General features: G+C 47.4%; 2 protein-coding genes and 1 long non-coding RNA gene across 9 annotated transcripts; 2 read left to right on the forward strand and 1 right to left on the reverse strand.

Moving 5' to 3' along the window:
* Positions 1–1,700: 1,700 nt before the first annotated feature.
* LOC144368021 (uncharacterized) lies at positions 1,701–13,558 on the forward strand. The gene is made up of 3 exons (XR_013427741.1): positions 1,701–2,087; positions 2,605–12,293; positions 12,756–13,558. It is a non-coding gene; the product is annotated as an uncharacterized LOC144368021 (long non-coding RNA).
* C11H1orf210 (chromosome 11 C1orf210 homolog) lies at positions 8,426–12,509 on the reverse strand. Of its 4 annotated transcripts, none has more exons than XM_078026088.1 (3): positions 12,486–12,509; positions 9,470–9,546; positions 8,426–9,349 (listed from the first exon to the last, which is right to left on the reverse strand). In XM_078026088.1, the coding sequence occupies exons 2-3, from the start codon at positions 9,504–9,506 to the stop codon at positions 9,027–9,029; spliced, it is 360 nt and encodes a 119-aa protein (XP_077882214.1). In that variant the 5' UTR covers positions 9,507–9,546; positions 12,486–12,509; the 3' UTR covers positions 8,426–9,026. The 4 variants fall into 4 exon arrangements, with proteins under 4 accessions (XP_077882214.1, XP_077882213.1, XP_077882212.1 ...); XM_078026087.1 differs by lacking the exon at positions 12,486–12,509 and adding an exon at positions 11,676–11,837; XM_078026086.1 differs by lacking the exon at positions 12,486–12,509 and adding an exon at positions 11,583–11,785.
* A 14,730-nt stretch (positions 13,559–28,288) lies between the features above and the next one.
* Tie1 (tyrosine kinase with immunoglobulin like and EGF like domains 1) lies at positions 28,289–48,122 on the forward strand. 4 transcript variants are annotated; one of them, XM_005317904.5, is made up of 23 exons: positions 28,291–28,521; positions 31,556–31,873; positions 31,950–32,060; positions 33,241–33,396; positions 33,556–33,687; positions 33,829–33,969; positions 34,163–34,291; positions 35,138–35,283; positions 35,535–35,679; positions 38,181–38,339; positions 38,507–38,644; positions 38,839–39,135; positions 39,625–39,915; positions 40,217–40,407; positions 43,045–43,255; positions 43,413–43,523; positions 43,708–43,898; positions 44,770–44,883; positions 44,998–45,068; positions 46,137–46,177; positions 46,257–46,353; positions 46,436–46,535; positions 47,683–48,122. In XM_005317904.5, exons 1-23 carry the CDS (start codon positions 28,464–28,466, stop codon positions 47,752–47,754), a joined length of 3,420 nt encoding a protein of 1,139 aa, XP_005317961.2. In that variant the 5' UTR covers positions 28,291–28,463; the 3' UTR covers positions 47,755–48,122. The 4 variants fall into 4 exon arrangements, with proteins under 4 accessions (XP_077882215.1, XP_005317961.2, XP_040144428.2 ...); XM_013364093.4 differs by having other exon boundaries at positions 28,295–28,521; positions 39,094–39,135; XM_078026089.1 differs by lacking the exon at positions 38,507–38,644 and having other exon boundaries at positions 28,289–28,521.
* The last annotated feature ends 7,632 nt before the right edge of the window (positions 48,123–55,754 follow it).

Below are 55,754 nucleotides of genomic sequence, written 5' to 3' on the forward strand. Positions count from 1 at the left end.
CAAGGAGAAGAGGGCTATAGGGACAGGGCAACACGGGCAGCCCAGAGGGAAAGCCAGGGATGTCCAAGAACACCTAGTCATGCTCCACACATGCAAAATGGAATTTTCTGCTACCTTGAAGGAGCTCCTCTGTGTCACCTGGAAGTGCCACCAGTCACCTAGCATTCAGGTCAGAGATCTCAGAGTGGTGCTAAATGGTGGTACCTTCACAGTCTCTTCCCCCAATTCCATCAATGAATCACTAACTGCTCTGATTCCCCTCATAGATATTTGCCCGCTAATCCACATCTGTACCCTGCCTAGCAGGAACTCCTTTTGTCTTTGCCCGAATTGAACTGCCTCCTTACTACTCGCTCCCGACCTCTTCTCTTTTTGCCTCTTAAATCCACCTCCCCCTGCCACATGCTCCCATAAACACTTAAGTCAGAGTGATCATCCTGAAACTAAGATGGGAACCTACCTTAAAATCTTTCCATGGCTCACCTCTCACACCCTTCCTAACATCATATGATCTCATTCTCCCCTCAAAGACCCCCCAAAACCAGCCACATCCAACTATTTCCACAAAATGAATCCACTTGTCCAGTCTTTATATGTTCTATTTTCTTTGCCTTCTTGTTCTTCAAGACCCTGGCTCTCTGGGGTGTCACAGTCTCTGGGAATCTTCTCTGGTTCTCTCCCCTGAAACTAGTGACTTGTCCTTTTCTATGCCCGTAGAGCCCCCAAATGTGGACAGTAGCTGCAATTCTTTCTTTGTGTACTTGTCACCTCAACTAGGTGATGAGCTCCTCCTGGGTCTCGCTCACCTATATATCCCTAGTTCCCAGCATGGGCCTGACACATGGTAGTGGTTCTGTGGGATGGATGAAGGACTGTGGCTTGGGCAGATGACAATGTATATGCAAGGGGCAGGGAGACCCACCTTTAGCTGGGAAGGATAGGGAAGTTAGGCCACTGAGCACTTGACCCTGAATCCTTCCTCACTCTTCCTAACTTCTCAAGAGGGATCTACCCGTATGCCAACTCCTGGACTGTGGGAGGACCACAGAATGCTCCTGTCCCATAATACAGGGAGAAGTACCTTTTCCTTTCATCTGAGAAAAGTTAGACCCTCCCAATATTCCTTTTAAGAAACTAAAGGAGGGCTGGGATATAGCTCTGTGGCAAAGCATCTGCCTTGCATTCACAAAGCGCTAGGTTCGACCTCCAGTTCCAAAAAAAGACAGAGAAAGAAGGAAACTAAAGGAAAGCAGAAACAAAGAGGCTTAGAAAATGGGGAGAGGACAGGGCCACACAAGTTTAAATATCTGACTGAGCATCAGCAAGGCCAATGTCAGGTTTCTCTGAAAGGACACCAGATGGAGACTGTGGTCTGTGCCCCCAGAGGGCCTTCTCCACAGGATAGTGGAAGTCAGCACCTCTCCATCCAAACTTAACACCAGACAAAAGATGGTGAGAACTGTACCAAGGTCCCTTGATCACTAACACAGGCCTGCCACCACCCCTGCCTTCAGCTGCAGGGGTTCGAATCACTTAGCTGAACTCCTGCCCAGTCCACTCTGCCACCAGCTGTCTAATAGCCTCTCTGCTTGCTTGCGAGTGGGGGGCCCCCCTACACACCCACCCCCACTTGCTGTCTGCACCTCCCTTGTCCTTTACTTAAGATTCTGTGGCCCCCAAAGTTCTTCACAGATGACTCCACCTCCCAATCCATCAGAATAGGAGAGTATGTGATGGGATCCCTCCTCTCCTACTCCTGCTGGTCAGAGGAATGGCTTGGTCAGGCCAATAGAGGAATTTGAACTTTGTCCTCAGGGCACTGAGAAGCATAAAGGGATTGTAATCAGGGAGTAGTGTGGCCAGGATAGGATTTAGGCTGTGCTGGCTGCTGTATGGCACTGGGGCTTGGCCTTGGGAAGAAAAGAAGAAGTGGCCAAACAGCCCAGAGAAGTACTGTCTCTGCTGGCCCTGAGGGAGGAGAAGCAACTGACCAAGCAATAGAGGTTGAGGAGAGAATCCTAGAAAGAAGGAATAGCAAGAAGAAGGGCCCAGAGGCCAGAGGACCTTGGCTCCTTGGAGGCACCAGGGTGGGTTGGCCATGCTAGAAGAGGCAAGGGGTGGGGCCAGAGAGTGCTATGGGCCAGTCCCAGGGCTTCAGAATCCCCTTAGCAGGCGGGCTAGTTTTCAGGGACAAGAGGAAACCAGTGGAGAGTGTCAGGCAGAGAAATGGCCTGGTTAGAATTGTGTATGATCACTCTGCCCACAGTGTAGAAAATTAATTGGAAGGGGCCAAAATGGAGGCAAGGAAACCAGCTAGGGAATTAATGCAGGTGTGTGGTAGTGGGGCTTAGACTGGGGAGTGGCTGCTGGGATAGAGTTCAAGGAGAACAGATTCAATGGATGTTCAGAAGGTGGGACTGACAGGTCTTTGTGACTAGCTAGTAAAGCTTTTTTGAGATGGGAGAGATATGATGAGTTAAATGTTGATAAAAAGAAGGGGTGAAGATACATGGTAGGAAGTCAGTCTTAGAACAAAGTCCCTGAGCAGGGGAAGGTGGGTGGAGCCAAAGATGGAGAATTGGACTTGCAGCTCCATTTTAATAGGAAAGAAGAAAGGATATGGATTTTGAAAACAGAAAATCGAGAGAGGCCTTGACCAACAGCTATTCTCTGCAAGGCGAAAGCAGTGTTAAAGAACTGCTATGGAGAAGGGGGAAGGATCTGACCAAGAAAACAGCAAGATTCGTGGAAGTTTTGAGAGCCTTCATGAGGCTGGGGACCAGGCATCAACAGAAGCCAAGTTGCAGGCGCAGGGAGCAGCTGACCCCAGGTGAGAGTGTCGCCAAGAGTATGCAATGCTGAGACCATGGACAGGTAAGTTGGGGATACAGGCAAAAGACAGTGGCATAACGAACCTCAAAATTTAAGCTGGCACTGGGTAAAAAGACAAGAAGATGCTGATGAGTGGGGTAAGGTGGTGAAAGCCTGTAATTCCAGTGATTCAGGAGGCTGCAGGAGAATTACAAGTTCAAGATCAACCTGGACAAATTGCCAGACCCTGTCTCAAAATAATAAATAAAATAAAAAGAACTAGGGATGTAGCTTAGCAATAGAGAACCACTGGTTCAAAGAAGAAGATGCTGATAGAAGCAGAGAAGGGTAGTTCTGGACTTAGAAGCTCTCATCAGGTGACAGATGAGGTGCAGAGAGACAGAGAGAGAAACTTGACACATGTCCCTTGTGTTATTCAGCTTCCCACTGCTGTGAATACCTGAGAAAAACAACTAAGAGGAAGAAAGATTTGTTTGGGTGCTTAGTTTCATAGGATTCAGTTCATGGTCAGCTAGCTTCAAGGCAAAAACATCATGGTGGAAGGGCATGGGGAGAGGACAAGATAGAGTCCCCAAGGGCACACCCTTAGTGACCTGCTTCCTCTGACCATACCCCACCTGCCTCTCTGAAGGCCATTCAAGTTATTAATCCATCAAATGGATTAATCCATCAGTGAGGTTACAGCCCTCATGATTCAATCATTCCCTTAAAAATCCACCTTGGAATATTGTTACACTGGGGACCAAGTCTTCAAACGTGAGACTTTGTGGGACATTCCAGATCCCCACCATAAGATTCCCCCTTGGCTTACCTGGAAAACTCAACCATGATGCCTGAATATCTGGATACTGGAAGAATATGTTCAAGAAACTGCCAAATCTGGCCCAGTTCAGGTGGTTCTCATACCATATCCGGTCACATCCCATATGAGGCCTCAGGCCTTCTGAAAACACGGGTTTTCCCTAGAGAAACTTCCTCCAGGGCCCAAGGGACCTGCACATACCCCCTTGTGCTTAGCATCCTTCACAAGGACAGGGGATGCCTTCTTGACTCTTCTCCAGGACCTGTGAGACTCCTCTGGGCATAGCCTTAGAAGTCACTTCTGGAATCTGAAGGACCACAGATGCCAAAGGCCAGGCTTGGCAAGGATGAAGCAGACCAGTTCCACCTTCACAGCCTGCTCTCCCACACCTGGAGCTTGTACTCTGAAATTGCTGGGCCCCCGTTTGCTGGGATGGGGGTGATAGGGGAGCCAGCCAGGCAAGGTGGTGGTGGGTCTACACCTAGGACATTCCTGCTGTGAGTCTGTTTTATCCTTACTAAAAGGTGAGTCAGTGCTGCTATTGCTGGGTGAACAGGCAAGTTACAATTACAATTGCTGGGATACAGGCAAGAGACAGTGGCATAACAAACCTCAAAATTTAAGCTGGCACTGGGTGAAAAGATAAGAAGATGCTGATGAGTTGGGTAAGGTGGTGAAAGCCTGGGGCCAGGCATGTGAAAATGATTTAGCTTCAACATTCAGTCTAGAAAGCAAGGTTGCCTGCCCAGCAGAGCTATTATAAGATAAGTACAGGTACAACATCAATATGGTCATTGTTCCTTGTGTTAATATTATTTTTACAGTGTCAGAGGTTTTAATCTAAATCCTTTGTTGTTCTGAACAGATCTTCCTATCTGAGTCCTGGAAAACAGTAAAATTCAAGTTTCCAGCAGGAAGTGAATGAGGAGGGTGGTGGTTTGGCAAACTCCCTATCCTTGGGATTAAGGCTAGCTACCTTTGTGAGGAGCCAGTGCCCTGGGGGTGCGGGTCAAAGATACAGCTAGAACACTTGTTCTACTTTATGTTTAGAATTCTTTTAGTCCAGCTAACAGCCATGTGAAGCAAATACTTATGATCCCCACTTTACTGAGATAAAGTTAGGGAACTCAGGGTCTGAGTAATTTGCCAAGATCACACAGCATGTAAATGGCAGATCTGGGATTTTGAATCCAGGTAACCTGTGCTCCCAAATCACTTTGCTACTGAGCTAGAGTGCAGCTGGAGTTTCTTACACTTTGTGGCTGTGGCTTTTGTGACACCTTCCTCTTCCCCCCACCCCCACTGTCTTTGACCACCACACAAGATAAGGGATGTGTGGCCTTGCCTTTGGAAGCAGCCAGGAAGCTGGGTTGTCCTCCAAAGACATGCTGAGGTTCCCGGGGCATAACAGGTAGTGGCAGGTGCTGAGGAGTGAAAGACAATGTACAGGGCTAGGGACACAGGCAGGTGAGGACCAGGATCTGATGCCAGACCAGACAGAGAAGCCCTGGTGAGTGCCTAGCCTCCCAACAGTTCTAGCAGCTCTGGCCCTCTGAGCCTGCAGATCCAGTTCAAGCACCCTCTGTGCCTGGGGCCAGGCATGTGAAAAGCAATGGGAACAGAGTCTTCCAAGGAATCCAGTGAGGCCTAGATAAACAGGATTCAAGATTCCTGTAACTCCAGGATCCTGCTCAGCCCAGTTTGGCAGGTTCTAAGAGAAATCCTGGCTAGTGGAACCTTGTGAGTTTGGGGCTCAGGGAAAGCAACTGCTAATCTGGAATAGAGACCTTACCTTCTCCTGGACCCCTAGAGGTACTGACCCAGATGTCAAAAAGTATGTGAAAATAGGAACAGCAGAGTTATTCTGTTACAGAACTGCGTGTAGGGCAGCTCCTCTATGGTGGGAATCAAAGAAACTCAAATGCATGGGACAGGCTCAACTGCGTTTGCAGCAACACCTCCCTCAGAGGAAAGGAACCCTCTGTCTCTTAGGCCAACTGTTCGGGGCCTTCCCTGTGAGTCTCAGGCTAGAGCAGCCTCTGCTTCTCCCAAGCCTTTGAGGGTCAAACCTCTGGACTCAGCAGCCATTGGTAGGTGGGCTGCATGAGCTTGCTGCTTCCTTCTAGCCTTCCCTTCCAGGCCTTCTTCTGCTGACAATCCCTGAGATAAGGTCCCCACTCTATTCCAGCACCTCCTCTTACTCTGCCCCTCCCTGGCCATCTCATCTGTTCCTGCTTTCAATGACCACAGTGCTGATTATCCACAAACCCATGTCCAGAGACTGGACTTTTCTCCCCATGAGCCCAGTTGTCCCTGGCATCTCCCCCTGGAAATCCTGCATTCAACATTAAACCAACCACCAATCCCCCAACCTACTCTTCATCATTGCACCCAGTTACTGAGCCAGAAAACAGGGCAACTGTATCGATACCTTCTGTTCCCCATATCCCAAATCAACAAGTTCTGTCAGCTATGCCTCCTCGTCTCTGGAGTCTCTCTGTTCCCCTAGCCACACCTCAGGTGGTCTTTGAATTTCTGTCCCTGCACAACAAGATGATTTTTCTATCATGATTATATAACACACACACACATACACACAAAGTCACAGTTGAGCCTCAGTTGCTCTCAGGCTGAACTGTGAGCTTTGCATCTCAACTTCCAAAGCTCTAATGAATCCTCTCAAGCTTCATGGCTGCCATGGGCACCCCCAGACACTAGACTCAAGTCCTCCTTAACCTTCTGCCTGTCTCAAGCCCCTCCCTGTGTAAAACACACCAACATTTTCCTTCTTTCCCTCAAATACTGACACTGCATCCTGGTGGACACATGGAAAGGTAGCCACCTGGCTTGTGAGAACTGCCCCTTGTCTGGGAATGATCTGGAAAAAAAGACGTGGACCACCCAAATCATGTGAATGCTATAGGACCCTGCTTCCTAGTCATAGTGGATTGGCCCAGCAGTGAATACTTGACCCAAATTGGCCAGGTTCTCTTGCTCAAGAACTTGAAATTTGGATTCAAGAATTTGAAAGTCCTAAGCAGAGAGTCTCTCTCATCAATGCCCCTAAGTGACAAGCACAGATTACAATGCCTGAGCTCCAACCACTAAGACCACCTACATCCAAGTCATCCTTTTGTTTTCTTATTGTCATCCATGAACAGTGTTTATCTCTCCATTTATTTACTTTCCCACATTCTATATTGGTACATTATTGTTGTACATAATGATGTACATTTTTATTTTTTTATTACATATTCATACTTTCATACAATATAACAATATAATTTGGCCAATATCACACCCTGGCAGTTTACCCCTCCCTTTCCTCTACTGATCTCCCTTTGATTTTCATGAGATTCGCCCCCACCTTTCTTTTCCTTTTTCCTATCAGCTGACCCTTTGATTCCACACAACAGGCAGAATTCTTCTCCAAACTCCTTTCTATTGTTTGCAATTAGAGAAGCTTAACTCAGGTCTCTCCCATCTTAAAACTGCCCTCCTTGCTCTTAAATTTCCCCTCCAAAATCATGACCCTCTTCTTCTCCTCTTTTGCCAAGATTCTTGGTAAAATCTTCCACATCTGTCTACTTCCTCACCTTTCATCCATTCACTCCTCAGCCCATAGTAATTCAACAATACAACTCTCCCTCGGAATCTAGTATTACAAGGGGTTGGTTCCAGCAGATACCAAAATCCACAAATGCTCAAGTCCTTTAAATAAAACAGCATCATGTTTGCATATAACCTATGCACATCCTACTTCATAATTTAAATCATCCCTAGACTACCTACAGTACCTAATACAATGCCTGCACATCAGCTCATCCCCATGGACTCATCATAATACTTGTTAAATGTCAAATCCACATTTTACTTTTTGGATATTTCTACAATTTTTTTTCTCAAACAGTTTCAACCCATGGTTGGTTGAATCCAAGGATGCAGAACCCGTGGATATGGAGATCTGGTGGTATCTATTTAGCGTCCATGTCATGAGAGAATCTAAAACTGAAACAAGGACTTGAGAGGCTTCACATTTGCCTGCAAATGTCCAATGGTTAATTAAAAACAGGATTAAAAACTTGGCATCTCTGCCTCCATTTTACTTTTATCTCCTTTGCTCTGAGGCACCTTAGATTCCAGAAACAACAGATCTTATCGATAAACGTCTTATGATAGAGGAAACCACCCCCTCCCCAGGCAGTAATAACTTTCTTAGGGTAAGCTCTAATTGACTAATCCTGACATATGATGGAACAGACCACACCTGACCAAGATCACTGCTTTGCCAGCTGTGCAAACCCTCCAGCCATGAAAATGTCCAACCCTTACCCTCATTTGTCTTCTTGTAAAACTTCAAAGTCATTGTCAGACCCTCAAAGACAGAGCTGAGATGCTTGTTCTCACTTTGCCTTCCCAATATGGCTATATTGATTAAGATTACTTTCCTGCTTTTCATCATTACCTTTCTTCTTGGTTTTTGGGGTGCGTGGCAGGATCTGATTTGTTGAGACCTTCCCAGCTAGGCCTCTGGCCTAGGACTCCAGTAACAAGACTAGAGAATAAGATACAACCTGGGGACTGAGAGAACTCACCGTCTAGCTGTAGGGAAAGGCATGGTGAAGGGTGATATCAGTTGTCATAGAGATTAAAATAAAACATGGAGAAATTCTCAGGGTGTGATTGAGGGAGGTGCTCATGGAGGGTATCCTGGTGCAGGGGATCTTGAAGCAGTGTCTTCCAGCTGTGAATGATATGTATCTTTCAGGAAAAATATAAATGAATGATGACTTTTTATGTTTATCCAAAATGAAAATAGATTTATTAATTCCTGTGAAAAACAATGTATTACAACCAGATCACCCACTTTATTAATAAGAAAGATATTCATTAGGAAACTTGGCACTGATTTCACCTGCTCAAATGCACCATCTGGGCACATGTGCAATGCTGGCAGGTAGGCAAGCAGGCCATAGAGGGCCTGTGGGCTAGAATTTTCAGCACTATCAGAGGGGACTTAGAGAAGGGTATGGCAGCCCAGGCTAAGGAACAACCTGAGCAAAAACTTCACCTAATTAAGAAGGGAGTAAAGTAGGGGAAGGTAAAAGAGGAAACAAGAAGTCCACGTAGGCCAATCACAGAGGGCCTTTTCTCCATACTCATAGGGTTATTGGGCTTTTTCCAGGTATACTAGGGAGTCACTTAGAGTTATTGAGCAAGAGAAGGTCATTGTCATTTGGTGGCTAGTGTCAGGAAGGAGAGAATGGCGCTATTCTTGGTCAACATTTAAGTCATTGTCCCCTCTGTCCCTGAGGCTTGAGGCTCCTATTTAGCATCGGCTGTCCTTAAAACTGCCAGGCATGGAGGGAAGAGAGGATCCAAAGATCAGGGCTCAGAGGGAGAAGCGGTCCCTGCTCCCCTCCGTCTCCAGCTCACCGGCCCCAGGCTGAATGTAATTGTCCTCAATGAAACCATCATCATCCTCATCTTCACCCACCTCTGGGCGATTCCCATTTCCTGTTCTGGGCAGTGGGCGGTGTCGGTAGCTGGCATAGTAGCGGCGGCAGACATGGAATTTGGCAGCAAGTGCAAGGAGCACAGAGAAGACCACAGCCCCCAGAACAACCCCTACCAGCACAGGCCACGCCCGGCCCCCAGTGCCCAGTCCAGGGGTCGTGGATATTACTGCGGGGAGCTTCGAGGGCTCCACAGGGGCTGCAGAGAAAGAGAAGCATTATAGGTGGGAAACTGAAAGGAGGGTGGGCAGGGTCCTCCCCCAATCTCAGCAGCTAAGAGAACCCACCCTCTCCTTATCCACCCTGTGCTATCACTCACTTTGGCTTGTCCCATTCATGGAAGGGCCTGATGACATCAGTGAGCCTCAACCTCTGCCAGAGGCCTATGCCTCTGTCCTGGAAAATACAAAGAGGTGTGGGTGTCAAGGATAGACAGAGAGCATATATTCCAGGTCACACAGCCATGTTAGGGCATGGCACAAATGCTGGGGCCTGGACAACTCACCACATCACTTGTCCACAGAAGAAACAAGCCGAGTATGCAGAAACTGGCTGTACGTTCCTAAAGGTATGAACATCATCTCCACCTTACAGAAGAGGATGCTGAGGTCCAAAAACTAACTCAATCAAAGCCCTAGAATTTGAACCCAGGTCTCTGACACCACAGCCCAGTCTGCTATGCTGTTTGGCTAAGGATGGGACATGGAGGCAGAGGCTGTTCGTGGCTCCCAAAGGTTGGACAAAAGCAGTTGTTTGGAGCTACCTAGACACAGGGCAGACCACATGAGAAGGCCAATGCCCTCCTACCTACCCAGGTTAGGGGCCCCAGACACAGCCAGGACAGCCCTGAACCTCTGCTCCCCGTACCACTGCTGCCACATCTCTGCCCTCAAGCTTTCCAGCAAACCCCATCTACTCATCTCCACCCACAGAAGGCCCACACTGCCCCCAGAGGGAGGATCATGCCAGAGACTATTCCAGCAAGGACCTCCTGAGTCAGGAAAGGTTACAGATGAGGGCCACCTGGGCAGGGAACCTGCCAGAGGAGCACCCAGGTGAGGGGAATAGCTGGAGGAGCACCTGAATCAAAGGCATGTGGGGAGGCCCACCTGGACCTGCAGCAGAGCTCGAGGAAGAACTCCAAAGTTGGGAAGTACCTGGGGAGAGACAGCCCAGGAAGTACCTGGGCTGGGCAGCATCTGCAGGTGGAGCACCTGAATCAGAGGAGTCCCTGGACAGAGTAGCCAGGCTAGGGAAGTACCTATAAGGACTTGGTGTAGGGAAGTATTCTGTTATATTCTTTAATACAGATAACCGAGTGACACCCTCACCCCTCACATCCAAACTGCCATCAAGCCCCATCAGTTCTTCCTCTAAATGTCTCAGAGTGACCTGTTCCTCCCCTCCCCTGACAGCCACTGCTGTACCCAAGCCACCTTTTCCTTGCACCTTTTGCCATGATCTTTCCCTGCCTCTAGTCCACTCCACAGAGCCAACACTGACCCTATCACCTACTTAAAAGCCCTTCAAAAGCTCCAAGCCTCTTAGGGCTGCGGGCTGGTGGTCTTCCCAGGCCTCGCCATCAATCCAGCGTGGGGTCCTCAGGGCAAACAAACTCTCCTACCTCTTTGCCACAGGTCCCTATCCACACTCAGACACACACACACCCCTACTCACTCACCCACCCACCCTCTACCTCTAGCCACCCTCTCCACAGTTTTTGGAATCTCCATCCCTCAAGGCCAAATCAGATCATCCTGCCCCTGAGGTTTTCCAAGGATCCCGCCCCCACCCCCCAAGTGGCACCAGTCCTGTCCCGCTCAGGCAGGCACAAGTTAGAACCGGCTATTTCCAGCCAAGCAGCTCTCTGGAAACAAGGACTTGGCTGGCTGATCAGCGTCAAGGTGCATGCGGGCAGAGCTGGCCTTTGGTGGCTCAGCAAGTTAATGAAATGAATAGGGAATGGGGGCTGGGGGCAGGGAAGGAAGGAGAGAGTGAACTTATGGGGGAGGGGGGAAGGACGCATCAGAAAGGCGAGGTACACAGTTCATTCATTCATTTGCAAGCATTTCTTGGCTGCCTGCTGCGTATCTCTCCCCAGGCATGAAGTCCCCGCCAGATAAGAGTTTGTTATAGTGAAATGATTTGAATTCAATTTGACTTTCCTAAGATTTTACTCCAATTCCTCTCCTCTCTGCCTGTTTCTATGAATCCTTCCCAAGGAGACACACACACACACACACACACACACACACACACACACACACGCCCTGCCCCCTCAGGTCAGATAATCACACACCCCTCTGATCTGCACGGACACACCCCCACCCTGATCTGTAGTTTCCTTGTTGCTCTCTGGAGCCCCTGGGAATCTACAGAGAGTCTGTGCACCCTCGCCCATGCCCCCCAATGTCCCCCCCCTCTGCTCCCACCTTCAGGAACTGGGCACAGTCCGTGGAGGTGGCTTCCGGCTGGGCCGGCAGAACTTGGACAGGTGGGCGGGACAGAGTTACCACTTGACTCACCTGGGGAGGCGGTGGGTGGGGCGGAAGCAGCGGGAGAAGGAAGGGGAGGGGAGGGGAGGCCAGGGCAGAGCAGGGCGGCTAGCAGCGCCTCCCACAGGGTAGTCTCATCCTACATCTTCCCAAGTTTTCAGGGGGGCAGGCTCACCCTCATCCCCAATATTGGGAGGTGGGTGTACAGCTAGAATCTGGAGGAGGGTCCAGAAGGCCCTAATAGAAGCAGACCTCAGCAGGCAGCTACTCAGAATGATAAACAAGTAAATTTCCTGTGATAGGTACAAAGTCCAGAGTTGAAGGGAGCTTTGCAGGCCAGAGAAGGAGGTGGGCCGGAACTGCAGTAGGAGGGGGAGGGTGACCTTCCCAGGCAAAGCGAGATGGACCAGACACTCTAAAATTTCCTGCAAGTGTGTGTGTGTGTGTGTGTGTGTGTGTGTGTGTGTGTGTGTGTGTGTGTTTACCCAACTTGGGCCTTCATCTGGATCTCAAGGTTCCCTGTGACCCCGCCAACCAGATTCTGGGCCTCTCCAGGGCTGCTCCTTCTTGCCTTGCACCTCATCCCTGGGCTTGGTGCCTCCTTCAAGATCCAGTTCAGGAGTCACCTTCCCTGAGCCCTTGAGCCTGGTAAGGCCGCCTGTGGCATGCCCGGAGCACCCTCACAGCATTTCTCCCACCAGCTTGTACTTCTCTTTGTGCTGCTTCCCGATTAGCATGGGAGCTCTCCCAGGGTGGGAGGCAGTCTCTTGGGAGTCCCTGGGTTCCCAACACCCAGCACAGGGCCTGGGGTGAGGCAGGCTCTTGGGGAAGACGGATTACCTGGGCTCAGGCACAAATGGGCCAGGATCCACTGGGACAGACAGGAGCAGGACACAGCTGGAGCAAGGGCTGCAGAGGATGGTTGCCAAGGCCGTGTTAAGAAAAAAACTCTTGAAATGCCCTCACTTTAACTACACAGGGCTGGGGATGAAAGGGAGGCCAGATGGGGAAGTTAGATCAGAAGTGAGCTACAGGCCACAAGAACCAAAGTGTGTTTTTACCTTCTTGAGATCTGTTAAACCCTTGAGTGCCGCCGTGTCCTACTTACAGGTTGCTTCTCCACCATGACTGCCTCCCTGTCCCGAAGCCTTGTCTGGCCATGGGGTATGATCCCACCCCCTCATCTCTAGCCAGCATGGGTCTGGTGTGAACAACCAGGCTGCCTTCCTTAGATTTTCATAATAAAATACTCTGGCATTTTCCCAACCACTACTGGTCCTTGCTGGTGGGGGCTGCATCGGCTTGTCCCAAGATAAGTTCATTCTGGCAAGCCTGGTAATGGCTCACCTTTCCTCACCAAGATCTCACAGTCTTTTGAGTCATGTTCAACAGGGACAACCGTGCTGAAGAGCAGAGGCCTGGAATGTCTCGGGATGGAGTCTCAACTCACTGCCAGGAGCCCCTTCCGACTTCTCCCTGATCTGACTTACACCTGCAATGCCTTCCCACACTTCCCCTCCCTGGATTTGTGTGTTCTGCTCTTTTCCTGAGCCCCTCCCTACTCCAATGGCATCTCCGACCCCTCCCCGACATCTGCATCTTCTAACTGCTGAATTATTCTGACAAGGCCTCCTTACCTTGCTGGTTCCAGCTACCAAGCCTCATTTATCTAGAAGCCTTCCCTGACGTTCCTGTCTGGGTGACGTGCCCTCCTCAGTGCCCCATTCCGTGCCCCATGCCAGCAGACCTCAGCCCTTCTCCTCACAACCCTGACCACCAACCACCTAGTGTGGTGATTTTCTTTTTACTTTCTCCCACAAGCCTGTGATCTTTGGATGTGGAGTCTGTGTCTATCTTAATTCTCATCATATCACCAACTCCAAAATGGCAATAATAAATACTTATGAAATGAATGAGAGGAAAGTCAATATTAACCCAAATGGGGCAAGAGGCGCCAAGAAAGGTAGGGGTTTACTTTATTTTTGAAACAAAGAAATCATGGGATTCAGAGGGGCCTGATGGCACCCGCATATAATCCTTACAACTCTGGAGGCTGAGAAAGGAGGGTCTCAAGTTCAAGACAAGCCTGGGGAACTAGCAAGACCCCGTCTCAAAAGGAAAAATTAAAAGGTCCGAGAGTGTGGCTCCAGTAATAAAGTGACCCTGGGTTCAGTACTGGAAAAAAAAAATCATAGGATTCAACAGATATCCACAGAACACCTGCCTGCCCCTGCCACTGCATTGTTCAAAAAAGAGATATAACATGCCCTATTCACATACTATAAAATTCACACTTTTTAAAGCATATCATTTATAGCAGTATGTTGGTGGCACTGGGCAACCATAGCTCTATCTCTAAAACACTCTCCTCACACCAAAAGCATCCCCTTCCCCCTCCTCCAGCTTCTAGCAACTACTAATCTGCTGTCAGTCTCTATGGATTTGCCCATTCTGGATATGTCACATCGATGCAATCACATTGTGATTATTTAATGGACTGTCTCATTCGATCCTCATAACCAGGCTATGAGATAGATGTTAATTATCCCTTTAACAGGTGCAGAAAATGAGCCTGTGAGAAGGCAATTGGCCTGAAGTTCTGGAGAAGAAGAAAATAAGCAAAAGGTCCACACATCCACCTGTCAATCCATAAGTGAAAGAAAATTTCTTGAATGCCCATGAGAGATCCACATCTGGTCCATCCTGCTCACATTGTAAAACAGCAGAAGGCAATCTGCTGGATGCCCCCGTAACCTGGAGAACGGAGAGAAGGCTGGATATCAACTTCTGCTGGCTCTTCCGCCAGGAGCTCTGATGCAGTGAGCAGCTTCCATGACAGCCCTGGCAACCATGTGGTCGCTCTGAGCAAGCTACTAGGATTAGAGTTAGTGTCATTGTAAAGCTTTTATTCTAATGGAGAAGATGGACAGTACACAATTAAAGAAACAAATAAGACTATTTCAGACGGTGGTGAGTGTTATGAAGAATATAGCTTCATGTGAACATGAGAAGAGATTGCTACTTTAGAAGATCTCACTTAAGATCATCTAAAGAGGGGACTCATTTAAGAGGGAACCTTTGAACCGGGATCTAGATAAGAGTAAGATAGCAACTACTCCAAAGTCTGGAGAAAGAGCATTCCGGGCAGAGGGAACACACAGGAAGACACTAAGAGGTGGGAGCATGACTGGCTGGTTCAAGTGGACAGAAAGGAGCCTGGGAGTGGAGTGCCGGAAGGTGGCTGGGGGAGAGTCCTCGTCCCCCGTGGACCTCATTCACTGCTGGGGCCTGGCTGTGGGAGAAATCCTAAGGTCGCAGATATATTTAAAGGTGAAGCTGATAAGACTCGTTGACTGGATGTGGATTGGAGTTAAAAAGAAAGAAAGAAAGAAAAAAAAAACAAGAATTTTGGGCTGAACAACTGGAAGACTGGAACTGTGGTTTACTAAAGCAGGGACAGATTCTGGAGGGAAAGCAGAACCTGCGAGACATCCCAGTAGCACACCAAGTAGGTGTAGCATGAACTAGCCTGGATACACCACCCTCTGGAGTAAGAGAACCAGCAAAATGTACATGATTTTTCAAGTCAGGCATCTGGGTGAGGAGAGAGGTGGAGAGGAGAGAGAGACGCTCTGGAATAGGCCAGGAAGAGAGGTCAAGGTGGGGAGGAAAAGCTGGAAAGAAGCCTAGGGAACGGCCGGTACAGTAAGAGGCGTCCAGTCCAGAGAAGCAAGCACTGCAAGGGCAAGGGATTGGTTATCCATGTCAATGCTGCAGATAGGTCAATTAACATGCGGGCTGAGAATCAACCTTTCAATTGGCAAAGTGAAAGTCATGGTTGTTGGGAAAACATACAACGGCGACAGCACCCCAGAGAAAAACTCCAACATGGCGCCTAACAACCCTCTCTCTCCTTTTACTCCTCCTTTCACTGGCGCAAAACGTTCCCGCTGGTGCCAATGTTCAAACCCTGCTGGTAGGAAGCCCTAGCCCCAATAAGAATTAACTTCTTGGGCTCTGGAACTGACATATGGAAGAGCTTGCCAATAAACAGGCGACCTGTTATCTACCGCAGCCCTGCTACCTCTCCTTAGGTCTATATAAACCCACAGCCTTTTGTAATAAAGCAGAACCTCTTTGGTGATCTGTGTCGTGTGGTGCAGCGTCTTCCAGTCTTACAATGGTGACCTTGACAAGAGCAGTTTCGCTAGTGTATTGAGGACAAATCCTGGCTGGAGGAGAGCTTGAGAACACAAGCAGAGGAATGGAGGAAGCAGAGACCGCTCTTCCAAGGAATTCTGCTATAAAGGGAGCAGAGAAATGGGGCAGACACTGGAGAGGGGTGCAGATCAAAGGAGGAGTTTGGTTTTTGTTGGTTTGTTTTTTCTTTTCTTTTTTTTTTTTATTTTAAGGCTAAGAACTATTAGAACATGCATTATGCTGATCAGAATCCAGGAAAGACAGGAACTTGATGATGCAGAAGAGAGAGGGAAGGGACAGTGCAAGACTGAGTCCTTGAGAAATCAGGAGGGTGGGGTCAGGTGCACAAGGTTGGCCTTGGACAGGTGCAACAGAGTTCCTCTGAGTCACTGGGGGAAGGCAGCCTGTATAGGTAAAATACAGCAGGTCTGTGGGGAGAACCTGAGGAAGTTTTCTTCTAGTGGCTTCTGTTTTTCCAGAGTAAAGAGGATATGATGTCCCCAGCTGAGATTTGAAAAGTAGGGAGGAGGCACTGAGATTGGCTGAGAGAAGAGAAGGTGAGGATTCAGTTCATTATCACAGAGCAAAGGTGGCAGGATCCATGAATTTTTTTTTTAAGTTGTTGATGGACTTTATTGTCTTTATTTTTTTTTTTAATGTGGTGCTGAGGATCGAACCCAGTGCCTCATGCATGCAAGGCGAGCACGCTACCACTGAGCCACAACCCCAGCCCCAGGATCCATGAATTTTAGGGAGACTGTTGGTGTACCAGAGAGGGCAAGTGAAAAGATGGGGTGGGGGGGGCAGATGGTGGCAGGTGGAAACTAAAGTCACCCAGGAAATGCAGTTTTTTTTTTCTTCCCATGGTACTGGGGGGTTTAACCCCAGAGGCACTTTACCATTGAGCTACATCTCTAGCCCTTTTTATTTATTTATTTATTTATTTATTTGAGACAGAGTCTCACTAAATTGCGGAGGCTGTCCTGGAGTATCTCGAGGCAGCCAGGGTGATTTTTCCTATGCAGAAGGGGACAAGCCACTGAGAAAATAAAGTCTGAAACAGTTAGTGAAGAAATAAAAGACAAAATCAGAAAAATAGTTTTAAATGCAGAGCGCCCGATAGGTCCAGCCCACACAGGAGCTGGACTGAACAATTAGAAAATGGCTCTGGTGGTTTTATTTAAGGGGGTACATCAAAGGCAGGGATAAGGTTTCAGGGGTGGAGTCTTGCTTCATGCTGTCTTGCAGTCAACAGGCTGATTGGCATCTTGGCAGGCTACACCAATCTCTGAGAAGCTCTGTGGCTGCAGTAGGTCACCCCATCTCTGGTGCTATGTGGGACCTGGCAGAGCTGAATAGAAATTCACATGTATCTGGTCTTAACCAGTAGGATTGATTGCCATCGGAAGTTTCCAAATACCAGCTTTTCCTATTCAATCAGCTTCCATGCCGACCTGTCCACGTATAGTCCATGGATGGCTCTCCACATTTGGAGCTTGCTATCCTTCTGTCTTAGCCTCCCAAGTCGCTGAGATTACAGGCATGTGCCACCACCCAGCTGGGGATGCAATTCTTGATAAGGACAAGTCCTAAGAAATGAACCGTGGTGTGGTCTTGGGGCAGGGCTGGCAGACCAATGTTGGGTTACTCTTATCTGAGGCATGTGGCTAACCTTCTGAATCAGAGGTCTAAGGAAAACATTCTAAAAACTCTATTAATAAATAACAGAGCGAGAGTTCAAACCCAGGCTTCTGACTCCAAGTATGGCCCCTTTGCAGCAGCTGTGTCTCCACTCTGATGAGTAAAATTTCCTATCAGCTGTTGAATTCCTCAGTCATTTGGAGTGACAGATAAGAATCTCTTCCCTTCAATGATATGATTTTTATGTCCCCCAAAGAAAACACAGGATTCTGCTAGCTGAACAGGGGACAGATGCTGAGCAAGCAAAAGCCTGAGGAGCCCTAATTGCCCCACCCCAACACCCACCAGTCACCTTCTCCATCAGACTCAACTCCTCCCTGAGACAGACAGAACTTCTCACCCAGGGGTCTTAGGTTTGGGGTAGTTTGCAGAGCCCCTCTGAAAAGCCATGAAAGCAGGAAATGCGTGTGGAATATGTATACAGGCCCAGCTCTACTAGATGCTCAATATAAATTGTTGGATAAATTCATGGTTAGAATTCCAAGGCATTCACTTGCTTGCTTCAGGTTCAGAACTGGTACTAACCCTGTCCACTCTGTGTGCAAGGTCCTCTGTCCTAAGGTATTTTTGTCTATGCTGCTTTCTTTGCAAGCCTCTGGAGGGAAGCCACCCATTTCCCATGCTTCCAATCTCTTCCTGCTTCTCAGAAAGGGGTCAGCCCCTCCCTGGCACTTAGAAGCATGTTTAGGAGGACACAGAACTTTGCCTTCTCCTTTCAACTGTTTTTCCTTTGATACTGGGGATTGAACCCAGAGGTGTTTAACCACTGAGCCACATCCCCAGACTCTTTTTATATTTTATTTAGAGACAGAGTCTTGCTAAATTGCTTAGGGGCCTTGCTAAATTGTGGAGGATGGCTTTGAACTCACAGTCCTGCTGCCTCAGCCTCCTAAGTCTCTGGGATTACAGGTGTACACCACCGCGCCTGGCCTCCTTTCAACCTTCACCTTCCAAGGAGGCTGGCCTTTTTTCTGATCTGCCTCCTGGACATAACCCAGTATTCGGAGCCTCTCTGAAGACTCTTAACAACTAGGCTTGAAGTTTGATGGAAATCAGCCCTCCAATCCAATTATCACTAAGTTAGTTTGTGAGATAAGCTCAAAAGGGTATGTCCTCAGTGGAGCCTCCCAGGAGACCTGAGACCAGGGCAATGTTTCAAGACTTCAACTTCTAGGGCTTCCTCACTTCTTCAAGACAAATGAGCCCATCTGGAGCCACAATGTTCCATGAGGCCCTGAAGATGAGCTTACACCAAGCCTCCTACACCTCCAAACACACCACCCTGAAACTCAATCAAATGACCTCATACAGTTGCCACATCAGATCCAATATCCAAGCTCATGGGCAACTTTTCCCCAAGTCACCAGCTTTCCCTTACCACATCTGATGTATAAAAATAATTAAACATCACCCCTGCACAGGGTAGCGATACAGCAATTTAGCGAACCCCATGGTTGACAATCTCTGGGGTAACCAGGCCTAGGGGAACAGAGCTGAGCAGGCCTGGGACCCCCTTTCCTTAGGGACACCAGGTCCATGCAAGTGGCCAGAGGCAGTAGATCAGCTGGGCAGAGCTGCCCACCCTGGTGTCCCCTCCCAGCCCTGCCTCCTGGGCTCTCTGCGGTAGGAATAGTCAGTCATCCCTACTACATTCCTGCTTTTTCATGGCAGCCCTGTTAGGAAAGGGAGAGGACTAGGAATTTGGTGTCCACCAGAGACCCCAGGGGTGTTGAAGCAGTTCTCATGCAGAAGTCCTCTGGTGGCAGGCACCACTTAAGCCTGGAAGGAGACCATCTCCCTGTGGGGGATGAGAGGCCCACACCTGCATGTGGTTGCAATAGCTCACCCTCCAGTTCCCCCGTCAGAACAAGTATCCCCTCCTCAGGGTGGGGGCATGGGCTGAACTCTAGAGCACCATTATGCAGTCAGGAAAAAGGGGGTAAGAAAAAGGTGGAGTGAGGGTGCTACCTTCAAACCTTTCCCTGTCACCCCTGGGCCATGATGGTGAGTGCTAGTGGAGTGCCAGTAATACTGAACAACCAAAAAGCAAGCCGCATGTGCAGGTCCTGTAAGGAATGAGTGTGACTGTGACCATGGAGACAGATTTCTCTCATAACATGTGCTTTGTATGCTAAGTAGGCTTGCTGTTGTTTGAGGCAGAAAGACAATGAGTCACTTGTGTCCTCAGACACTGAGTGTGCAATTGGTTCTAGAATTTCAGAGTGACCTGGTGTAACTTAAAGGCGAGATGCCCTTAAAATTCATGCCAACCCATCTCTCCTGATCTGCAGGTGCCTATTATAAGGCCCTGTTCCATCAGAACCCAGTACAGCACTAAACTCATGTTTTGGTTTTTTTCCAGAATAAACTCTCTAATGCTGCCTGAGTACATAAAAGTGGGTTTTCTTAGATCATTTTTTGGGAGGTGGTGTATACAGAAGCTAACAGCCTTCCTGTAGTTGCTGGCAGTAACTTTCAACCTGCTTCTTACCTGGGTAGTACCGTGTAATGAGCCTAGTACTCAGCCGAGCTCTCTGGCTATGGCTTGAATTATCTGGAGTCAAAGTTGAGCTCTACCTCTTAACTAATCTGAGGATGCATCGGTTTCTTCATCTGAGAAGTAGGGATAATAATGAAAACTGTCTCAGAAGCCTGAGAGACCCTGAGGTGTGGCCTTCAACTTTTCTTTACACCTGTAAATGTTCAATCACTGTTCACCCAAGGAATGGAGATTTGTTAGTGCTCTGGCATAAGACTGTTTACCTTACTGGGTAAATTTTATCCTGATCAAAGTCAATAGAAGTTTGTTATGCTTTAAGTAAGTCCTGAGCTTCAAACTGCCTGAACCCTGTGTGGGGTGTTGATTTCAACTTCTGGCCCCACAAGACTCCTCAGAACCAAATGGCCTTTGTCAAACAGTTTGTATAAAGAGACTTCATTCAGAGCCTTGTTGAATTAACTGGGGCTTCCTTTTAAATACAGGCTTGTTTTTAGAAGCCTTCTTTTTCTAACAAGGAAAAGAACACAATGGATTCCAAGTAATCTACAGTCCTCATCACAGCTTGTCACAAACACCTGGCACATCTTTTCAGACCAGAGTGAAAACAGAGACACGCTCACTACCTTGCTAACTTCAGGGCACAGCCTCGGCCTGATGTTCCAAAAGCATTTGCTGACAAACTTCCTCTCACTACACGGTGATTTCCTGGAAGAGCAGCAAAAGTTATTCTTAATCGACAATATGGCTTTGGTTACTGCTGAAGTTAAGTGAAAATGCCATTGCTACCAATTAGTAATCTAAAAAAGCTTTAGAAATTACTTTTTTTCTTTTTAAAGAAAAAAAATATCTTTTTGTGCCCCCCCCAAAAAAAGATATTTTTCCTTTCTTGGCTGATCAACACGGGAAGTGATTTATTGGTAAAGTTGATTTCCGCAAAGGTAGAACTCAGGAAGCCGATCAACATGTTGCTTATTTTAACCAAAAGTCAACTTCATAATGTTGTCTGGGCAATATTTACTGGGTCCTTCAAAAAGCAATTGTGCCCAACAGCAAGGAGAGTGAAGGCCCTGATAGAATATACAAAGACACCAGCGTTGGGAGTTGCATATAACAAAGGAATAGCTCAAATACTTTTAAAAATATTCTAGAAGGCAAGACACAAGGGCACACTTTAGGAGAAGACAGGAATGTAATTTGGGAGGGGGGAAGTCATATTGGAACTACCCATTTCCTTTAAAAATCGCTGAACAAACAAAGCAGCATTCAACTTCACTTACTGACTTTACATTGTTTATACACAATAGCTTCACTCAAATCGAAGAAGCAAAGATGGGACTCTCATGTCGTTTATTTAGAAAAATAATTGCATGGACACTCAGGTGATCCACCTCAGTCTGGCAGGTTTTCTTGGGAGGAGACTCTGTTACTTAGAAGAGGACCAATTTGACACTGATTCAGATGGTCTGGATGGCAGTTTTGATTTATTTTGGGGATTGAACCCAGAGCCTCACCCTATGGTAGGCAGGCACTCTTCTCCTGAACTACAACCTCAGCCCTCTTGATACCAATTTTAAAAGGCAACTCATAGAGATTCAGTCTTCCTCAGACAGCTTCTTGATCCAACCAGAAATTTGACCAGCTTTTTTTGTGTGTGTGCATAATTTGTATGGCAGTTTCACCCAAATGGACCTCAACTGCATCACCATTTCCACAAGAAGGTTAAGGACCTCATCTACATAGACAATTAAGTCAAATTCTTGGGCATTTGCAATAGTTCCCCGAATGTTCTCACGAATGTTGACATGTGTTCTAAAACCCTAAGATCAGTTTAAGACATTGCACAAAAAAAAAAAAAAAAAGAATGTTGTAAGAGGAAGATATCATCAGTTTGCATTCTGAGCCACCTCTTCAGGGAAACCAGTGGAAATTGAGCTATCAGGTTTTTCTGTCCCTCTGGAACCTGAGGGTCACTTGGAAAACAGTACGCCCAAACCACCGGCCTTTACTTTCCTAAAATGAAAGACAATTCAAGAAAATAATGCTTTGCTTTCCAGCTGAGCACTCCTTCTAGAATAGAATTTAATACTATAATTGATAACCATGCTGCCAAATTTTCTCATGTAAAGTGGGACATTTCTTGCCTTTTGTCAAAATGAGAAAATAAATGTGAAAAGCTGAATTATCTTCAAGTTAATTTTATCTTATTCTCAACTATGTAATATGGGTCAGAGAACCGAAAAAACTATAAAAGATATATGGTGAAAATTTTCACTCCCACGCCGCTGCTCCCCCACCCCATCCCCGCTTCCTTCCTCTCACCCCAGGTAAGTACTTTTATTCCCTTATGGTATATCTTTCTCAATTTTCTTTATGCAAATACAAGTAGTGAATATATATGCTTATTTTTTTTTCTTTCTGGGACAAAAACATACTATATACACCGTTCCGCATATTGTTTTGTTGTTATTGTTGTTTTTCACTTACTAATTAGTGTGTCTTAGGGATCTTTAAAAATCAGTACATAGACTTGGAGAGTTTCTTCAACCATTTTAAAAACACAGAAGGTAGGTTCTCAGATAAAAAAGCCTTGTCCCTGATCCATGTGGTAATGGATTAAAGTTGGAGACGTCCTTATGAACTCATGTTCAGCTTATATAAATACAAATAATTACACATAGAAATATTTATAGATATGTGTATATGTGTATTAGTATACACACATGTATTTCCTTGACTTGTCAGCTGAGAGAACCTAGAAGCAATGACACTCCAGTATCAATGAGCACAGCAGAAGCCCAGAGTTTGGTTTCTAGTACCATTCTCAAATGAAGGAAACCAGGGCTCCTTGGAAAGATGGCCGATTCCCAGGACTAGAATGGGAAATATGCAAGATGAGTCTGGAGTATCTTATTAATGCCAAGAAGTAAGGAAGTGCTAAAGAATAAACAAGAACAACAAACTATATTTGTAGGGAAGGGGATGTCAAAGGAACACAAGAGCCAACTGAATTAACAGAACTGGAACAATTTGAGCAACAAAATAAACTAGCTTTGGATTATAACCCAAAGTATGAAATAAATATCTGTGAGCCTGCAGTGATATAAATAAATAATAAACTAAATAAACAAGTGGGTGAAAAGAGAGATAAATCTGGCTTTCAGAAGAAATGAATCATTTATGGAGCTACTTCACCTTCAAGAGAGGGAAGCATAAATCCCAGTCCTTAAGTGTGGGTTGTATATGGTGACTTTCTCCCAAAAGTACATTATGGAAAAGGAGGGAGAAAAAAAAAGTAATTTTACAGTGGAGAAACCTGACCACTACTACCTTAGCCAAGTGACCAAGGTCAACATCAACACTGGGTTGCTACTCTGTGCCTTTCATATTATGGGATGAAAATGGCACTTTGCCTCTATGTTCTTCCTCCCATCAGTCTAATCATGAGGAAAATTCCAGTAGAAGGTCATCCTATAAAATATTTGACTAGTGCTCCTTAAAACTGTCAGGTCATCAAAGCAAGGAAATCCTGTGAAACTCAAAGCCAAGAAGAATCTAAGGAGACATGATAACTAAATTTAACATGATATCCATGAATGGGATGTTGGAACAGAAAAGAGGCAGAGAAAAACTGAAAAAATCTACTAAACAAGTGACTTTAGTTATTAATAATAATTATTAGTTAATAATAATATTGGTTCATTAATTGTAGCAAATTTGCCACACTATAAGGTAAGATGTTAATAACAGGAGAACCTGGGTGTGGGATACCGTGGAACTCTCTATATTATCTTCTCAATTTTTCTGTAAATTTAAACTTATTTTTAAAATGAAGTCTATTTAATTTTTTAAAAAGCACCTTCAGTTCAAGAGAACAAAATTCAGAGGAGCCTATGGCTGTGGCCATGGGCCATGCCAGCCATTGCCTCTTCTCCCAGTGTTCTGTTGTCAACACTGAAGAAGCCTAGCCGGGCACTATCAGCCATATCCATGACACCTATACAGAGTCAGGGTGAAAGTTTAAGTACTTCCTTATTTAATAGTACCACCACTATTAGAAATACAAACTCAGTGGGCCTTAGCCAGTCAATCCTTGTCCCTCCATCGTGAGCTCCCACCTAGCCTCCTACCCATTCCCCAGCAATGTCTGCTTTTCCCTCTTTCCCCCACATTCTCCCCACCCTCCATTCACTGAGGAAGGACAGTGACAGAGATCAGAGGAAATGTGGGGAACAGTCCAACATGGAGAAAAGCAGCTCTATCCCCACATAAGTAAGCATAGTTTGGAGCCTTCCAAGTGCTGGAATCAAATGGGACTCACACTGGTCATAGCAGGCAAAGAAGGCCAGTACCACCTCCCTAACAGCATCATGATTTTAGAGGAGGCCTGTCTTTCCCATCACCACCTCAAAAAAAAGCTAGAAACCACTCTCTCGGAAAGATGCACTTCCACCTTGAGAGAGTTTAAGAGTCTTATATATTGTCATAGACAATGTGCAGATAGTACATAAGTCAGGAAAGTCTGTGTTGGTCAATGTAAACTGAGAACATGCATTAAATGGCCCTTCTACCACTCCTATGCTATGACAAAATACCTGAGATAATCACTTATAAGGAGGGAAGATATATTTTGGCTCACACTTTCAGAGGTTTTAGTCCAAGGTCACTTGGCTCCATTATTCTGGGCTTATAATGAGGCAGAACCTCATGACAGAGAGCATGGGTGGAGCAAAACTGCTCATCTCATGGCAGCCAGAAAGCAAAAGTTGGGGGGTTGGGGTCCCTTTGTATACTTTAAGGACATACCCCCAATCTACTTCCTCCAATTAGGTCGCACCTCCTAAAGTCTCACCGCCTCCTAAGAGCACCATCAGCCAAGGACAAAGGCTTCAGCACATCATTATCACATTCAGAAATAAAAATGGTACAGAGTTGTGCCTCCTTACGGCCATATCAGATCCTTTTGGCACTTCCCTATGCCTCTGAAGCTGTTATTCTGGAACTTATACCCCAAAAAGAAAAAAAAGAAACACCACTCCTAAGGAAGCTCAATATGGGTCAGACATTATCATGAGATTTGCTAAATCATAAACTCAGGGATGAGGATGTGGCTCAGTGGTGGAGTGCTCGCCTGTCATATGCAAGGGCCTGGGTTCAATCCCCAGCATCAAAACAAACACAACAGGTAGGCATGATGGTACATACCTATAATCTCAAGTCTTGGGAGGCTGAGGAGGATCACCAGGTTCAAGGCCAGCCAGGGCATCTTAGTGAGATGCCCTGTCTCATAAAAGAGCTGAGGACATATCTCAGTAGTTTAATAACCCTGGTTCAATCCCCAGTACTGGAAAGGAAGGGACGGAGGGAGGAAAGCAAGCATACAGTAAAATAAGGTCTTTTGCCCCCCCAAAAAAGTAAGTTGGTCTCTATTCTTTGGACAAGTGCCTTGAACCTTCAAGTCTTCAGGTTTCTGCCATGAAATAATCTCTTCTTATTGTTAGATCATATTCCATGGCATGGTGCCCATCCTTCACAGGGTCTGGCACATGGAGAATGTATCAGTAAACACATGCACATGTGAGTGGATTTCTGTGAAGCTGTATCCCTGTCCTCAACCTTATTTTCATTAACCTGGTCCTACAGAAGGACTACTCCAAATGCAGCAGCCCCAAATCTACAGGATGCTTATGAAAAATATACAACAGTTTTCATGATGACTCAGAATGATTGCTGCCATGCAAACACAGACCTACTTAGCTCTACAGCCCACTGGGGGGCATGAGCACCTGACAGGGCTTGGATGGGTCCAAAAACACAAGTCCTCTTTTCAGTTGATAAAGGTAAACGATAACTAACTTGATTAGCTTTTCTTTTTAGGTTCAACTACAACTGCTTAACTAATTCTAAATGAAAGTCATTAAAATTTAGCATTTGGAAACTAAAACTGGCATATAGAGCTTACTAAAAGCTCAACTTCAGTGTTCACCAGGAAGCTTGGCTACCCTGGACCCCTGGTAACCTGGAAAAGCCCTGCATGCCGTCCACGTGCTCACAGCTGGAATTCCCATCACTTTTAAGACAGTGGCTTTGTTCGCAGTGAATTATCAGCCTTATGAAGAGTTGATCATGCTGCTAGTCTTTTTTGGTTGTTGTTTTTTTTTTAACAAATTACCTTTACTTTAGCTCTAACATTATCAATTTGGTTTGTTTGGGCTGTGGGTTAACCTTCCAATGCATACAACAGCATTAAAAAGTATTTTTGGCCTATAATTTTCCAGTGACTGAGACTTCAAGATCTGCATGGTAGCTTAAATATTCCTATTGTAACTGCAGATGTATACACAACCCACTCTACATTTGTTTGTGCTGTGATATTTCATTTGGCATATGCTGTGTATAAACTAATGCTATTTAAATTACTTGCAATATAAACGTGATACATGTAAAAATAGCTTTACACTCATAGGACATTGTTTTATAATACAAATTCTTGTATGCAAACTCTGCAACATTTGCCTTTCATTTATCTACAGATCATTAACTGAGTTTTGTTTCCTAGTTGAAAGCAGTGAAGACAGATGGGCCCAGAGTTTTTGCACGTACCAGTCACAGTATCTCAAACTTCCCCATTCAGAAAAAAAAAAAAAAAAACCTTTGCCAATATCTGTAACATTTTCTAGAACAAATTCTGCCCCATTGCTCGTACTACAACTGTAAAATGACATCAACTCCACCAGGTTTTCCCAGAACCAGTGAAAGTTCCACACAAATGTACTCTGCCCACAGTCCTGCCACACAAATGCCCCCAGCATTTTCCAGCTCCTTTCTCATCCCAAAATCAAAGATCTTGACCCCAAAATGAGCTGAAGTCTAAGGCATCAATCACTCTTTGACTCCTACTACCACCCAGTGCCCCTGCAGAAAAAGCTCATCTCGGCTTCAGACCTGGGAAGGGGAGTACCTGTGAGGTGGGCAGATTTTTCTCTGGTCCTTTTTCATGATACTCCAGGAGTCAAAATACTTCCTGAGATTTTCAGAAGAGGGACGTAACCCAACTGAACCACCTGCAGGGATCCAGTTTCCATTGGAAAGAGAATTTGAGTATGGGGGATCCAGAGTAGAATCAAGTCTTTATTCAGAACAAAGAATGGAAAGATGTCCTCGCCCCAGAGGGAGGGTTTGGGTTTCCAAGTCACTTAAGCTAGCACCAGATCTCAGCCCACCCCAACCATTTCCATCCAAGGCAGGCAGTGGGGGCCACAGATTTAACCAGTGAGCCCTGGCCACCTGATGACTCCTCTTGCTGTTCCCTGGAAGGACCTTCCCATGGGCATTCTGTACCTGCAGGTCATGTTCTGTCTGGGAACTGCCGGTGGTGGCTAGAGGTGAGCATGGGTGCTAGTGTGCTGAGAGTACAGCAGATCCAATATCCTCAGGGCTCTGAAGCCGTGGCCAAGGGGCTGAGTCTGCTCCCAGGTCTGCTCCAAGCCTTCCGGAGTAGGTGCATCTCCTTGGCTGCATAGGGATAGACATGGGTTTGCTGCAAAATGAATGACAGCAGGCGGACAATGAGCTGAGGCTTCATTCTATCAGCAGCTTCAGCTGAGAGCACCTATGTCACAATCCGCGCTGCCCATGGGTTCCCCTGGGTCTGTTTAACATGTGCACTTGTAGAGTAATCAGCATCGAGTAACCAAGCACCAAGTCAGAAGTTCCAATCCCCACCTTGCCCCAACCTCAGCATGCCTTCAAGCACTGCAGGCCTCAGCTTTCCCATCTGTAAAACAAGAGAAGTACGCAAGATAGATTCAAAGACTCTTTGTGGCCCTGAACCCATATTCTTTTGAGTGTGTTCATTCTCAGGTCCCAAAAATCCTTGTGCTACATGAGAACTCCTCTCTAGGAGCCCATGTAACTGTCTGCATCTTGAAGCACATGTGTGAGGCATCATGTGGGCCACACTTGTGTGTGTGTGCTGGGAGGAGGGGAGACCCCAGAACAATGCCATCCCTCCAAAGCTCCTCAATAGGCGGAAGCCACTGACTTCCTCTATTTCCTGCCTCCTGTATGCCAGCAAGACTGTGGACTGAAGGCAGAGAAGGGATAGAAAATTAGCCCAAACATTCCCAGGTCTCTCTCTACCATAACCCTCCCCGACCTCCACCTAAATAGCCCCCCTTCCAGAGCCTTCCAGGCCACACCCATCCCCAGCTTTGTGGTGGCCAGACTGGGTGATCTAGAGACTGAGAAGCAGGATACGTCCTCCCATCCTCTCCCCTGCCACCCCTCCCACCAGAGCCACCTCATTTCCTTTTCCTCCCCAACACTGGGGCCTACTGACCGGTACAGGCAGAGTACTCAGACCCACAACTGACCCCAGGCCCAGCTTGTCCTGGCTGGCCTGGGTCAGCCTCTGGAGTATGGTCTGGCTGGAGCCCCCTTTCCTGCTCCCTGTTCTCTTCCTGGCTTCTCATGTTGGTAAGTCTTCCACGAGTCCCCCATCCCATTACTAGGCCCCAAGGTCCTGATTTTCCCCCAAAGAAATCCTATCATGTCATAGAAACAGACAGGAGAATAATGGCTGCCATGGGCTGGGGAAGGGGAATGGGAATTATAGTTTAATGGGTATAGAGTTTATGATTTACAAAATGAAAAGAATTATGGAAATGGCTAGTGGTAAAGTTTGTACAACATTACAAATGTATTTAATAACACTTAAGTGTATGCTCCCAAATGGTTAAGATGGTAAATTCTAGATTATATGTATTTTGCCACATTAAAAAAAATGGGGGAAAATAGAAACTCTATCATCACTGTCATGATTTTGACCTGCCAGAAAGCAAAGATCAGGGTCAGGAAAACTTAGGCAGATACTAGAAATCACTGCATGCTGGGACTGGGGAGGGAAGGAGAACATCCATTGACTGTTGGATCTCAGCATCTGTGGGAGCAACAGGGCCTATAGACTCACTGATGTTTTCAGTGGATGCTTATAGAGTCAGTGTATTGGGCTCATTCCGGTAATCACTGGACAATATTCCATCAGTTTTGAGGCTGGCAACCTCCAGACCTATACAATGAGACTCAACAATGCTGACCTCCTATGGCTGTTATGGGGTTTAAATGAGATGATGTACATAGCCTGCTTGGCACAAAGCCTGGCACTTGGTAAAGATTTCTAAATAAGCTTAGTCCTTCAGTCTCCTGGTAGGAGGATTAGAACACAGAAGCTGCCTTTGAGTGGCTCGTGGTATAGTGAGGAACATAGCACATGGGATGAGCTAATCAGAGAGAGGCATGAGGAGCTCTAGGAGAGCACTGAGGAGGAGTCAGAGTAATGGACAAGAACACAGTCAGGAAAGATTTCACTAAGAAAGTTGGCAGTCAGAAGAATCAATGCAAGTCTCAGAAGCATGGAATAGCACAGGAGAAAAGGGTCCTAATAGAGAAAGCAGACAGAGAGGCAGAGTGTGTATAGCAAGGGGGTCAGGAGCGTGCACACTGTCCTACAGGAAATGGGAAGCCATGGAAGTTACAAGCAAGAGCGTTACAAGGGGCTAGTGGTGATATTTCAGTGGTAGAACACTTGCTTAGCATTCATGAGGCTCTTGTTTTGATCTCCAGCATGGAAAAGGGAATATCTCACAGAGAGAGAAAGAGAAAGAAAGAGGAGGCGGGGAGGTAGATGTGGTTTCTTGGAATGTTCCAGGTCACTAGGGATAAGGGCTGAACAAAGGTTTTTGGGAGACTGGAATAAAATCAGAAAGCTTTTAGGAAGCAATTTGCAGAATTTTGTGATTGGTTGGGGTAGTTGGCACAAAGCTTAATGGTGTGGATTTTAAAATCAAACAACCTAGCTCTTCTCATTACTAATTGTGTGACCTTGGGCAAGTTACTTAACTTCTCAGAGTCTTTTCCCTGCCTATAAAACAGGAGTAATAACACCCACCTCCCAGGACAGTCAGGATGATAAAATGAGAGAACATCAGTAGAGTGGCTGGTATAGTGTCCTGAATATAATTGACATCCAATAAACATTAATCGTTATGGCAGTGGGAGGGTGAGATGACTCCATAGTTACTGCCTCAGCTGGCAGGTGCTGTCTGCTGAGTCAGGGAGCAGGAGAGAGGAGCAGGTTTGGGAAGGCTGATGGAAATGAAGCACTGAGCTGAAAGGCCATCCCAGAGTTATTGACTCAGAGGTGATAGTTAAAGGGAGCTTGCTCAAAGAAGCCTCTATAAAAATTATTATTGCCTCCTTTGTAAGTGGAAAGAATATCAACTTCACTGGAGGCTTCCAGGATAAATAGCAAAAGGGTGCTTGATACCTGGTGCATGGTCAGTAGATGTCAGCTTTGTTTACTCATATCAAGCTTTCAAAGAACATTAAATGATAAGCTAAGTGGCATTTAAGTTAATTTATTAATTAATTAAATTAATTAATCATGGAACTGAGGCAGGCAAGCAGGCTCTCCTGGATCTGGTCTGGACTCTGGCTCCATCTGGTCTCTGCCCACATGTGACCACATGTTTTATGCTCTTGACACACCAAACTTGGACAGCCCCATTCCCCACACCATAACTTTTTTTCCTTCCATGTCTTTCCGTAGCTTTTCCCTCTATCTAGAATGCCCATTTCCCACCCTGACCTGTCTCCCTCCCCATTCTCCTCACGCGTTGTGATCTGCTTGAGCTTTGAAAGTCCTCAAGTTGTATCTCCCAGGAAGCACCTCCCCACCTTCCTGCCACCCCCAGGCTGGGTTAGGTGCCCCTCTCTCTGCTCCCTCTCACAGAACCCTGCATCTGACAGCTATGTCCCTGTCTGCCTCTCCAACCAGACAGTAAACTATTTGGAAAGCAAACACCAAGACCCACCTGTGTCTGCATCCATCTAGGCCCCAGGCCTGTGCTGGACCTGCCCTCTGTCTCTGAGCCAGGCAGAACTGGCTTCATTTCTGCTACACACCCAAATTAAATCCCAACACATCAAATATTTCATGATTTCGGTGGTAACAAGGAGGGGGGCCCTAAAAGATGCTTTTGGTCTGGATGGAGGCAGAGAGAAGTGACTTGAGGCAACCTTGATGAACCAGTTTTGGAGAGGAACTGGGAAAGGGGCCTGACGGAGAATAAAGTGAGGAGATGAGACAGGGAGCAGAGATCATTACTTCTGACAGCTGGGCTGTGATAGAAAGCCATGTGGCAGGAGAAGGCGGGGAATGTCCAGCCAGAGAAGGGTTTGTGTTTTTGTTTTTGTTCTTTTAGGATGAAGAGACTTGAGGGCAAAGGACCAGTGCACATGGAAGGGGAAAGGAGGGGGATGGAAGTACCTGATAAAATGAAGTGCCTGTAGGCTCTGCGGGTCCCAAAAGGGAAGGAAAGAGGGTGGGAAGAGGGGACCCTCTTCAGAGGGTGCGGTAGAACAGTAAGATAAGAGGACTGGGATAGGGGGTTCTGGGGTACAAGGAAGGGTTCACTGGGGCTATGATGGAGTCACTGCTGTCCTGGCCCAGGCGCGGCTGTGGACCTGACGCTGCTGGCCAACCTGCGCCTCACGGACCCTCAGCGTTTCTTCCTGACCTGCGTGTCCGGGGAGGCTGGGGCGGGGAGGGGCTCGGATGCCTGGGACCCGCCCCTGCTGCTGGAGAAGGACGACCGCATCGTGCGCACCCTTCCACCCGGACAGCCTCTGCACCTGGCCCGCAATGGCTCACACCAGGTCACGCTGCGAGGCTTCTCCAAGCCCTCAGACCTCGTGGGTGTCTTCTCCTGCGTGGGTGGTGCTGGGTCGCGGCGCACTCGTGTCATCTATGTGCACAACAGCCCAGGGGGTGAGTTCTGGCCTTGAGGGGGGGTTGGGTGGGCACTGTCCTGGATCACTGACCCCACCCTCCCTCCACTCCACAGCCCATCTGTTCCCAGACAAGGTCACACATACAGTGAACAAGGGTGACACTGTGGTGCTTTCTGCACGTGTGCACAAGGAGAAGCAGACTGATGTGATCTGGAAGAGCAATGGTGAGAGGGGCATTTGGTTGGGCAGATGGACCCACAATTCTGATGCCCCAGCACCTCCATCCTCAGAATTCTCAGTTTGGGCCCCATCACCCTGATACACCTGTTGTCCCCGTGGCCACCCTTCAGGGCTACTCCTTGACCTGAACACACTTGAATTCATTTCCATTCTAGCTCTGGGCCCCCTCTTACTATACTCAGAGGACCAGGAGCCAGTGGCCAGCTACCCTTTAAGCACTATGTTAAGTATTCATCCTTAACTGGGAACTGGCAGGTGTGTCACCTGGAAAGAGCAGCTGTCCCCAACTGGAAGAAGAGAACTGGGAACAATGTGTCCAACACAGGACCAAGAAAGTCCAGCCTTTATCAAAGTCCTGTCCAGCCCAAATGTCCACAAGAGCCATCCGGGCACACCTGTGAATCTCAGCCCCAGGTCTGCCCTCCATCCTGATCCTTTCTGTCTTTTGGCTACCCCATAGGAGAACACTGTTTTCCTATATGGCTCCAAAGATTCCTGCCTCAGCCCTCAGATACACAATCCTTTGAATGACTCTTGCATCTCTGGGATCCTTCCTGGGCCCAGGGTTCTGTACCCTGAGCTCCAGGCCATCTGAACTGACAGGAGATGCAGGAGGAGGCAGGGAGACTTATAGACATAGAGTATAGAGTCTCTATGCTGAGAGGCAAGAGTGAGACCCAAAGTAGATGGAAAGTGTACCCAAAAGAAGTGGGAAGAAGCAGGAGCCAGACAAAAATGAAGGGAGAGCATTCCAGGAGGCTGGACTGACAAGAGCAAAGGCTGGACCTTCTGAAATACCAGATGTTTCCAGAAGGGAAACAAACAATTCAGGAATGTTCGGAGTCCGGCAGGGCAGGGCAGGGAGTGGGGAGGTTTAGAGCTAGAGGGCTCAGCAGGAGCCAAACTGGTGAAAACAAACTGGTGAAGAATCTGTTGTAGAAGAATCTCACTGGCTGCTAAATGAAGTGGAGGATGGTGGGAAGAGCCAGGCTGGAGGCAGAGAACCTGCATAGGAAACTTCACAGATGAGGAGGAGATGGACTGAACCGGACTTAGCGATTTACTGGGTGGTTGTTGCTAGGGCACAGTGATGTGATCTGGGCAAAGGGAGATGACACTAGCCCGTATATATTGAGACCCCTGATCCCTTCATGCCGCCCCCAGGATCCTACTTCAATATCTTGGACCGGCAGGAGGCCCGGGATGGACGGTTCTCGGTGCAGCTTTCAAATGTGCAGCCACCATCAAGCGGCATCTACAGTGCTACCTACCTTGAAGCCAGCCCCCTGGGCAGTGCCTTCTTTCGGCTCATTGTGCGGGGTCAGGAGCAAAGGGCAGGGGTTATGGGTGTTGTGGGAGCCTGAAAGCTCTATACTTCCTGTAGGTCTTAGAGATTCCCAAAGTCCCTGAAGCTTCCCCAGTCCTCAGTGGCCATGGGTAGGTGAGTGAAGGTTAGTTACTGAAGACACTTTCCTCCAGGCTGTGAGGCTGGCCGCTGGGGGCCAGGCTGTGCCAAGGAATGCCCAGGCTGCCTACATGGAGGTGTCTGCCACGACCATGACGGCGAATGTGTTTGTCCCCCTGGATTCACTGGTACCCGCTGTGAGCAGGGTAAGGAGGAGGGGCGCTAAGACCCAGACAAGAGAGGATACCTGACTGGAGTAAGACTCAGAACCTGGAGGGTGAAGGTACTGATTCAGTCCTGGACTCTGCACCCAACAGAGACCCATATGCCACATATCTTCTTTCTAGCCTGCAGAGAGGGCCGTTTTGGACAGAGCTGCCAGGAGCAGTGCCCAAGCACATCAGGCTGCCGGGGTCTCACTTTCTGCCTCCCAGACCCCTATGGCTGTTCTTGTGGATCTGGATGGAAAGGAAGCCAGTGCCAGGAAGGTATGAACTACCTACCCTCCACAGCCACAGGCTTGGCCTGGACCCTTCACTCTGACCCTGACTTACACACCAAGCCCTCTACAGTCCCCTGACCTGTGCCCCCTCTACATTCAGCCTGTTGTACAACACATGCCCCATCTGTGCCCTCATGGCCCCCAACCAAGCCTCCTAACTATACTTGCTTTGTTCCCAGCCTGTGCCCCTGGTCATTTTGGGGCTGACTGCCGCCTCCAGTGCCAGTGTCAGAATGGTGGCACATGTGACCGGTTCAGCGGCTGTGTCTGCCCCTCTGGGTGGCATGGAGTCCACTGTGAGAAGTCAGGTATGAGCATTAGAGACTCATCAAGACAAGTTTCAGCCCCCACTGAACATGTCTGCACAGAGGAGCCTTGCCCTTCCTTTCTCTGCTAACAGCCCAAGGGACGGCATAGTCTGGCAGGAGTTCTCACCATTCAGCCACCCATAAATTGAAGGGTGACAGAGCCCAGAGGGCACTGGAGCCCACGGGAGGCTCCTGGCCAGCATGAGAGAGAGAGAAAGTTCGGGAAGGCTTCTGGGAAGAGGTGAGATCTGAGATTAGATAGGGAGGACAGAGGAGAGATGACAGGGAAGGAGTGTGGAGAAAGCCTGAGGGTTGGAACTCAGGCTTGGATATCAGGACAATGAGGTAAGGGGCAGGGAGAATGTCCAAAGGGGTCAAATCATGGGGCCTCTGAATATCAGGTCAAAGGTTTGCACTTGGTATGATAGGGGTAAGGGAGACTTGTTGAAGGGGCCTGAGGCAGTCGGACTCTTTTCAGAAAGGACCTCTCACTGCTGGGTAGAGTGCGGAAGCTGGAAACTCCAAGGAGTCTGTGGTTGAGGACCAGAAACCAATGAGGCCCAAACAGTGGGCTGGCTGTGAGGATAGTGAGGGGCCTGTCCATGGATAATGGAGGAATGAGGAAGAGTGCTGTAGAGAGGGGGAGGAGGAGGTAGACCCTGTGGCTAATCAGATATGGGGCAAAAGGACCCTGGAGGAGTCATATAGGACTTTGCTGGCCTTCAAATTTGAGTGAGATGATGGTGTCTCTACTGAGATGCAGAGCAAGGGACAAGGCGCATTTTCGTGATTATGGTCACATGTTTGCCCCATGGGAGTCCCAGCACTAGTCTTCTCTCTCCCCAGACCAGATCCCCCAGATCCTCAATGTGGCCTCAGAACTGGAGTTCAACTTAGAGACGATGCCCCGGATCAACTGCGCAGCCTCAGGGAACCCCTTCCCAGTAAGGGGCAGCATGGAGCTTCGCAAACCAGATGGCACTGTACTCCTGGTCAGTCCCAGTGACCCTAACCCTTTGTCCCCTGTCCTTCCACTTTCCTAGTTGATTCCTCAGAACCCCATCCCCTCAGAACTTTCTGCAAACTCTACCCACTAGCCTGGGCATGGCTCTAATAGGGTCAGGCTGATTGGTGAGGGGCTGCTACTGGGCCCCTCTCCCATCAATAGTCCAAACGTATTGGCATATATGCCTCATAGGTGCACAATCTCTGTGGTCTGTCCCCCTCTCTTTGTCTATCTTAGTCCACCAAAGCCATTGTGGAGCCAGATAGGACCACAGCTGAGTTCGAGGTACCCCACTTGGCCCTTGGGGACAGTGGGTTCTGGGAGTGTCGTGTGTACACATCTGGTGGTCAAGACAGCCGGCGCTTTAAGGTCAATGTCAAAGGTCAGTAATGTCTTAGGACCATGGAGGATGGACAGTGGGCAGATATCTACCTAATGCTCAGACTGGGGATCCCAGCAGAAAGGGCAAGGGCATCCAATCTGTCAGGCCAGCATCAGGCAAAGAGGGTTTGTGGTCAGCCAAAGGCCTGGGCTGGGCAGTGTCAAGGCTGGAGCACAGCTTGGTCCCATCTGGAAAGGACATTCCACACCCCAGAAATGGGAGATGCCCTCCAATCTCTCCCTACCTCCTGCTTAGCCATGCCTCCCCACCCCCACCACCACACACACTGTGCCTTTGACTCTGCCTCTAGGACACTGCTCCCTGTGTCTGAGTCTCCCTGCATAGGCACTCAGTGCTGGGACTCGGGAGCACAGGATCTATGGAACTCAAGGGTGATCTGCTTGGCTCCCCAGAGGGGATAACTGCATAGAAGTCTGCCAGGTGAACAAGGGGCTAACTCCCAGCATTCAGGAATGCTCAGAGAAGAGGCCCCCTCCCCAGATTAAGTATCCCTGTACCTTCTCAGCACCATATCATGGGCAGGTCACACTCCTGGGCCCTGCCACCCCCAGACCCCACCACTTTCCCTCTGACCTCCTCCTCTACATGAGCTCTCTCTCACCTTCTTCTTTTTCACTGTCACACTCTGCTTCCAGGTTCCTCACCATGTCCTCTCATCACCCCCTCCTCCACAAGGCTCCACCTTCAGCCTTTCTCTTCTCAGTCTTCCCAAGTCTTCAGACCCAGAGCCCTGGGTTCAAATCCTCTCTATGTAAGTCCCAAGTTCTGCTGGTTACAGTGGCTCACATTTGTAATCACAGCTACTAGAGAAGTTGAGGCAAGAGGATCATAAGTTCAAGGCCAGCCTGGGCAACTTAGTGTGACACTGTCTCAAAATAATAATAATAATAATAATAATAATAATAATAATAATAATAATAATAATAATGGCTAGGGACATAGCTCAGTGGTAGAGTGCTCCTAGGTTCAATCCCCAGTACTAAATAAAATAAATAATTTAAAACATTCCTAGTCCCCTACCTTAAGCAAGTAACTTAACCTCTCTTAGTTTGTCTGCGTGTGAAATGAGGACATTAGCACACACCCGATAGGGTTGTTACAAAGATTAAACTAGGGGCTGGGGCTGTGGCTCCGTGGTTGAGCACTTGCCTCACATGCATGAGGCACTGGGTTCGATCCTCAGCACCACATAAGAATAAATAAATAAAATAAAGATCTTTTTTAAAAAAGATTAAACTAGATGATGCTTTAAGCAGTTCATACAGAGTATGTGTTCAGTATCTGTTGACAATTGATATTTTAAAAATGACATCTAGTCCCAAAAGTGTCATCCCTTGTCTGGTAATGCCCTCATGTGCTCTGTAGTCAGATCCTTCTGGCCCCAGACTTATTGGTAGAAACTCCATGAAGTGAGGCATCTTCTGTGAGGTCTGGTTCTGAAATTGGTGTAAAAGTTAACTGGTGTATGATTCATGGGCCTGTTTTATATCCAGCCTGCATGTCTGGTCCTCTGTATAAGCTGCAGACACCAGCAGGGGCTCCTCAGTATCCAAGCTGGACCTCTTCTCCTCACAAACCTGCATCTCCTGCTGATGTGCTCGTTGCTATCGGATGCTCCTTCAGCTTCAGATGCTCCTGCATCTTCCCTGAGCAGTCTTCCTTCCTTTCCTTCCCTCCTCCCTCTTTCCCTCCCTCTCTTCCAAGTCACAGCTAGTAAATATTTGGAAGAAGCAGGGGAACCTCTTAAGGCATATAATGCAATAAACTGGAGAGAAAAGCTGAGGCCAGAATAGGGGCAGTGACCACACAGAGTAAGGAAGCTGGCCAAGAACATAAAAGCTATTTCAGGGTAGAATCCATTGACTTGAAGTGACCTGGTCAGACGCACTTAGTTCAAACCCTCTCCTCCTATCTGTGAGTCTTTAGGCAAGTTATTCAATGTCTGAGCCCCAGTTTCTTCATTCATGATTCAGGGGTAATGAGCTCCATCTGAAAGGTAGTTCTGAGAATTAAAGGTCATGCATATGAAGCATCAAGGGTGGAGCAGGGACTTCATCACTGGCACCTTGCTTTAATTAAGAGAGTGGTGAAAAGACAGAGAATAGTGAACAATGAGGGGAGGGGCAGAGAAGAGAGACACCCAAGCTGTCTCCCCGCCTTGTGTTCCAGCCCCTTTTGTCTACATTACACTTCAGGACAAGGTGCTCTTCCCCAGCCCAGCTGACCATGTCATTCCCTTGTTTCACATCTTTTGAGATACCAATGTCCTTGTCATTGAATCCTTGTATCTTAAGCCACCCAAGGACCAGAACTGTGTCCACTTGGGCCCTGGCCACTCTGATCTTCTATTGAACTTGGTCTACTTGCACCCAGTCCAGAGGGTCCCCAGATCCAAATAAAGATGCAAAGCACAGTGTTCCCCTTTTTCTGAGGACAGGATAGGCCCTATGGGCAGTGCCTTACCCCTAGTCTCCTGGCAGTGCCCCCAGTGCCCCTGACTGCACCTCGGCTCCTGGCCAAGCAGAGCCGCCAGCTTGTGATCTCCCCATTGGTCTCGTATTCTGGGGATGGACCCATCTCCTCTGTTCGCCTGTACTACCGGCCCCAGGACAGCACCATGCGCTGGTCCACCATTGTGGGTGAGTGGGGAGAGAGCTGGGGGAAGGACAGGGGTGTTGGGTAATAGTGAGGGGATGAGGTGAGAATGGAAAGGGAAGGAAGATTGTATAATAGGGGGGAATGAAGGGAGCAGGTGGATTCAGGAATGGTTGGCATGAAATGATATGTGTGCCATACCCACCCTCAGTGGACCCCAGTGAGAATGTGACATTAATGAATCTGAAGCCGAAGACAAGATACAGTGTCCGTGTGCAGCTGAGCCGTCCAGGGGAAGGGGGAGAGGGGACCTGGGGACCTACCACCCTCATGACCACAGACTGTCCTGGTGAGAGGCCAAGAGTCATCCCTTCCTGCCCTGCCCCTAGGATTACTGACCTGTCCATTCAGGTTGTCATATTTTATCCATCCAGGGGCCCCTGACTTTCCCATTGGAGGTTCTTACCTGTTCACTAGGGATCATTGTCCCACCCAGCCCTGAAGACCCATTGGACAGTTCTGACCCCTGACCTTTGGCCCCAGAGCCCTTGTTGCAGCCATGGCTGGAGGGCTGGCATGTGGAAGGCCCTGACCGGCTTCGAGTGAGCTGGTCCTTACCCTCGGTGCCTGGGCCGCTGGTGGGTGATGGTTTCCTGCTGCGCCTATGGGACGGGGCACGGGGACAGGAGCGGCGGGAGAATGTCTCATCCCCCCAGGCCCGCACTGCCCTCCTGACTGGACTCACGCCTGGCACCCACTACCAGCTGAATGTGCGGCTCTATCACTGCACCCTCCTAGGTCCTGCATCGCCCTCTGCACACGTGCTGCTGCCTCTCAGTGGTATGCCTGGAATGGGTGATGAGTAGGGGATGAAGAGAGTACAGGGCACGTGGGGATGCGTGAGACACAAGAGACACAGAAGAGGACACAGAGATAGCACAGGACACATTCGGGAACCAGGGAGGACGTGGGACATGGGGAAGGTAGAGGCTACCAGAACAAGGTTCACCATGAGTTGTGGACAGAGGAGTTCATGGTTCGTGTGGAAAATAAGGGTCATTGGAGGACATGAAACTTGAAGAACCATAAGGTATGGGGGACATAGGGAGGACTTGGACTACATGGAAAAAAGAGGGTTAGCAGAAGCTTGTGGGTGAATGTGGCCTTAGGATGGAGAGGAATCCAACTGGGAGAGGGGGCAGGTGGCAGGGTGCCTCCCATTCTGGAGTCCACAGAGCAGGACACACAGCTGTAACTTATGTAACTGACCCATGACCATATGGTCTGGTCCTGTCTGAGCCCTGCCTTCCTGCTCCCCCTCTCCCCCAGGGCCTCCAGCCCCCCGACATCTCCATGCCCAGGCCCTCTCAGATTCTGAGATCCAGCTAACGTGGCAGCGGCCAGAAGCTCCATCTGGGCCTATATCCAAGTACATTGTGGAGGTGCAGGTGGCTGGGGGTTCAGGAGACCCACTGTGGATGGACGTGGACAGACCTGAGGAGACAAATACCATCGTCCGTGGCCTCAATGCCAGCACACGCTACCTCTTTCGTGTGCGGGCCAGCGTTCAAGGTCTTGGTGACTGGAGCAACATGGTAGAAGAGGCCACTCTAGGCAACGGTGAGAGGGAAGAGCCCACAGGACACCTGGGCCCTGGGGCTGGTCTCAGCATGCACTCCATCCATCTCACTAGCTACCTTGGAGTTGGGGCCCTCCCAACAAGTGACCCAAGCCCCCACCTTGCCCATTTCATGATCCTAGTACTTGGGTAATCACACTTGTCCTGTGACACCCCTGGCCCCACAGTACCTACCCAGGTCCTATTACTGAGATCTGCAGACTTTCCCTCTGTGGAACTCTATGGTGACCTCTGGGTTCCTTGACCTGGGAGTCCCCATCACCTGTCCTTCATTGTGTCCAGGGCTACAGAGCCAAGGCCCAGTCCAAGAGAGCCGGGCAGCTGAAGAGGGCCTGGATCAGCAGCTGGTCCTGGCGGTGGTGGGCTCCATCTCTGCCACCTGCCTCACCACCCTGGCTGCCCTCTTAGCCCTGGTGTGCATCCGCAGGAGCTGTGTGCGTCGGAGGCGCACCTTCACCTACCAGTCAGGATCGGTCAGTGAACCACACCCCCAGGTGCACAAGCGCTGTCCCCAGTGTGCATGCATCTCTGTCTGCATAAACACAAGTACTTGTACACTGTGTGTGTGTACATGTGTTTATGTCACAAGTATAAGACTACATTGAACCACACTTAAGGGTACAAAATATAATCCTTTTCTATTTCTCTAGAACTGAATTCAGCTCATGAGCCCAATTCTACTAGAGGGAAATATTTAGTATTCCTAGTTCAAAAGAATTCAGTTTGTCCATATTTCACCAGGGCCAATTCCAGGCTTGAATGGGGTCAGTTTGAGATTATCTTGCCCAATCTTTGCCTTCTTCCTGGGGTTGCTCTTGGCACTTGGAGTCCATATTAGCCTTTGTCCTTGCAGGCCCTCCCGACTTGGGAGCCAGCCTCCATCTGCACACATCTGTGACTGATGTCCTCAGCACTACTGTGGCTTCTTGCCAACAGGCCACTCAGGCTGTGAGCTCCTCTTCTCGGCCTCCATCCTTTCAAATTCTTGCTTTGCCTGTACCCTGCAGAGGGCAGCATGTTCTGTGGCTCAACCCCTCTAGAATTGAGTCTGGCCTGCAACCTCACCCACACCCCTTGAGAAGAGAAGTAGTCACCTCCACTCTTCCAGGCTTCCCTGCAAACCTGCCTGGATTCTCAGTCCTCCTGTATTCTACATCCCTCTGGCCTCAGAGCTAACATTTAGATGGGATTGGGGGAGGGGTGCTGGCTCCTCTTCAGGGACCTGGCATCACCTCATTTTGTCACATCTGCCCATCCCACCAGTCATGTTTCTTCTGAGACTCTCCTCACTGTTGTCACTTAGGATTTGAGGGCCCTTGGCCCTCCAGGCCTGAGCACTTGATATCTAGAGCCAAGCTTTAGTATTTAAAACAAAACAAAACAACAAAAAGCACACAAACCCTTTTTATCTCTCAAGAGCTGACTCTTGTGATAGAAAGTCCAGTGTCCAAGTCTAGTGTCTACTATGCCTTTAAAAAATTCCATCCAGGGATTCAATTGGTGTCTTTGTCTGGGCTCTCCCTCTGAGGTCAGGGCACACAGCCAGCCATCACTGCCTAGTGAGGGAGGGTGTTGGGCACAGATGCAGAGAGAAGGTGGCACAGAAAGCAGCCTTTAGCGTTCATATTATCATAATGCATATCAAGATGTATCCCTGCTACCTGTGTCTGCCCACAAATATAATTCATGTGCTGTGTCCCAGTAGATGTATGCATCCTCTAGGAGTCCTCTCATGTATATAAGTGTTCCTGATGCACGTGTATCCCTGTGCCTGTGTAGCTCCAGGCCCTCGTGTGCCTCTGAACCTCTGCATGGATGCATGCATTCTGGTATAAGCCTGCAACTATTCATGCTTCATGTAAATCCATGTGACCCATGTCCTCAGTCCCCGCCCATCAAGCTAGGCTTCAGCTTACTTAGGAACCCCCATCCCATTGTTTGTTTATTTGGTACTAGGGATTGAACCCAGGGGCACTTAACCACTAAACTGCATCCCCAGCCCTTTTAATATTTTATTTAGAGACAGTATCTTACTGAGTTTCTTAGGACCTCGCTAAATTACTGAGGTTGGCTTTGAACTTGCAATCATCCTGCCTTGGCCTCCTGAGCCACTGGGATTACAGGTATGCACCACCACACCCAGCCCAAGGTCTGTCTTCTTTTTTAAATATTTATTTTTTTTAGTTGTAGTTAGACACAATACTTTTATTTTATTTATTTTTATGTGGTGCTGAGAATCGAACCCAGGGCCTCGAACATGCTAGGTGAACACTACTGCTGAGCCACAACCCCAGGCTCCACAAGATCTATCTTAATCCTGTTTCCAGGTCTCACATTGGCAATTCCCTTGATCCTGTTCAGCTAGCTACTCCTTTTTCCTGCCATCAATCCTGCCCACGTGAACCTCCTACTCAATAGAGGGAAGTGAACATTCTTCTTTGTTAGGGTCTTAGTATCTTTGGGTGCTGGCCTGGTTCTAGAGCTATGGCTAGACACCAAGTGGGTGGACAAGAGTTGTCTCTTCTTCTGCTACTATGGAAAAGAAAACCCTCCATTGACTCTCAGTATTTCAGGGCTTTGCATGTAGTTGGTGCTCAGTAAATATATCTAAGGCTGGAATCCTCTCCAGAGCACTCTGGCAAAAAAAAAAAAAAAAAAAAAAAAAGCCTAGTTGTGGGATTAGCACAATAACAGGAAGCCCCCTGCTTCCCATCACAGCTCATCCCAATTCTTTTCTGTTTTAAATGTGAAAATCATCTTTCCATTGACTCACATCATAGCATTTAGAAAATTACCCACAAGCCCTGTTCTGCCTTCCACAGCCCCACACTAACCCTATTAAACCTGCATGCTACAGCTTCTGCATTTCTTTTCTTGGACATCAGTCCACCCAGTGACCCCCCTGGGGCTCTGTCACCTATGATTCTGTCTCAGTATACGTCCTTTGTCTGTAAGTGTGTCCCTGGCTGACCACTCGGGGGCCCTCTGTCTGGCTCTTTGTCCGTTTTTCTAACCACTGACCTTCTCTTTGCATGATATTTGCGCCTCCTTCTGCCCCCTCCCCGTGTCTCTTGCGTGGACTGCCTGCTCATTTGTTCCATCCTGTGAAGGGTGAGGAAACCATCCTGCAGTTCAGCTCAGGGACCTTGACACTAACTCGGCGGCCAAAACCACAGCCCGAACCCCTGAATTACCCAGTGCTGGAGTGGGAGGACATCACCTTTGAGGACCTCATTGGAGAGGGAAACTTCGGCCAAGTCATCCGGGCCATGATCAAGAAGGATGGGCTCAAGATGAATGCAGCCATCAAGATGCTAAAAGGTCCCTAAGAGTGACCCCTGACCTCAGCCCTGGCCCTCTATCTTGTTTCATAGACCCCAAGCCTCACCTAGACCCCTCCAGCATTGACCCCAGCCCTCACCAGTCCATGTCCTTTCTCCAGTTATTTCTGGCAAGGGTGACACTGGATTCTTTACAGAGTATGCCTCTGAAAATGACCATCGTGACTTTGCTGGAGAACTGGAGGTCCTGTGCAAACTGGGGCATCACCCCAACATCATCAACCTCCTGGGGGCCTGTGAGAACCGAGGTGAGGCCCCTGTCCTCCCACCCCCATTATTGGCCACTGCCCCTACCATATCAGTGGCTTGCTGGAAGCTGCAGGTCACCTTCATCAATTTCCTGCATGCTGAAAGCTCTTACCCTGGGGTACCTGCTCTCACTCTAGGTGGGCTGCATCTAAATCACCCCCCCTGTATCTCCTCAACTCCCAGGTTACTTGTATATCGCCATCGAATATGCCCCCTATGGGAACCTGCTAGATTTTCTGCGGAAGAGTCGGGTGCTAGAGACTGACCCAGCTTTTGCCCGAGAACATGGAACAGCCTCCACCCTCAGCTCCCGGCAGCTGCTGCGTTTTGCCAGTGATGCTGCCAATGGGATGCAGTACCTGAGTGAGAAGCAGGTCTGTGTGAGCACAGTGGGTGACTGAGGGCAGAGGAGGGGCCGCGGGCCAACCTCAGGAGATAAAATCAGCAGGCTTTAATTGGGGGTGGGAACTGAGGGACAGTGAGAGGGAAGGACATGGCCCAGGGTGCCTAACCCAAGTACGATGAGTAGAAGCTCAGGCGAGTCTGGAGAAGGTGCTGCGATTGGAGTGTCTGAGGGAAATCCTGGGGCAAGTGTGGGGTGGGCACTTGTAGAAGCCAGCCCAGCACTCAGGAGAGAGCTGGCACCCCAAGATGGTGACTAGAGGTGAGGGAGGGAGTAGATCTACCAGCAACAGTGAAAGGGGGGGGGGGCCTGAGCCAAATCTGAGAAAACCCTGCCTGAAAGGCAGGAGAGAGCAGCAAGCCTCTGGAGGGAGACATGGGACTGAGGGAAGACATTTTACAGGTGGTCAAGTTTGAGAATCTTGAAAACAGAGGGGCAGGGGCCAGCACAGGGGGAGGGGGTGATGAAGAAAAGTCTCTGAGGAAGGTGGAGGACCAAGGGGAGACCCTGGAACTCAGCGGGGAGGGTTGCTTAGGGTCTTTCACCAATGAGGAGAGAGTGGGAGAAAGAGGATGGGGAGCATGGGAAGAAGGGAAGACGCAATGTGGCCACCGCTGTCTCAGGAAGAGGGATGAGCCAGAATTTGGCCAAGGCCCAGGTCTCAGGAAGGAGAGGAGCAGAGCCAGCACTGATTTCTCTCAGAGAGACATTGGCTGACACAAGGTTGAGGCCTATGTGGATGGGAAGAAGAGGAAGGGGCTCCTGAAAGCCCGAGGGTGCCCTTCCCTGGCCCTGCTAACCCAGTCGCCCTCCTCCCGCTCCCCCTGACTTCTTGCCTGTAGTTCATCCACAGGGACTTGGCAGCCCGAAACGTGCTGGTTGGAGAGAACCTTGCTTCCAAAATCGCAGACTTTGGCCTTTCTCGGGGGGAAGAAGTGTATGTGAAGAAGACAATGGTGAGTCTCAGTCAACCCTCCCTGCAGGGTCTGTGCCTGGCTGGGCCTGGTCCCCCAAAGCCTCCAGACAGGCCCTTCCTCCACACCCAAACCCTCAAACCCATTCTCTCCCAGGGGCGTCTCCCTGTGCGCTGGATGGCCATCGAGTCTCTGAACTACAGTGTCTATACCACCAAGAGTGACGTGTGAGTGTGAGGGTGGGAAGGGGCAGGAGGGCTTGATGCCCAAAGATCAGGCAGGAATAACCTAGACACACCTCAGCAACATCTGATAATCCAAGGCATGACTTAGGTACTGCTGGGTGTGAAACGGGCGTGTCTTGAGCATTTGGCAGTGCCCATCACCTGAATGGGAAGGTAGGAGACTAGCTGGAAGGAAGTTTTGTCTTGGAAGGTGTTTTAGGGGTAGGACTTGGGTAAGGGTAGCTGAAAATTTTATTTGTGTATCAGATGGGCAATGCCTTGGAGACATTGGGGAATGCTGTGGATAATCTCTAAGGCAGGCGTTGGGGACGTGCTCTCACCTTCCTGTCAGGAAGGCAGGGGCACGGCTAACCATCCCACAATCCTCACAACTCCTTCTCTGTACGCCTCAACCTCAGATAGCCATCTTGGCACTCTTCACCCTCTCTCCAGGATCGTCCATCTCAGTCTGAACCTGACCTACCCAACGTTTCAGCCCTGTCTTCTGAGTTGTTCTGCTTTGGCCCTGAGCCCTTTGGCCTGGCCTGTCTGCTTGCTGACCACCCCTCTGTCCACTATATGCTTACTTCTTGCTCTACCATAAGACTCCCTAGATTCCCTCCCCCAGATGGTCTGATACATACCTACATGGAGGTTATTGCAGTGTGAGATGCAGTTAAGTACAAGGACTTTGGAGCTAGACTGCCTGTGTTTGAATTCCTGCTTTGCCACTTATTAACTGTGTGACATTGGGCAAGCTCTCAGTGCCTCAGTGTCCTCCTCTGTAAAATGGGGGATAATAATAGGCCCATGTCTTAGGGCTGGTGTGAGAGTTAATATATATCAGTGCCTGGACTGTAGTCAGTATTCAATAAAAATCTTAGCTATAATTATGTTGAACCAAGGGTTAGAGGTATGAAGGAGCTTCAGTGAAGCAGAGAGAGCAGCGGGCCAAGCCAGACACTTGTAGAGCAGACACATTCAGGTCTGGGAGAGGCCACGCATCGTGAATAGGTAGACTACTGGGTGCCAGGGCCTAGAAGGGAACTAAGTACATCCTTCTCATTTCAGTTGGTCTTTTGGGGTCCTCCTCTGGGAGATAGTGAGCCTTGGTGAGTACCCACTGCTGTTCCCCAGAGCACCCCTTTATGAGGGGTCCCTGGTCTGAGGGAGCCCCGTCTCCTCCTGCAGGAGGCACACCCTACTGCGGCATGACCTGTGCGGAGCTCTATGAGAAGCTGCCTCAGGGCTACCGCATGGAGCAGCCTCGAAACTGTGACGATGAAGTGTGAGTCACCTCACCCTTGAGCTCTGTGGCCCCATCACCCCAGCCGGCCCTAACCCCTTTCCTCAAAATGCCCCACCCGCAGGTACGAGCTGATGCGCCAGTGCTGGCGGGACCGTCCACATGAACGCCCGCCCTTTGCCCAGATCGCTCTGCAGCTGGGCCGCATGCTGGAGGCCAGGAAGGTGAGGAGACTGAGGTGATGGAGCTGGGGCTCCCCAGGCTCACAGGAGTGCTCTCTCCTAGATGCCAGAGAGCACAGCCACTATGTCCCCTGTCCCACCACCCCTGGCCACCCAAACTCCCTCAGCCAGAACTGTCATCATCCCGGGGCCCCAGCATGCAGACTCCCTTTGTGGCCCTTGCTGGATTAGACACAAGGTCATTCCACACACTTCCAGGATTGCTGTTGTTCAGCCCCAACAGCAAAGTCCTCCCTGCAGTCCCTGGTCCCAGACTGCTTGCCTGTCCTCCACTGCGGAGGCCATCAGTCCAGGCTGATGAGACACCTGTCCTCACCTGGCAGAGCCAGAGCAGAATGCATGAATGGTCCACTAACCCAAACTGGATGGGTGAATGAATGGTACAGGAAAGGCTTAAATAAGAGGAATTAGTGGGTGGATGATTCGATAATTACATGCATGCACAATTCAATAATTGACTCTAATAACTATGAATAAATGAATTATCAAATAAATATAATGAAGAAATATATTAAAATAAGTAAACCTTAAAATAGTTGTTTATATGAATTTGTGATTATTTAATTATCTTAAGAAGGATTGAATATGAAATAACCATATAAATGGTGACTCAATACTAGCCTTAAGAATAGATGAAAAAGCAAATGAATTAATAAATGAATGAGCAATTCATCTAATGAATACAAGAAAAAAAAGAGCTCCTCTAGGACCTTAAGAAAATCAAGAAAAGACCAGTAAAGTAGAGGAAACAGATCAGGGAAGAAAGAGGGGGAGGGGGAAAGGGGAATAGTGGGCAATAATACTGGCCAAATTATATTGTTATATCATGTGCATGAATGAATATGTAACAATGAATCCTGCCATTATGCATAATTATAATGCATCCATAAAGACAAGGAAAAGCAAAACAAAAAGAAGAAAAAGTTCTCCTTTGTGTCTGCCTCTCACCTGAGACCCCCAGCGGTGGTCTTATGCTCTTACTGCTCTGGGCCGGGGAAGACCAACCTTGGCCATGGGGGCGTAATGGAGCCTCGGCACAAATCAGTGTCTGTTTAAATGCCCCAACTACACAGGAGGACAGATGTGCCACCATCTCTGGCCTCCACTAAAGCTTATTTTGCCCATCCAGGCCTACGTGAACATGTCGCTGTTTGAGAATTTCACTTACGCGGGCATTGACGCCACAGCTGAGGAGGCCTGAGCCGCCGACACACCAGAACCTGGCTCTGCTGGCCAGAGCAAACTCTGCTCACCAACCTGCACTTCTGACCCTTCTAGCCTCTCACCTGAGCCTCCCCAAGGAATTTTTTTTTAACTTAAGAGGGGAAAGAGGGAATCCATGGAGGGGGTGGCCTAGGAGAATGGAGCCCCATCCTTTGCAGCTCTTAATGGCTACCTTTCACATCCTTCCTTTTCTTCAGCTGCTTCACATATGTGCTCCCCATTCTGCTGCTCCCCACTCTCAAGCCCCTACTCCAGCTCCTCTGCCAAGCCACATGCATTCCCCATTCATCTGCTCCCCACCCCCTGCCTTGTACTCAGAATAAATAAATGCTCTGAGAAACGCCATCCAATGTGTACCTTTTACTACTTAGTCCATCCCAAGGCAGGAGTTGGGAGAGGGAAACTGGACTTCCAGAAAAAGGAGTATCATCCTACATGTACTGCCTGGGACCCAAGGCCCTGTAGAGATTGCCTCTCCATGCTGGGAGACATTTTGGAAGACCCATTTGACACCTTTAGTCCCTACCTCTGTCCTAAACACAAATCTATCTTCCCCTGGTCTCCTCCCTGCTCTCCAGCCTCCTCACAAACATGTCTCCCAGTATCTCTGGGTAGCTGCCAGCCTAGGATTCTTCACTCTGTCCACGCACAGTCCGTGCCAGGATTGGCTGGAGCCCAGCCTCAGCTCAAACTGACACTCAACCCCAGATTCTGCCTGTCTCAAGTTCCTCCTGCTCCTGTCCTTTTCCTTATCCCTCCAGACAGCCTTTCCCTTACTGCCCAGCTGGTGGGTGTAAAAGGAGGAAGACAGAGGCCACCCCCAATTTGAGCCAGCCAGAGTTGGATTCCTTCACCTTTTTCTGGGTCTCAGTGTTCTGGGCAGTGTTCCTTGACTGGGCTCTTGCTCTCACTTCTGAAAGTTAGTCTCACTCTACTCCATGCCGTGGGGCCTCTGGCTTGCTTATGCTTTGAAAGTCAACCTCAGATTTCCCTCCCATCAGTCCTTAGGAAATAACAATGGTCATACTTCATATTTTTTTTTTCCAGTGAACCAAATGTAATCAAAGAAGGCATAGCACAGTGAGGCATTGTGGTTAAGAACACAGATCCTGGGACTGGGAATGTAGCTCAGTAAAGCACATGCTGAGCACAGATCCCAGATTCACACAGACCTGTGTCTAATTCCTTCTATACCACTTACTATCTGTGTGGCCTTGGCCAAGTCACTTCACCTCTCTGAGTTTCTGTTTTCTCCAGTGAAAAAAAATGGGGTTAATTAGAGCACTTTGTTGTGTTAGTGTCAAATGAGATCTCACAGGCTTGTCTTCCACAACCCTGGGTCAGATATCTTGTAAGAGCTCAATAAATGTCAGTTTATCACATTATATACAATGCAGGAAGTTGGGGGGTATCAGAACTTGCAGTCAAACAGACTTGAATGGCTGGAGTATGGGGATGAATTCAGGAAGAAATTAATTGGAGTAATGAGAAGTTATATAGGATGGGGGAGATGGGATTCACTAGAATGTAACTTCATTTCAGATCTGCATTCACTGCAGGGATGTGATCCAGGGTATGGGCACTGAAAGTTGTCCCAGATGGGGACTGATATGGAAAAAAACAAGGATGCCCCTGTGGGTGGCAGATATGTAAACAAACATTAAAATACAGTGTCATATGCTGTAAGAGAGGAAGGGGACCTGGGCAACACTGAAACAGGAGTTGGAATCAAGAAAGCTTTTCCATAGAAAGTGACATTTTAATCTGCGCTTCAGAGAGGAAGTAGACATTCCCAGAGGAAGAGATTCTGGCATAGGAAACTTAGGCATCTATGACATATGCTATGTTCAGGAGCAGCAAATAGTTGCATGTGGCTGGAACAAAGGGAAAACACAACTCTGAGGGTCAAGCACCTAGAGAGGTGACAGAGACCAGCCCATGCTGGGCCTGAGAGGCAGCATTAAGGATATAGGTCTTATTTTTTTTTCTTTTATTTATTTATTTATTTTAGTTTTTGGCGGACACAATGTCTTTGTTTGTATGTGGTGCTGAGGATCGAAGCCGGGCCGCACGCAAGCCAGGCGAGCGCGCTACCGCTTGAGCCACATCCCCAGCCCGGATATAGGTCTTAAATGGCAGAAAGATCAGTAGAGCAGTGGGGAGAAAGAAGGGAATGGGGGAAAGGGAGGGGGAGGGGAGGTACTGGGGACTGAATTAGAACAAGATATAGTCCACGCTTTTATAATATGTCAAAATGGATTCTGCTTCATGTAGGACTAAAAAGAACCAATACAAGTAAATAAATAAAACAAAAAATTTAATCACTTATAAAAACAGTGACAATCCCAGAGATAATAGGTAATTCTTAGAGTGGTAATAACATTTGACAAATAAATGTGAAAAATGTTTAAGAAACTTAGCAATCAAAGAAATCAAAACTAAAAAATTTTAAATATAAAAAAGAAAAACATATGAAAAGATCTGCTCATGAATAAACCCATAAAAAGACCTTATGAATAATCATAGACATACAAATTAAGCCCATTTGGAGTTATTTCAAATCCAATTGTAAAGTCTGCTAACACTAGATGTTGGTGAGGATGTGCAGAAGCAAGCACTGCTCCACAGTTCCCCTCATAATGCACATGCAGTACCAATATTTTGGTTCAGAGCAGAAAGTAGCCTGGCATTTGCAACTATCCTCAATAATTGCAACTATTCTCAATAACTGAGGAAAACCAGGCTCAGTGGCACACCCCTGTAATCCCACCTGCTCAGGAGGCTGAGGTAGGAGGATCACAAGTGAGAGGCCAGTTTGGGCAATTTAGCAAGACCTTGTCTTAAAATAAAAAGGGCAGGGGATATAACTGATGTAACTCAGTGGTAGAATGTGGTTCAATTCCCAGTATGACCAAAAAAAAATTAGTTTTTAAAGAAGGAAATTTTAAGCATAGCTGAATAGTATTTTCATTTCTAATGAGAAGTAATACTCAGTAACAGGGGATTGAGAGGGAGGGAGGAGGGAAGGGCACAGGAAGTGCTGGGGAATGAAATCTATCAAGTTATACCATGTCCACTATGAGTACACCACAATGAATCATACACATGTATGTGTATGTATATATATACATAAGTATATATAATTAAAATATTAATAATACGTTTTGAAGTGTAGATCAAGCAATGGGGGAGGGAGGAAGGCAGAAAATGGGAGGTACTGGGGAAGGGGACCGATTTTGTTATGTGCATATACAAATATGGCATAACGAATCCCACTATTATGTATAATTATAATGTACCAATAAAATTTTTAAACAATAATTTTTAAAAATGATATAGGCTTTTACTCTAGAAGCAAAGAACAGCCATAGAAGAGCAGGTATGTAAGCAGGTAGTCACAATCAGGTTTACATTTTTTTTAAACATCACTTGGCTACCCTGTAGAGAATGGATTATATGGGGGGAAAGAGAAAAGGTGAGAAACATGTTTATAAATTAGATACCTTAGATGAAATGGATGAATTCCTAGGAAGATTAAAAACCACCAAAACTGAGTCAAGAAGGATAGACAATCTAAGAAACTTATAGCAAGTAAAGAAATTGAATTTAACTCAGGATGCTGAGGCAGGAGGATTGCAAGTTTGAGGCCATCCCCAGCAATTTAGTAAGACTCTCTCAAAAATTTTTAAAAAGTGCTGGTAAAGTGGCAGAGTGCCCCAGGTTCAATCCATTATACTGAAGAAAAAAAATGAAAGAAAGAAAGCATTATGGTTTGGATGTGAGGTGTCTCCCAAAAGCTCATGTGCGAGACAATGCAAGGTTTAGAGGAGAGCTGATTGGATCATGAAAGCCTTAACTCAATCAGTGAATTGATCTCTGAAGGGATTAACTGAGCGGAAGCTGAAGGCAGGTAGGGTGTGGCTGGAGGAGGTGGGCATTGGTGCCATGCCTTTGGGGTATATATTTTGGGATTCTCTCTGCGGCCTGATCATCATATAAGCTACTTCCTTCCACGATACACTTCCATCATGGTATTCTACTTCACCTCCAGTCCCAAGGAACAGAGAGAGGTCTGTGGACTGAGACCTCTGAAACCATGAGCCCCAAATAAACTTTTCCTCCTCTACAATTGTTGTGCTGGTGTTTTTTAGTCACAGCAATGAAAAACTGACTAAAATAGAAAGAAAGAAAAGAAATTGAATTAATAATCAAGAAATTACAGGAGCTCTATACTGGGGCTGCAGCTTAGTGCTAGAACACTTACCTAGCATGTGTGAGGCCCTGAGTTCAACATCCACTGCAGGAAAAAACAATCTAAATACATAGCAAAGTATCTCATGTTCACAAATTGGAACATGATTATGTTTTCCAAATTGATCTATATATTCAACACAATCTCTATCACAATATCAGATGGCTTCTTTTTTTAAATGTTTTTATTTTTTAGAGAGAGAGAGAATTTTTCTTTTCTTTTTTTTTTTTTTTTTAGTTCTCGGCGGACACAACATCTTTGTTGGTATGTGGTGCTGAGGATCCAACCCGGGCCACACGCATGCCAGGCGAGCGTACTACCACTTGAGCCACATCCCCAGCCCCACAGATGGCTTCTTTATAGAAAGTGAGAAACTGATTCCAAAATCCACATGAAATTGCAAAGGATGAGAACAGTCAAAACAATCTTGAAAAAGTTGGAAGAGCAGGGCACAATGGTGCACACCTGTAATCACACTGACTCAGGAGGCTGAGGCAGAAGGATCACAGTTTGAGGCCAGCCTGGAAAATTTAACAAAAATCTTAAAATAAAAGGGCTGGGAACATAGTTCCCTGGTAGACTACCCCTTAGTTCAATCCCAAATACTGAAAAAAAAAAAAAAACGTCAGGCGGCTCACACTTCCATATTTCAAAACATATTACAAAGCAACAAATAAATTAAGACAGGCTGGGCGCAGGGGTGCTCATACCTGTAATCCCAGCCGCTTGGGAGGCTGAGGCAGGAGAATTGTGAGTTCCAAGCCAGCCTCAGGAAAAGCAAGGTGCAAAGCAATTCTGTGAGAACCTGTCTCTAAACAAAATACAAAGTAGGGCTGGGGATGTGGCTCAGTGGTCGAGTGCCCCTGAGTTCAATCCCCAGTACCCCCTTCAAAAATAATCAAGACAGGATGATACTAGAAATGGAACAGAAATGAAAGTCCAGAATTAAACCCATGTGTCTGTTGTCAATTGACAAAGCCATTCAATAAATAAACAACATTCTCTTCAACAAATGATACTGGGACAACTGGATATCCACACGGAAAAGAGTAAAGTTGGACTATATATAAAAATTTGCTCAAAATGGATCAAAGTTCTAAGTATTAAATACAAAATTATAAAACCCTTAGGAAAAAAGCATAGGGTTACATCAAATGACCTTAGATTTGGCAATGGATTCTTAGGTAGGACAGTAAATATACAAGTAATAAAATTAAAAATAAATAAAGTACATTTCATCAAAACTGAAAATGTCTGTGTATCAAAGGACACTATCAAGAAGGTGAAAAGAGGGCTGGGGGTGTGGCTCAGCAGTAGGAAACTTGCCTAGCATGTTCAAGGCACGGGGTTTGATCCTCAACTAAAAATAAATAAATAATGTAAAGGTATTGCATCCAACTACAACTAACTAACTAACCATATACAGATAGATAGATAGATAGATAGATAGATAGATAGATAGATAGATAGATAGATAGATAGATAGATAGATGAAAAGAAGCCAGGTGCAATGGCACATGCCTGTAATCCCAGTGGTGGCTCCAGAGGCTGAGGCAGGAGGATCAAGAGTTCAAAGCTAGCCTCAGCAACTTAGCAAGGCCCTAAGCAAGTTGGTGAGACCCCATCTTTAAATAAAATACAAAAAAACAAAAGGGCTGGGAATGTGGCTCAGTGGTTAAATGCTCCTGGGTTCCATCCCCAGCACAAAGAAGGAGAAGGAGGAGGAGGAGGAGAGACAACCACAAAATGAGAGAAAATATTTGTAAATTATTTCTCTTATAAGAGAATCATATCTAGAATTTATGTTGTCATTTGGATCCAAAATGTCCCCCAAAGTCTTGTGTTGAAAGAATGGTTTCCAATACTGCAAGATTCAGAGGTAGATCATTTTGGCAATGATCATGAGAGCTCTGACCTCAGCAGGGGATCAATCCATTGATCAAAGAATGGACTACAGGGAGGTAGGACCTGGTTAGAGGATGTGGGTCACTAGAGTTGTTCCCTGGAAGGCTTTTTCTTTTCTCCTGCCCCTTTATTTCTCTTCTCTTCTCTTCTCTCCTCTCCTCTCCTCTCCTCTCCTCTCCTCTCCTCTCCTCTCCTCTCCTCTCCTCTCCTCCTCCCCTCCCCTCCCCTCCCCTCCCCTCCCCTCCTCTCTCTCTCTCTCTCTCTCTCTCTCTCTCTCTCTCTCTCTCTCTCTCCCTCCCTCCCTCCCCCCCTACTCCCCTTACCCCCAGGTTTCCTGGCTGCCCTGAGCTGAGCCATCCACTGTGATGTTCTGATGTTCATGAGCCAAAATAAATCTTTCCTCCTCAGAGTTATTCTTGTCAGGTATTTTGGTCTCAGCAATGAAAAAGCTGACTAATGATACATAAGGAAGTCTTACAACTCAATAACAAAGAGGCAGATAACCTAATTTTTTCAAAAGGGCAAAGGATTGGAATAGACATTTCCAAATAAGATATACAACGGACAAAAAAAACCACACACAACATGATTTGGTTATCAGGAAATGAAAATCAAAACCATAGTGAAATACTACTTCATACCCACCAAGAAAAAAAATTATAATTTTTTAAAAATCATGGTATTGGCAAGGAGAAATCAGAACTCTCATATACTACCAGTGGGAATATAAAACTGTGCAGCATCATTGGAAAACATTCTGGCAGTTTCTTAAACAATTAAAATAGAGTTCCCATAAGAAACATAAATTCCACTCCTACATATATACCCAAGAGAAATAAAATGTCCACACAAAAACTTGTACACAGATGTTTATACCAACGTGATTCATAATAGCCAAAATGTGGAAACAGCCCAATATCCATCAACTGATGAATGGATAAATTAAATATGGTGTATCCAAACAATGGAACATGATTCAGCCATTAAAAGGAAATGAAGCCAGGCACCCTGATGAGTGGCTGTAATTCCAATGGCTGAGGAGCCTAAGGCAGGACAATTATAAGTTCAATCAATTGCCTCAGTAGTAAGTAAGGCCCTTAGCAACTTAGTGACACCCTGTTTCTTGTTTTTTTCTTTTTTAAGAGAGAGAGAGAGAGAGGGAGAGTTTTTAATATTTATTTTTCAGTTTTCAGTGGACACAACATCTTTATTTTATTTGTATATAGTGCTGAGGATCGAACCCGGGCTGCGCGCATGCCAGGCGAACACACTACCGCTTGAGCCACATCCCCAGCCCTTAGTGTGACCCTGTTTCCAAATAAAAACTAAAAAGGGCTGTAATGTGACTCCATAGGTAAGCACCCCTGGGTTCAATCCTTGGTACCCCTCCCCCAAAAAAGAGGAAGGAATGAAGTACTAATACACAGTGTATCATGAATGAACATTAAAAATACCATGATAAGTAAAAGAAGGCAGTCAAAAAAGACTTTGAATTTGAATTCTATTTATATAAAAGTGCTAGAAATGTGGTTGCTTAGGATTGGGAAGAAGTTGTGGGGGATAAACGTGAGAGCAAAAAGTTACAGGGTTTCTTTTTGAAGTAATAGAAATTGATTGTAGGGGCTGGGGATGTGGCTAAAGCAGTAGCGCACTTGCCCAGTATGCGTGCAGCCTGGGTTCGATCCTCAGCACCACATACAAACAAAGATGTTGTGTCGTTCAAAACATTACATAGTTCTTGACATATCATATTTCACCCTTTGATTCAAGTGGGTTATGAACTCCCATTTTTACCCTGTATACAGATTGCAGAATCACCT

The sequence above is a fragment of the Ictidomys tridecemlineatus genome, chromosome 11 (assembly GCF_052094955.1).
Source record: "Ictidomys tridecemlineatus isolate mIctTri1 chromosome 11, mIctTri1.hap1, whole genome shotgun sequence".
Lineage (NCBI taxonomy): Eukaryota > Metazoa > Chordata > Mammalia > Rodentia > Sciuridae > Ictidomys > Ictidomys tridecemlineatus.

What these genes read in the sequence shown, in the direction of transcription:
- C11H1orf210 (XM_078026088.1), bottom strand. Translation starts at nt 9,506, where the DNA reads ATGTCATCAGGCCCTTCCATGAATGGGACAAGCCAAA. An exon ending in CATGAATGGGACAAGCCAAA is followed by an intron (nt 9,350 to 9,469) that starts GTGAGTGATAGC and finishes CTTTCTCTGCAG; the next exon opens with CCCCTGTGGAGCCCTCGAAG.
- Tie1 (XM_005317904.5), top strand. Translation starts at nt 28,464, where the DNA reads ATGGTCTGGCTGGAGCCCCCTTTCCTGCTCCCTGTTCTCTTCCTGGCT. An exon ending in AGAGGCCACTCTAGGCAACG is followed by an intron (nt 39,916 to 40,216) that starts GTGAGAGGGAAG and finishes CATTGTGTCCAG; the next exon opens with GGCTACAGAGCCAAGGCCCA. An exon ending in TCACCTACCAGTCAGGATCG is followed by an intron (nt 40,408 to 43,044) that starts GTCAGTGAACCA and finishes CATCCTGTGAAG; the next exon opens with GGTGAGGAAACCATCCTGCA.